The following is a 72,089-nucleotide window of genomic DNA, read 5'->3' on the forward strand; positions in this document are numbered from 1 at the left end:
TATCTAGGTATGATCATGTATATAGGCATCACGTCCGATACAAGTAGACCGACTCCTGCCTGCATCTACTACTGTTACTCCACTCATCGACCGCTATCCAGCATGCATCTAGAGTATTAAGTTAAGAAAACAGAGTAACACCTTAAGCAAGATGACATGATGTAGAGGGATAAATTCATGCAATATGATAAAAACCCCATCTTGTTATCCTTGATGGCAACAATACAATACGTGACTTGCTGCCCCTACTGTCACTGGGAAAGGACACCGCAAGATTGAACCCAAAGCTAAGCACTTCTCCCATTGCAAGAAAAACCAATCTAGTAGGCCAAACCAAACTGATGATTCGAAGAGACTTGCAAAGATAACCAATCATACATAAAAGAATTCAGAGAAGATTCAAATATTGTTCATAGATAATCTTGATCATAAACCCACTATTCATCGGTCTCAATAAACACACTGCAAAAAGAAGATTACATCGAATAGATCTCCACGAGAGAGGGGGAGAACATTGTATTGAGATCCAAAAAGAGAGAAGAAGCCATCTAGCTACTAACTATGGACCCGAAGGTCTGAGGTAAACTACTCACACTTCATCGGAGGGGCTATGGTGATGATGTAGAAGCCCTCTGTGGTGGATGCCCCCTCCGGCGGAGCTCCGGAACAGGCCCCAAGATGGGATCTCGTGGGTACTGAAGGTTGCGGCGGTGGAATTAGGTTTTTGGCTCTGTATTTGATCGTTTGGGGTTACGTAGGTATATATAAGAGAAAGAAGTACGTCGGTGGAGCAAGGTGGGGCCCAGAGGGTGGAGGGCGCGCCCTGGGGGGTGGGCGCGCCCCCTACCTCGTGCCCACCTCCTTTCTTTCTTGACGTAGTGTCCAAGTCTCCTGGGTCATATTCGGTGAGAAAATCACGTTCCCGAAGGTTTCATTCCGTTTGGACTCCGTTTGATATTCCGTTTCTTCGAAACTCTGAAATAGGTAAAAAACAGCAATTCTGGGCTGGGCCTCTGGTTAATAGGTTAGTCCCAAAAATAATATAGAAGTGGAAAATAAAGCCCAGTATTGTCCAAAACAGTAGATAATATAGCATGGAGCAATCAAAAATTATAGATACGTTGGAGACGTATCAAATACCTTCCATTTATTGATGCATTTTGACCTCCAAATCCATGTGAAGGCATCATCAACCTGTATGTTGTTGAAGTAGTTTTTATAGTACTTACTGGAAAGAAAACCCTTGGTGTTGTTGTTACCCCAAACACAAGCCCATTCATCCAACAATGTGCTGCTTGGGTCTACGTCCACATGGACAAGGTGCTGTAGGGATCGGATCTCCTCCCTGGCCTGCATGGATTTTTAGGCGAGTATGAATTTACAGGAATTTAAAATCCAAGTTTCTCAATGTTTTCGACCGAGCCACGACGCTGAGGTGTTTGAAATTTATTCACATCTTTTGCATGGGATCTAAACATTCACAGAAGGACACATATATGATTTTTCAACCCATTTTAATGTTATGGAGCTTGTGCCTATAGTTTAAATTTGAATTATGCACATTAAATGCCTAGAAAAATTAATTAATGTATAAAAAATGTCAAACAAACCCAGAATAATTCTAAAATTTAGCACGACACTCCTATTGGTCTATGTTTCCTCTGTAAAAAAATTAATGTAGGAAGAGGCAATGTATGTCGTTTCGCCCACAAAGGTGACACATTCCCTATCGGAACCATGAGCCTTGAGAGAAGCTTCAGTTGCAAGAAGCTTTACCAAAACTTGTCCCAAATCAGACAAAAATTTTACCACAACATGTTGGTGCCATGCCAAGTTTCATGATTCTCAGGCAAGTTTTGGATTTACAGGGATTTACAAACCAAGTTCTCAATGTTTTCGACCGAGCCACGACACCCAGATGTTTGAAATTCATTCCCATTTCTTGCATGGGACCTAAACATTCACCAAAGGACACGTATATGATTTTTAACCCATTTTTGTGCTACGGAGCATGTGCATGCAGTTCAAATTTGAAATATGCATATTAAATGTCTACAGAATTAAATTAATGTATAGAAAGCCCAATCAAACCGGGAATAATTCCAAATTTTAGCACGACACTTCTATTGGTCTATGTTGCCTCTGTAAAAAAAATCAAGGTAGGGAGAGGCAGTGTATGTCGTTTCACCCATGATAACCCACAAGTATAGGGGATCACAACAGTTTTCGAGGGTAGAGTATTCAACCCAAATTTATTGATTCGACACAAGGGGAGCCAAAGAATATTCTCAAGTATTAGCAGTTGAGTTGTCAATTCAACCACACCTGGATAACTTAATATCTGCAGCAAAGTATTTAGTAGCAAAGTAATATGATAGTAGTGGCAACGGTAACAAAAGTAACGGAAGCAAATGTAATATTTTTGGTGTTTTGTAGTGATTGTAACAGTAGCAATGGGAAATTAAATAAGTGAGGAACAATATAGGAAAAGCTCGTAGGCATTGGATCGGTGATGGAAAATTATGCCGGATGCGGTTCATCATGTAACACTCATAACATAGGGTGACACAGAACTAGCTCCAATTCATCAATGTAATGTAGGCATGTATTCCGAATATAGTCATACGTGCTTATGGAAAAGAACTTGCATGACATCTTTTGTCCTACCCTCCCGTGGCAGCGGGGTCCTAATGGAAACTAAGGGATATTAAGACCTCCTTTTAATATAGAACCGGAACAAAGCATTAGCACATAGTGAATACATGAACTCCTCAAACTATGGTCATCACCGGGAGTAGTCTGATACGTCTCCGTCGTATCTACTTTTCCAAACACTTTTGCCCTTGTTTTGGACTCTAACTTGTATGCTTTGAATGGAACTAACCCGGACTGATGCTGCTTTCAGCAGAATTGCCATGATGTTGTTTTATGTGCAGAAAACAAAAGTTCTCGGAATGACCTGAAACTCTATGGAATATCTTACAATAAATAATAAAAAATCCTCGCCAAAGATGAAGACTAGGGGGCCCACACCCTATCCACGAGGGTGGGGGGCACGCCCCCTACCTCTTGGCCCCCCTGGAGACTTTCCGACGCCAACTCCAACTCTATATATTTGCTTTCGGGGAGAAAAAATAGAGGAGAAGAAATCATCGCGTTTTATGATATGGAGCCGCCGCCAAGCCCTTAAACCTCTCGGGAGGGCTGATCTGGAGTCCGTTCGGGGCTCCGGAGAGGGGGATTCGTCGCCGTCGTCATCATCAACCATCCTCCATCACCAATTTCATGATGCTCACCGCCGTGCGTGAGTAATTCCATCGTAGGCTTGCTGGACGGTGATGGGTTGGATGAGATTTATCATGTAATCGAGTTAGTTTTGTTAGGGTTTGATCCCTAGTATCCACTATGTTCTGAGATTGATGTTGCTATGACTTTGCTATGCTTAATGCTTGTCACTAGGGCCCGAGTGCCATGATTTCAGATCTGAACCTAGTATGTTTTCATGAATATATGTGAGTTCTTGATCCTATCTTGCAAGTCTATAGTCACCTACTATGTGTTATGATCCGGCAACCCCGAAGTGACAATAATCGGGACCACTCCTGGTGATGACCATAGTTTGAGGAGTTCATGTATTCACTATGTGCTAATGCTTTGTTCCGGTTCTCTATTAAAAGGAGGCCTTAATATCCCTTAGTTTCCATTAGGACCCCGCTGCCACGGGAGGGTAGGACAAAAGATGTCATGCAAGTTCTTTTCCATAAGCACGTATGACTATATTCGGAATACATGCCTACATTACATTGATGAATTGGAGCTAGTTCTGTGTCACCCTATGTTATGACTGTTACATGATGAACCACATCCGGCATAATTATCCATCACTGATCCGATGCCTATGAGCTTTCCATATACTGGTTTACGCTTATTTACTTTTCCGTTGCTATTGTTACAATCACTACAAAACACCAAAAATATTACTTTGCTTTCATTACTCTTTTTGTTATTGTTACCACCACTATCATATTACTTTGCTACTAAAAACTTTACTGCAGATACTAAGTTTCCAGGTGTGGTTGAATTGACAACTCAGCTGCTAATACTTGAGAATATTCTTTGGCTCCCCTTGTGTCGAATCAATAAATTTGGGTTGAATACTCTACCCTCGAAATCTGTTGCGATCCCCTATACTTGTGGGTTATCAAGACTAATTTCTGGCGCCGTTGCCGGGGAGCATAGCTCTATTCTTTGAGTCACTTGGGATTTATATCTGCTGGACACTATGAAGAACTTGAAAGACGAGAAATTTTTTTTATCCCTCAACTACGAGGGGAGGTAAGGAACTGCCATCTAGCTCTGCACTTGATTCACCTTATGTTATGAGTAAGCTTGCGACACCTAAACCTGCTTCTGCTATTCGTTCTGATATGTCGCACGTTATTGATGATGCCACTTCTTCTATGCATGATACTTATGATGAAACTACTTCTATGCCCGATACTACTGTGCCCCTTAGTGAATTTCTTGATGAACAAATTGCTAGGGCTAGAGAGAAAGAAATTATTGAATTTGATTATAATGATGAAAGTGATGATGAAGATAGGCCTGTTATTCCCGAGGGTTATGTTTTTGATATGGAATCTTCTGCCGCTATTTTAGCTTGCAGAGATCGTCATGAACTTAAAAGGCTATTAATTAAATGGAACAAAGAATCACTTAGAGATAAAATGAGGCCTGATCCTGCTTTTGCTACTTCACCTATTTGTGTTCCCGATAAGGATTATGAATTCTCTGTTGATCCTAATATAATTACGTTGGTTGAATCTGATCCTTTTCATGGCCATGAATCTGAAACTGTTGTGGCACATCTATACCTACTAATAAAGCAATGTGCCTTTCTCCAATTTTTTCATCCGTTCACCCTCAATTTTTTTCCCTATCTGAGGTGGTACTAAACTTTTGTGCGTCTATCCGCTAGAAAAGAAAAAAAAACTTTATCCAGAATTCCGTAATTGGGCCGCGCGCGCATCGACCCAACAAACACAGCCCACTTATTATTGCCCACGCAGTTGGGACGACCTTATTTATTGCATGGAGCGATAAATAGTTGAAACTGCACACAGGCCGCCCAAGACTGGGCCAGCCCGTTTCCCCTTTTTCAGTGTTCTATTTTTCTGTTCCTATCTCTTTCTTTTTTATATTTCCTTTTTTCCTTCTTTATTTTTATTTTTTCTGTCAAGTAAAAATTTACAAAAACATTCAGAATTTTTAATTTGTTCAAATATTAAAAATTGGTAAAAATAAAAAAATTTGTTCCTGATTTGAAAAATGTCCGATACTTTAAAAAAATCCTGTTTCGAACTTTTCATTTTTTAAAAAAGTGTTTTTCGACAATTCTTCTTGATTTTTTATAAAAATTACACTTTATAAAACGTTCCATATTTTAAAATATTCTTATTTTAGTGAAATGTTCAAAATCCAAAATAATATTGTCCTCTAAGAAAAAAAAATCTAAAATTGTTTTGAATGTTCCCCTTTAAAAAAATCAAAAATTCAGAAATTTTTGTGTTTTCATAATATTGTTTGTGAATTTAAAAAATATTAATGTTTCTAATTTTGTTCGTATTTTTCCAAAAATATTGGAATTTTCAAAAAACAATTATTCGCATTTTTGAAAATTACTCGGGATTTAAAAAATTGTTCACGTCTCCAAGAATATTCGCCAATTCCTATTTTCTTTTGAATGTTCAAAAACACTAAATACATTTAATCTGACGCTATAGTATTTTCTTAAATATTCGCGCTGGCCATTGATTAGCGGTGCATGTTCGTCTATGCTGGTTGAGTATAAATGGAAAAAATTGTGGGCACGTGCCAATAAAAGAGAATATGTTGTTTGGGTTTAGTTATAGCAAAATTATGGGCACTTGAGCACTAAAATAATCAAAGATAATAAACCCCAAAAAAGAAGGGACATTCATGCCTGATTATGCTAATGAAAAGGGATTTATGCGTTGCAATTAATAATCCACCTGGCTACACTGTCGTATGATAGAGTGGTTGAAACAACCGTGTTCCGAAGGTCGCCGCGCAGCCACCAAATGAGGAGGCAGGCACAACTCCAAGATGTAGGCGGACCCGGAGGAAAAAAGGCATGAGTTGGGTGCTCGCTACCACGCCGACCAACCCCACCAATATCAAGATTTCCCGTGTCAAACATGTCCAGTGAGAAGACGACAACTCCTTGCTCTGTTGCCTACCATTGTAGACACCCTTTTGTTGGGTGACACGTCAATTATCTTTTCCGTTGCTTCTTGCAAAAAAATATCTCTCCCGTTGCAATGCACGGGCATATGTGCTAGTCTTACTAAATTAAATGATATAGCCACCCTGTTTACTAATGATGAGAGATCGCGCTACTTTTATATACTTAAAATATTTCCGTTCTCATTAAAGGGTGATGCTAAGATATGGTTTAATTCTCTTAATCCTGGTTGTGTGCGTAGTCCCCAGGATATAATTTATTACTTTTCTGCTAAATATTTCCCTGCTCATAAGAAACAAGCTGCTTTAAAGGAAATATACAACTTTGTGCAAATTAAAGAAGAGAGTCTCCCACAAGCTTGGGGGAGGCTTCTCAAGTTACTTAATGCTTTGCCTGATCATCCTCTTAAGAAAAATGAAATACTTGATATCTATACCTACTAATAAAAGAAATAGGTATTCTTAGTCCGTTTTGCTATTTTATAGAAAACTCCCTAATGTCTTTAACATTAAACCCGCAGTACATAACAAATGTTTTTTAAAGTACTCATATCTTCTAAACCGTAACTCCAAATTTGACATGTTATATATGAAATTTAATTAGAAAAATATGTAGAATCTGAATATGATGTTGTTTTACCTGTTAGAAATTTTAAAAAATACTATCTAGGCTGTAATGTTGATCAATAATGCATTATCCATCTTTTTTCATACAGGTACTAATTCAGATTGGGGATGAACACCTCAGCAACATCAGGATTGGACGTGAAACTGAAAATAAATTTTCTAGAGACACCCAATAAATAAGGACATGCATGGCAAGAAATAAAAGAAGGACCCAATTAAGATGGGATGTCTGCTATAAAAGAAACAAAAGAGAAAATGCAAAGCAGATCCGATAAAGATAATATGTTGCACTATTCTCCTATATATAAGAAGAAAAAAGAAAGGACATGCAAGAAAAAAAAGTAAAATGTAGGCATGCATAAAAAAAATAAAATAGAAGACAAGTTCGATAAGATATAAATAGTGATGAAACAGGGACCAATACCTATGACATGTATGGCAAGAAATAATGATGAAATAGGGGCGCAATTACCTGCGTCCATAGGAGAGCATACAAAAATGTTCTTTTCCAGACAATTTTTTCATGATTAAAAAATCATGTACAACCTTTTTAACAACTCTTCGTGTATCTAAGAAATATGCACGTGAAAAAAGTGTTCAAGAGTTACCCCAAGTTGGTGATTCTTAAACTGAAAACTGTCATTGATCCACACATGTCTCTGTAGTGTGCTAATGTGTCATTGTTTGTTTCTGTCGTTTTTCTTTACTCTCTCGTGACAACACCCATTCCGAACATGAGATAAATAAATGCATGATCATTTGCCTGTTTCTTTGTACGGATTAAATCTACATGTAAACGGCGTTGAAAAAGAACACTGTAAAAATCTTAAACTGTGTTCTTATAGGTTAAGACCATCTTTGTTTCAGTCATAGCTACAAATTCTCAGATTATAGATGAGTTTTTTATAAATTAAAAGCGTGTGGTTTTTTTTTTCTCCCGTTGCAACGCACGGGCCTTTTTGCTAGTCTTTTATAATGGACTAACCGATGCTTCCAGAGATTACCTGGATAGTTGTGCTCGTTCTATTTTCAGGGAAAGAACATCGGATGAAGCTGAAATTCTATTGAATAATATGTTGACAAATGAAAATAATTGGGCACCTCCTGAGCCAGCTCCTGCTCCAATTACTGAGCCTATTCCTAAACCAACTCCGAAGAAGAGAGGTGTTCTATTTCTCAGTCCCGAAGATATGCAAGAGGCAAAGAAATCTATGAAAGAAAAAGGTATTAAAGCTGAAGATGTTAAGAATTTACCTCCTATTGAAGAAATACATGGTCTTAATCTACCGCGTGTTGAAGAAACATATGATCTCAATCCTTTATTTATTGAAGAACCTCCTGATCCCGATAACCCGACACAGGTAGTGAAGGTAAATTCTCTCTATAGATTTGATGAAGGTGATATTCCTCATTATAAGTCTGCTAGACAATGCCTTGATGAGTTCGATAATTTTATTGTCAAACAAGAAAACTTCAATGCTTATTTTGGTAGACAATTGAAATATGGTTCCAATATGATTAAACACTTGGGTGATTATATGGCTAATATTAGAGGTGAACTTAAACTTGTTAGCAAACATGCTTCTATGGTTACCACTTAAATGGAACAAGTACTTAAAGCTCAAAAAGAATTACTCGCTGAGATGAATAGTAAGAAAAATGATTATGCTATTAGAGTGGCTACTAGAACTGGTAGAATGACTCAGGAACCTTTGTATCCTGAAGGCCACCCTAAGAGAATTGAGCAAGATTCTCAGATAAATAATATTGATGCACCTAGTTCTTCTAAAAAGAAGAAAAAGAAAAATGATAGGACTTTGCAAACTTCTAGTGAACCTATTGCTGAACCACCTGAGAATCCAAATGATATATCTATGTCTGATGCTGAAACACAATCTGGTAATGAACATGAACCTAGTGAAAATGTTAATGATGATGTTCATGATGATGCTCAACCTATTAATGATAATGATGTAGAAGTTGAACCTGCTGTTGATCTTGATAACCCACAATCAAAGAATCAACGTTATGATAAGAGAGACTTTGTTGCTAGGAAACATGGTAAAGAAAGAGAACCTTGGGTTCAGAAACCCATGCCTTTTCCTCCCAAACCATCCAAGAAAAAGGATGATGAGGATTTTGAGCGCTTTGCTGAAATGATTAGACCTATCTTTTTGCGTATGCGATTGACTGATATGCTCAAAATGAATCCTTATGCTAAGTACATGAAAAATATTGTTACAAATAAAAGAAAGAACCAAAAGCTGAAATTTCCACCATGCTTGCTAATTATACTTTTAAGGGCGGAATACCAAAGAAACTTGGAGATCCAGGAGTACCTACTATACCATGCTCCATTAAAAGAAATTATGTTAAAACTGCTTTATGTGATCTTGGAGCCGGTGTTAGTGTTATGCCTCTCTCTTTATATCGTAGACTTGACTTGAATAAGTTGACACCTACTGAAATATCTTTGCAAATGGCTGATAAATCAACTGCTATATCTGTCGGTATTTGTGAGGATGTGCCTGTTGTGGTTGCAAATGTTACTATTTTAACGGACTTTGTTATTCTTGATATTCCTGAGGACGATAGTATGTCTATTATTCTTGGAAGACCTTTTCTTAATACTGCAGGGGCCGTTATTGAGTGCAACAAAGGCAATGTCACTTTTCATGTTAATGGTAACTAGCAGGGCCACCCGCGCATTTGCGCGGCTAGAATAACCCTTCTTGATTGTTTCCTTTGACCACTATACGGCCTCCCAATAGACTATTGTTTGATTTAACTGGCCAAAAATTATATGTCACATAAAAAGATTATGGACAAAACTAAAGCCACACTGAAACATCTAGTGCATTATATTCTTGAAGAAATTCCTTATGCGTGAGGTGGGAAGACAGATGCAATACCATAAATGGGCTTTCATACAGATCATCATTTTCCCCCTCATTGACCCATTTCTCCTCGCCCCACATTTTGTATCACTTCAGCAATATGTTTTTTTTAGTGATCCCTCACTAAGAATTAAATGTAAACATGAACATCGCATATCTAAAATTATGTTCTCCCACTCAAGTCAATAACCGCGACACTCTTAGATGCCTTTCTCTGTTAATGAAATATCCTGTCTACATAGGGGGCCATAGATGCTTACCTTATTATCACCCATATGGGTGTATCTTGCTAACTTTTACATTAAATATTTTCTCTGACTCACGCTCTTCAAATCTTATTCATGCTAATCATGTCTGTGATGCTTTATACCATCTTGAGTTTCATATGTTTTCGTTAATTATACGAATCATCAAGTATTTATTGTATATATAATTTATTTTAGTGTTTATCTTCTCATGAATTTCATACAAAGTGCAAATAGTATCAGTCAATTGTAGTTTATTTCTTATTGAGAACCACAATTTCATACCTAAAGTATGCGTATATTCTAATCACCACACCTGTGCAAAATATACTTCATCCTATGTCGTCGAACATGGTGATTTCTTCTCGAATTGTGTTAGTATAAACTCTAAATAATCAGAGTCGTCCGCACCATAAAAATTTGAATTGAGAGCCTCCATGATATGCATATATATATATTTCAACCTAATGTTGTGCATTCTTTTCCTACTGATCGATTTATACTATAATATATATAATTGAGTAGTCACCACAAAAATAAACTGATGATTAGATGCATATATTTGATTATGGCTCTGGTGCGTGTGATGGGTCCTTGCGTACGTATTTTTTCTTGTTGTCTTAACCTCCAAATGGACTATGCTTTCTTTTGATTTGATCCATTGTAATAATCTTTTATGGGGTCAATTTTCACTCTTGTTACTAATGCATATAATTCACTCATTCTAGTGCGGTGGTTATATGTCATCTTAATCATTCTATGGGCTGACTTCTTACCATGGAGTCATAGACTAATTATTCTTACAATCCATCCACATCTTATTGCATTTGGTGACGACATAATCTATCTGAAGAATCGATGCATACTGTGGCCAGTTAGTGTGATCTCTACATTGTCGTGATGCTGTCAGTTTATTCTTCTAAAATGGAATTTTAACCGCTCTCTTGCTAAGTTTTTTTAAAGACAAAATTGTGAAGAATATGGATATATAATTTTTTCTTGAAAGGGGGGGGGATAATACATTCTCATTGCTTTGGATGATGCACATAGCCAAGGGCATATATCACTGAAGTAGATTCTTCTTCTCTAAAAAGAACCTCCTGTCTTGAAATACATGCAATCCGTATTCGATAATGGAACATTTCCCTTTTGTGTATACTCGGCTAAATTATTAGAATTATCTATGTTTTTCTAACCCGCTTCTTTTTCTTATAGGTTTCTTTCTAGCTGTACAGAAAACCTTGATCTTTTAGAATTGCTTGTGGGTCAAATAGATAATAATTGGGTTTTATGAAATGTGGGACATAAGCTTTCTTTGATTACCACCCGTATGAACCAAATCATCATATTTGTTTCTCAAGGCCATAGTCTTGCAAAGCCCAAGGATTCAACAAAGATGCTCGAGTGACATGCAATGACTTCTAGTCTTTGACCTTGTCGTACATCCATAAGTCCTCTACAAAACAACCTAGCTAGGCGCCATGAAACCAAATATTTTACGGAAATGTTAACGCCCACACGTGTGGGAGTTCACCACCCCGACCACACGCAAGCATCACCATTGGCAGCTCTGTGCACGAATCTTGGAACAAACCGGGCGGTTTTCTGCGCCACGTAGGACGAGGCACGTGTGTGGTGTGCGAGTAAGTTCACCCGCACGTTGGTTGCCATCCCGCGGTCAGCGGTTGCCATCGGAGTCGTGTGGTGGAGCTGCAATGCGCCCGCATGCCACGCTTCGACCGCGGTTGACGTCAAACACATCGCACGCCTCTGCCCCCTCTCCCTCACGCTTCCATTTACTCACCCGCACCGCAGTTACTGGCAGAACCTACTCGCATTTCAAACCATCGAAGGAGAAGGCGAGGGGAGAAGGCGACGGCGGAGGTGGAAGAATCGACGGTGTTCGGGGCTGTCGGTGGTGCTCGCCGAAACGGAGCGGCTTCGCCGGAGCGCCTGCGGGTTGAAGATACTACTCGCTATAACTCTCGCAATCCCTTCCTGCATTTTCCCCCCTTCCCTCCCTGTTCGATTCCTCGATCGAGATTCGTAGAGATTCAGGCGATTCGTCGATGCGTCAGCGTTCCCGCCGGTGCCGAAGTCGTCTGCTAGCCTTTTTTGGTTGCACTGGTCAGTTTCATCGCGGCCGCGGCGGCGGCATCATCGGCGTGGTTCTTCCTGTTCGGAGGCACGCACTAGTCTTGCCTATGGATTGGGCAGGTGTCTCCCGGGTTGTTTTTGATGCGCGTTGGTTCGATTTTGTGTTTGCAGTCAGTTCGTGGGAGAATTTTGAGGGTGAATTTGAAGTCGAGGTAGTTGCCATTGAACCCTAGATCTAGTTAGTTGGGTTTTGAAAATGCAGTATGAGGCGAACTTGATAGTTACATTAACTATCATGTTTGTGCGACCACTAACTCCCTGAACAAATGAGATAGTTGCCACAAACGTGTTTCCCCTTGCGGCAACAAATTACTGAAATGACTGTGTTAGTTGCCACATGTAAGCTTTCGCACAGGGCAACTATTTTCATTCAATGACTGTGATAGTTTCCACACACACGCTCTTCCATGCGGCAACTAAATTTGCTGAAGTACTGTGATAGTTGCCACACACACGCACTTTTTCCGTGTGGCAACTAAAATTGCTGAATTACTGTGATAGGTGCCACAATCATGCTATTTCATTGCGGCCAGTGTTTTTTCCGAATGATATGTGATAGTAACCACACTATGATAGTTGCCACAATCGGTAGTCAATGTACATTCAAGAGCCAACTGCACTGGACGGCAACTACTGTGCACACTAAGTGTGCCTGTTGCCACCTAGATAGTATATTCATGTGGCAAATAGAGTGTGAACACACTGTCTGTTGCCATTCTGCATATAAGACAGTGTGGCAAATTGGCTGCATAATGTGGTAACCGAATTTGCATATCAAATGTAACAGCTGCCATACATATGCTTTGCATGTGGCAAGTTTTTGCTGACCTCTTTGCATTTACATTTCCACCATGACAATTTGGTCTGTTCCCATCTCAGTAGAATGGCTCGTGGCGATCGTCAAAACGACAATGATGATTTCATGGATCCACCACAGCGTAATCGGGTAACTGGACGGAGAAAAGAGGGTGATGAGGTAAATGTTCACACATCCCCCTTCCTCATGCTGTATGTTAATGGTTGACACCTCGAGCTTGCAGTCGTCTGACACGAACTAAAATTTCATGACATTGCAAAACGCGGCAACAACTGATCTCTTTTTGCAAAAACATGGCAACAACTGATCACTTTTTGTCTGTTTTTTGCAGAAGAAGAAACATATTCTCAACAGAGCCTCCCAAGAACGACTGACTGCGTTGACTGACAAATTCAGCGACGATCAGAAGGGGGCTGCTGCTGAGATGGGTATGCAGTCTATGATGGCTGTTCGATGCACGAACCTTGTCAACCCTGTATGCGACTGGCTTGGTGAGATCTACGACCCCGCCTCCAGGGAATTCGTGATTCCGGGACGTGGAAGACTACCGCTGAACGAGGAATCCGTGTTCTGCACTTTGGGTGTGCCTCGTGGACATATCAAAGTCCCGTACGAGGTCAACAATGAGATCGAGGAAGCGCTGTTCCCCCGTTTGTTTCCTGGGTCGGAATCCATGCCGAACACGTCTGCAGTGGCAGATTCACTGCAGGCCATGACGACGCATGGAGATGTTTTCAAGATGAAGCTACTCATGTACCTCATCTCAGCCATTTTTGCACCGACCACTTCTCTTTGCCCAAGCAACAAATGCTTCCCCATCCTGGTGAATGATCTATCTTTACTACATTATTTTTCCTTCAATTTTTTGCTCCGATGTGATGTGCAAGCTAGTCACTGCCAGTGTTTTTTGATGTTTTTTCCATTGGATTTCTGACGCGGCAACTCGTTGTCCTGAATTTTGTGCGGTGCAGGCGAAACTGAAAGATGTGAAGAACATGAATTGGTGTAAGTTCATTGCCGACTTCCTGCATGATGCATTCTCAAGCAAGGTGTACCAGAAGGGTTGTCGACTGCATTTAATGGTATTTTTTTACCAGTCCTTTTTGTGAACACTCTTTTTAACACCTTTTTATTCATGCATGGCAACCTGATCATAACAAGATGGCAACTGCCATATTGATTATGTGGCAACTGCCATCATGACAATATGGCAACTGCCATCATACTATGATGGCAACTGCCATCATGACAATATGGCAACTGCCATCATACTATGATGGCAACTGCCATCACACTATGATGGCAACTAGCACATACAGATGGCAACTTCTTCTTTTTTCTCTTTTTCATGCACTTCAACTTGATGATCGTAGGAACATATATTATCCTGTTTTTCGCAAAATACCATGATCGCAACTGATTTTTCTTTATTTTTAAAATTGTTGTACATTAGCTCATGTACGTCGACTGTCTTGATCTGTCCACCGTGGATTTCACTGGGACAGGAGGCTCGCCGCCTAAGCACAAGTTTGCTGTTTCTGCGTGGACTATCGATGCTGTCAAGGCTGTGCTTGCTGCAGACAGGGTAACTGATACCAAATATGGAAAACTGCAGGTTAGTTCTGCTTTTTTGCAACACATGAACTGCTAGTCAGTGTTCATCATTCTCTCTCTTACATCCTAGCTATTTGTTTTGTTCTCTCTAGCTGATGGCCAAGCATGCTATAGACTACAGCGTGTTTGGGGGGCCTCAAAACTTTGGAAAGTGGATGGACGTGCACTCAGCTCCGTCTTGCCCTACCGAGGTAATCAAAAGATCTACATCTATGGTTTGCCGTGGAGTATTTTTTGATGTCGTGCAAGTGATTGCAATACGGGGTGGTCATTGATGCCTCTTTGTTTCGTGTACAGGTGAGGGCACCTGTTGAGCAGCTAATAGGGCAGTTTGCATCTGGAATGACCGGCTTGCTCGGGAAGTTGGTTGAGGGGTGGACATCCCTCAGTGGCTCTGACAGCGACGCGGTTGCGAGGCAATTCACTTCATTTGTCCCAGAACGTACACACCGGCCAACCGGTTGCCGTGGCCGGTATGACTACAACAGTTCCCAGGAGCCTGCTGACACACAAGATGAACTAGGTGGAGACACTGGTCTCAGCAAGGATGACGACGATGTCATGGATAATGTGCAAGAGGACACCAATGATGATGAACATGCTGAAGTTCGCGCAGGTGGTAACAAGGGCAAGGATGCAACAGATGTCTCCCAACCGGATAAAGTCAAACAACACATGGCTGTGAGAGGTGAGGGGGTTTTGCCATCAAAGAGGGGGATGGCTCCAGAGGGTGTTGGGCAGGGTTCTGCTGGCAAGAGGTCTAGGACCGACCCTGTAGCTGCCAGGAAGAGGTTCGACTTTCATCTTAGTTTTTTGCTTTGTCTATTTCTTCGAACAGACTCATCCTCTTTTTTGCACTTGTGTTCTGTCAAACGCGGCAATGAGTTTGCTAACTGACAATTGCCACCTTTTTTTCCCTCCATCTCATACGTGCAGCGAGCCGACAGCTGGTGGACGAGCAGTTACGAAGAAACAGGCACCAACGCCAACCCGTGTTTCTGCTCGGCTGAACAAAGGTGCCCCCATTGCCGGTGACACCACTTTCACCAGGACATCTCCTCGCACGACGACAACCAACACCGGGGATCCTGTCGTGTTGCCAGACCTGAGGAAGGCAGTCAGGAAGTAGGTTTTTTCATCCGCTTTCATTGACATTGTGCTATATTTTCTTGATTTTCCAATGCATTCGTTTAGCTTGTCACATTGTCTTCTGTCATCGCCCCCCCACGTGGCAACCGCTGTTTTACCAAATGGTTCTTTCTTTCCTTTCTAAGCGTGTGGCAACTCCTATTTGTTTTTCACATGGCAAGTGGAATGTAGGCCAAATGGTAACTTTAATGTACCTAATGGCAACTGCCATCTTTTTACTGTTGGCTTGTGAGCTCATCCCACGCCTAGGTTTGAAATTGCATTCATGGCAGATCAAACATTTTTATCATTCTTCAAGGTTGCTAACATGGCAACTGCTGCTGGATGGCAACTGCTAATTATGACACATGGCAACTCACGTTCCCCTTACATGGCAACTACCAGCTTTTCCACCTATTTTCCATTTTTTTAAGATTTCTACCAAGGTAAACATAATTTTGTTTCATTTTAAATACCTTTTTCATGTGCTTCATTTTTTTTGCAGGGTGAAGAAGACTACTACGCGTGGGTCCAAGCATATCAGTAAGGACCCGCTCGAACGCCTGCATTCAAAGTTGTCAACAGGGGGCAACTCAGATGTACATGAGGCACCAGGCGACAATACTGCTGCTGCACTGTTGACCGCTCCCACCAACTCTGATGCAAGTGGCCGACCATCTCCGCCGGCTGCAGATGTGCAGGCTAGAACAACAGGCATCCGTACATCGGGGAGTGACGAGTCGGTATCTGCCAGGACAGCTGAAATATTGCCAACTCTTCTGGCAATGAAGGATGCTGCTGTGAGTCATGCCACCCCATCAGCAAGCGTTGAAGTGGACGCTCCCGAGACGAACCTAGGCAAGGAAAATTCCTGCTCATCTGACACTGATTCCAAGCGCGTGCGTGGTGGCACTCCTGTGTCCACGACAGAAGCGGTCGAGGTGGCAGTTCACAAGGATATGCCATCTACAGGTGAGAGTCCTAGCACAACAGCTCCAGCTCCTGTCGGTGCAGATACTGCTAAGGCGACTGTTTCGCGTGCTGGTCTACCACCTAGGCGTCGTAGCCCCCATAAGCAACCAATAGACATAGCGAACGCATCGGCTGTAGCCAGGAGCAGGAGAGACGAGTCTGGTTTTGTTCCTGCGTCCACACTATTCCCGCCACCTGCCAATAGCAATGTGACGGAGAAACTGGAAGACCGGAGCACAACTGATGCAGGTGTCAAGCACAACTGATGCAGGTGTCAAGCCGGGCACGAGCGACGCAGGTGAACACCCGGAGCAGACTGCGCCTTTACCCGCAGTGGAAATCCCCAGCATAAATCTGCGCACTTCCAGGCTCCCAGTCAATGTCGGTGTCCCCTACAGCCCAAACAAGAAGATTGTCATGAAAGCTGCGGCTGATACCGCTGACAACACGCCCCGCCCTGCAAATAAGGCCGATCATTCCGTAGCGGCCGATTCAGATATGTTTGTTGATCTTTCACCCTTGGATTCTGCCCCGCAAGTCGTTCGTGGTCCGGCCAGTAGGAATGAGAGGCACCCAATGGCCTTTACCCCACCGAGCTTCAGCCTTGGCATCAGTCAAGATCAACCGGTGGTGCAAGATCCTATGCCAGTTGCCTTTGCTTTCCCAGGAGGCATGCCTGCAATGATGGCTCAGCCAATGGTCGAGGGCAGGAAGGCTGTCAAGTTCGCAGAGCCGATTGTGCAAGGTACACTTGCCATGTCCTTATGATTTTTCTTGTATACATCTTTTGTAGTTTGACTTTTGTCCCAAACATATTTTTTCGGGGGTTCTCGCTTGTGATGGCAACTGACATGTGATGACATGGCAACTGGATTTGATGCACCATGTCACCTACATTTTGTTTTGCTGCCATGCTGCATTTGACATTTGGGCAACCACGTGGCAATTGAAGTTGATTCAACATGGCAACTGTAGTTTCTGTCACATGGCAAACACAGTGCATCACACATGGCAACTGATCTGCCACACCATGTCACTTGGATTTTTTGTTTCCATGCTGCATTTTTTCACACGGCAATCACATGGCAAGTGGAGTTGACACAACATGGCAACTGTAGTTGCTGTGACATGGCAACTACAGTCCAACTAGGTGGCAACTACAGTGCAACTACATGGCAATTGTAGTTGCTATGACATGGCCACTGTAGTTAACCACACATGGCAACTGCCCCACTTTTTGTACCCACATCTCACATCATGCACCCTATCTTCTCACAAACCATCTGTTTTTGATTTCCTAGGTATCATAAGCCATTTTTTTTATCATTGCAGCCATCCCTGAGGAGATTTCACCGTCACTTGACGAAACTTACCGCATGATTGAGGAGGCAGCATTGCAAAGGAGGTCCTCACAAGGGCAAGGGCAATCAAGTTCCAACGTGGCTGCAGACACGGTATCTGAGGAGACCATTAGGAGTGCCACTCCTGGTTCTATGAGGCAGCAGAGGGTAGTGCACCCACCTCCCGCGGAAGACTACGAGCCCGAATTCAGGGCCACTAAGGAACAGACCCAGCTGTACGATATCGTCAAGCGGTTTGGAAATGCGAGGTCCAGCGGCAAGCACATGAAGGAGCTGAAAGCGTAAACGACCACACCCCATAATATCTCATTTTGCTTTGCTCCTTTTTTACCATTCACCTCCTTCGTACTTTCTATGCATGATCCGCTTATGTTTTAGTTCTTTCATAAATTTTTTTTACTTAGTAGGCATGATTCTTCCATGTTATATTGTTTTCATACAGCTCATGTTTGGACAGAACCAAAGTCATTCAATGCGGAGCGACGTACATCGACCTGGGTGATCTTGCTGAGTCCGTGAGGCCAAACGGCAAAATGTCGACGAATGTACTTGCATGCGGGATTGACTACATCAACAACCACACCGATGTGTGCGCCGACAAGACAATCATGCATTACAGTGTGGCCTGCAAAATATGGGATGGTGACTTCCACCACAAAATCCCGAGGAAGAACTTTGCCCAACACGGTGATTTCAAGCTCACACTGAAGAAATATGTGAGTACTCCTTCACTGTATGCACTGTTTTTTCACAAGGTGTGCTTTTTTGCCATCATCTGCACTTATGTTTACGTGGCAGCTGTTTTCATGTGGCAACAGCTGCCGTGCACACTGACTTATTGATTTTTGCATCCCGCGCAAACTATGTGGCAACTTGACAGTAAAATACGCGGCATACTTTTGTTCACACATGGACGACAACTTTCTTTCAACTACCCCCACCCATAACCAGTCATTTTCTACGTGATTCTATTTTTTTTGTCCCTCTGCTGTTCTTTACGTGAACTCTGCTTCTCATTTCCTCACTTTTTAAATGCAGGTCATGTTCCCCATGTTCCAGGAGCTTGCACCACATGACCCACACGACAAGTGTGGTCACCACTATGCGATCTGTCTTGACCTAAAGAACCAACGTGTTGAGGTGCTTGATTCAATCCGTTCGGAAGATGATGCAGACCTTACCACGCATGTCGAATTCTTCATTAAGAACCTCAAAGAGACATGGCACCGTCACTACGAACACTCAAAGGTCCAGATCAGGCATTTCCCGACTGAGTATGTGGCGACTGCGAAGCAAGGGAACACGTAATTTCTTCCTTCCTTTTCATCTGCCATTTACATCAATCCAATCCCTGTTTTGTTTGTTAGATCTGAAATTGAAGTCTATCTTTTGTTACGTCTGTCCTCTTTGCGTGGTCACGTGACTCTTTTCCTCGCACATGACGGATTGTGGCTTTCATGCGCTAGAGTACCTTGCAAAGTGGGAAGGAAGAATTGTCCCCGCTATCACAGCTGCAACGGTCGTTGAGCTCCGGAAAATCCACACATGGAACTGGTTGACGAATGAAGATTTCAACAAGCGGTCCGGAGCACGCGAGTTTGTGGAGGAAGCTGTCAAGAAATTCATCAAGAAGTACAAGTGATCACGTGGCGTTACAGACCGGACGCATACCTTACATTCTGTTGCCGAGGAATGTAAGGTATTATCTCCTTGTTTCTCGTTGAAAACTATGTTTTGTGTGCTATGTTGTGACTACAACCCCGCGTAGGCTACTATGTAGTGGTAGTGTGTGAGCGACATTTGAAATAGTTTCTGTAATACGTGTGGACGTGAACCTATTTTAGGCGTTACTATTACAATGGTTTCATCGTTTCTAGCACCGGTTTGATGCTTCGAACGTGTCTACGATGTTTTAGAAAAGATGGCAAATGTAGTTCATCAGACATGGGTAGTGAAAGTCATGGTCGTTTTACATTTTTGGCTGTTTTGCTTCTTCATTTTCACCGCTAACTGCACCGGCTAGCATGGGTAGGTTGATCATGCATCCACAACGTTTTGCTGAGGTTTATGCACGTTACGCTGTTTCCAACTTGTTTCCCATACATTGCACACAACACACTACGTGTCCGTAAACTGCGTCGTATTGTCATGGGAATATATGCCATGCAGAGTCATCAGGAATACCATGGCATATTTTCAGTACAGCTAACATGGCAGATACAATACAAACAACATGGCAGCTCCAGCATAATTAACATGGCAGATACAGCACAACTAAGATGGCAGATCCAGTACAACTAAAATGGCAGATCCACTACAACTATCATGGCATATTCAGTATAAAATAGCATGGCATATTTAGTATAAAATAGCATGGCATATTTAGTATAAAATAGCATGGCAGACTAACTACACATAACATGGCAGATTAACTACACATAACATGGCAGATTAAGTACCCATAACATGGCAACTGCATTTATCCATTCAATGAATTTTCCTTCCACTTCTGATGCCCCTCAAGAGTCATTCTCCCAATTTTTTTTAAAAAATTCTCATCATCTAGGGTACAAAACAAAATGTCCACAAGGACCATGCCACATCGCCCCAATTTTTGCTCATGGATTGCCCGCCCCTTTCTTCGTTTTCTTGTGTTTTGCTTGGATCTCCAATCCCGACTTGTACCTTATCTCTCTTGGATGACCCTTTGTGATGGAAGGGGGTGGGTTCCTGACCTGGGTCTGTGTGCTTGCTGTTCCAGATCCTATCTCCGAGTTTTCAGACGATGGCCCCATGGATGAAGGCACGCTTGATGTGCGGGGGAACCGGTGTAAGGCTTCCTCGGCTTTCCTCTTCTTGATCTCATCAAGCTCTCTTTTCAATGCCTTCCTGTGTTTTTCTGCGACTCTCGCTGTCTCATCACTCTTGCACGCTTCATCAATTAGCTCCGCATAGTTCTTTGTCAGCACAATGTGCCTCACGGCTTCCATGGTTGACTCTGGTCTCTCGTCATGCACAGCCAGAACTGCGTGTGTTGTCTGTGGCGCCAACGCGTCGTCAGCGTCCCAAGTCCATCGTCGCCTTATGAAATGGCGGGGCATCCGTGTCACAGCGTTCATGTCCATTACTTTTAGTATGTGACAGCACACAATGCCGTCCCGTTCGAACTTGCAGCATTGGCAGTAGAACTCGCCTTCGCCTATCGAGGCTGTGACGAAGTAGTTCCTTCCTTTGTCCAGGTCTTCAGGTTCTGAATCTGACATGCCCAAAATAGAACAGACCTTGAACGTACGTTCGTCCACCTGGAAAACCGTGAACATGCTGGCACGCTTTATTTCTTCCCGGAATCTGCAAATTTTGTGTGTTTTCTATTAAACTATCGCGCACTCTTTTTTCTTGCACCCCCTTATGTTGTCATGGAAATAGAAATACATTTTGTTTGAACATGGCAAACATAATTCATTGAACAAGGCAACTATAGTACGTTGAACATGGAAAATGCAGTACGCTATACATGGCAAATGCAGTACACTAGACATGGCAACTGTAGTACATTTTCAACGTGACATCGTCATTTTTCCACAACAGCATTCCCCAATGGAAGCACATTGCATAAAACATGGTAACTGCCCTTTTATTTAAACATGGCATCTACAGTTGAGTAAACATGGCAACTGCATTTCAACAAACATGGCAGATGCATCTTATTAAACATGGCAACTGCATTTTACTAAACACGGCAACTACAGTTGAGTGAACATGGCAACTGCATTTTAGCAAACATGGCAGACCAACTACACATAACATGGCAGACTAACTACACATAACATAACATTTCAACAAAATCATGGCAACTGCATTGCACTCTATAAGGCACATACTGACTTGGTGCTTTTTCTGCAAATAAGACTGTAACGCAACTGACTTACTTGTTAAAGATCTTGTTGGTGTATATCTTGCTCATTTGCCTCTCCATCGGTAAGTACGTTAGCAATTTTGGCTGCTTTAGCGCAGTGTTCGCTTCTTGTTGTAGCTCAGATCCCAGAATTTTTTGTTGCAAAGCTGTGTACTGCTTGGCAAACTGTAGCAATGAGTTGTCAGGGCTGACGTACCGCTTCAAAACAGCATTGAACCCCTCGCTGCGCTGTGTAGTCTGCAAAAAGGGGAAGAAGCACTGCATGAAGTAGGCCGGCACCCAGTACATTCGCTTCTCCCACAGGCTAACAAGAGTCTCGTTGTCTTGGACTTGATGTGTTTCAGTCATGGCCATCCAGCTCCTTTCAAACTCCTCCACCATCAAGCTGTGGTCCACGCACAGCTCGAATTCCTTGTGCAGATCTGGACGGTCAGCAAAGAACGGTCCTAGCGTCTTCTCAGCCTTTCTTATAATGTGCCACCTGCAGTGCCTGTGCACTGCCAACGGAAAGACCTGCTCTATGCCTGCACGCATGCTGAAATCCTGGTCCGTTATTATGTTCATCGGAGCAAGACCATCCATGCACTCCAAGAAGGTCTTGAACAGCCAAATGTACCCATCCGTGTCTTCGTTCCGGACGAGCCCGCAGCCGAACTGCAACGACTGATTGTGGTTATTTATTCCTATGAACGGAGCGCATGGCATCTTGTACATATTGGTGAGGTACGTCGCGTCGAATGAAATGCAATCTCGGAAATGTTTGTAGGCTCTCCTTGCAGCACCATCCACCCAATACATGTTCCTGACACGGTCCTCATCGTCCAACCTTATCCTGTAGAAGAAATCTGGATCTTCCTTGGCTTTCTCATCGAAGTAGGCAATTGTGGCCTCTATGTCTGCCAACTTGCTCTCTCTACGGTACCTGGCCTGTAGGTTTGTGACGTCAGCCGGTATGTATGGCATGCTACTCAGAGTCCCCTTTTTGCTGTGGATGAGAGACAGTATCTGTACCATTCTTGATGGACCGACGTTACAATCATGTAGTAGCTTTATGAATTGCCTTTCGATGGGGGTGAACCCTCTGTGGGCGGTCAGAAATTTCACCAGGTCGAACTTCTTTATGAGTTGGTGGTTGTGCTCGTCAAAATATTCATTGACCACCCACTGTGCTCCATCTACGTTTAGCTTACACCGGACAGGGCACTCAGTCTTGAGAATGATACCTCTCTTTCGTTCTGGAATGACAGGCGCAGCACCTTTCCCCTTCTTGTTCCTCCGTGCCTTGTGGCACCTCATCTCACCTCTGCTGTACTCGTTAGTTTTCTTAATTTTCCTATGGTACTCAGTGTTGACCGCAAATCCATGGAACTTTGCATATGTCTGGTAGTATTCCTTTGCTGCTTCGAACAATTCAAATCTCTGCCCAATGTACGGTGGCTGAGGTACCATGATCTCTGATTGCCCACCATCTTCATCCCCTTGTGCGTCATTGTCAGTTTCATCATTCACTTCAGTATCGGCGGTAGTCCCATCTACCCGAGTGTTGCCAGTGCTTGTGTTCAAAGGGGTGCTTGCCGGCATTGCTGGAATGATTGCCATTCCCGACTCTGACTCGAAATTGTTTGCGGCATGATTGTCTGCTGGCTGGTGGAACGCGTCTTCCGTGCGCTCAGAGCTCCCCGTAGTAGATGTTCCTGCGCCGTTGTGCATTGTAGTTGTAGGTTCTGTAATAGGAAAAAACAGGTACGAGAGTAAGATTTTTGTGTTGGATAACATGTGTATCGCAACGGATCACACCATCTTCGAGTGATTTGGCATGACATCATTTCAGACAGCAAGCAGTGAGTCTGTGCATGGACATTTATGGCAGCTGCAGCTGTCCAGTCATGGCAGCTACTGTTCAACAAACATGGCAACCATTGTTTTGCCTACAAATAACTACAAATAGCAAATGTAGCGCTGTTTTTTGTGGTTCAGATTTTTCCCTTACCTTGTTGTGCTGTATTTGACCATCTTGTGTGGTCTGTGACACCATAATGACGTGCTCCACCTGCAATTTGTGAAGCTTGCCAGGAGATGTTTGCCGGGTCACCGCCATCGTAATAACCTGTAAGCATAGTAGTGGTTGGTCAATTCGTGGCAAATGCAGTTCGTGCTAGCACGGCAACTGCAGTTGCCCCTTATGTGGCAACTGCAGTTTTGCTTGCATGGCAATTGAAGTTGCATCGGTATGGCAACCACAGTTGTTCCTACATGGCAATTGCAGTTGCCATGACATGGCAACTGCAGCTGTTCCTCCATGGCAACTGCAGTGTGCCGGGATGGCAACAACAGTTGTCCACGGACGACAAGTGTAGTTTTTAATCCATGGCAATTGTAGATGTCCAGTCATGGCAATTTGTAGTTGTCAACTATGCTCCTTGTGCTAATTGAGCATCCGCAACTTCACTATTTTTATGGACTCACCTGTGTATGACGTCGATGGCAGGTACATGGGTGCTGCCTGATGCCACGTGCTGCATGAAGGCTCTGCATTTTTCACCCGTGATAACTCGTGAGTCCTTTTGCCATCTTTTTTTCATGTTCATTTTTCATGTCCACAGCAGTATGTGCTCTTTTTTCATTTTGCATTACCTTGATTAGCCATACTAGCTAGTTGAAGTTGGCTGCCCGTACATTTGTCAGCGTTAGCGCCTTGTGACTGAACTTGCCACGGGCCCCCCCTAAGAGTGTTCTGGTCATAAGAACCTGCAAAAAAATGACAGTGCATGACATAAGTAGAATGTCATCTTCATCATCGCGAAGATGGCAACTGTTCTCTTCTTTGTTTAGCACACATCATACCTACACCTGCATACTGTTCTAGTAGTGGCAGCAACGGCCCCGCAGAGATGAGCTGACTGTACTCTGATGCATCCAAAGGGGGCGTTTCTGGCCTTTGAGAACCCCAAGCATCAATGCCATCTTCGTGATTCATTCTTTTCGTGTCTCGCTTCTTTCCGATGTGTTCTCAATCACTGGATGAACAAGAAGGCATCAACAATCCACAAGAATGGTATTCTTGTGCTGCTTGCACATAGAAGATAGGGATGGCAAGCAACAGGTCAAAATAGGTGGCAGCTACTGACAACGAAAGGTGGCAACTGTAGTTATACACAAGTGGCAATTAATTTCTTCCACCCCCTTCATTCCAAAAATTGTCCTTCCTGCCCTTTTTTAGGGATTCCTACTCATCCATTCCATACCCAACTACTTTGCGTCAACTAAACCATGAACTTAAGTTAATCTCAAACGTAGTACATGGCAGATCTGGTGTATTCTGCCTGGCAATTTGCGAATATGCACTGAACCACGCAGTGTTCTACCCCCTATAGCATGGACCAGTACAAGATCGGGAGATTTTCAGCCTTAAGAATGAGAAGGATGAGATCGGGATATGTTCACCTGGTTTTAGATGATCGTCTCTAGAGCGCTGGGTTGGAGTGGGGGGGCTGGGGGTGGGGAGGGCTGGGGTGTGGTTTGCGGTGGGAGTGCCCTATGGATCTGCCCTGGTTGCCATGGCAACCAGAGATGGCCGGCGATGGAGGTCGGGGTTCGACAGGCGGGGGACGAGGGTGGCAGACGAGAGAGGGGACGGATCGAAGGCCGGGAACGGCTGGGTCGTGCGGGCAGCGGGTCGTCTGGCCCGGACGAGGCAGTGCGGGCGGGGTTGCCACACACCGGACATGCGGGCCGCGCTTTTGTACACGCGGACGGGGTTGTGCGGGCCGGTTCCCGTCCATGCCACACGAGGCGTGCGGGCGGGTTCCCGTCCACGTCACACGTGTGGCAGTTAGCATGACCCATATTTTATGAAACTAAACTAAAGTCTATAGTATTCATTTGATTGGAAAATAACTGATGCAATCTGCTATGGCGAGTCGGGTGGAGCATGAGTGCCATGCTCATGCTTGTGTTTGCTGACTTTGGTCGTCATCTGTCCGAACAACTTAATGGCCTTCCGACATTGTCACTTCTCAGATTGATCTTGCTGTATTGGACTCGTCGATATCGCCAAGCCAGGCCCGTCTTGTAAGAACATGTTAATTCTGTGTCAATGGCAAGAGGACAACCTGGTTTAAAATCGCAATAAGGACTTGTTTTAGACAGTGCCACTGACTCGCTAGTATTCTGCCAGGTGGACTCGTTGGAAACCTTGCCGCAGACTCAGGGTGATTTAGTGTGTTCATCAACTTCTTGCCCATGCGAGATCGATCGCAGTGGTTTCTCAAACTCATCTGAGACTATTGTTTTGAAGTATCTATGCCGGCGTTCCAAGGGTTGCCGCCATGCCAAGATCCCCTCAATAGACATTTTTCATGGCTGTTGCTGTTGCACGCGTGCTTTTGCAGTTGTTTGGAAGCCACCATGGTTATCATCTGAGCGTAGCAGCAAGACGGCTTTTCTGGGAGTCTGGGACAGAGATATTTTTTCTCGAGGCGAAGGTGGATCCGTGGATATCGTACGATTTTGATTCGCTGGGCGTCGTATAATTTCGATTCAATGAACCTCTAGACGTGTATTCTTTTGTACGCTTGGCCTCCGGATATGCATCATTTGGAGTCCGCATCCTTCTCAACTACGTGTACGTGTAGTTACCGGAAAGCAATCAGTTGTATAGTAATCTTTCCTAAAACAATATTGAATAGTTTCCAAGTCCATGTGCTCTTCTAGACCGTATTGCATAAGAATCGATCTACCCATCATTTTTTCCTTTTGCAAGGATTCTAATTGTTGGTACTGCTTAGGAATCGATTTCTTCCAATCATTATTTTCGTTTTGCAAGGATTCTGATCGTATTTAGATTGGTTCTTTTATTTTTCTTTTTTCTTTGCTATAGCGTGGGTGTTTTTGAGAGGATTTTTTAATTTCTATACAATGCATGTGTACGTCCGTGCATGACTTGGTCTCGTAGGCCATCACATCCGGGTTATAGCATAACTTTTCTATTGCTATTTTTTTGTCGGTCTCAATGGACTAATGCATGTTTCCGTTCAAGTAGCTTTTGCTTATATGCATATAGCTTGTCAACTTGAAAGTTCAATACTATTGCCACAGATATATTAAGATGTTACGTAAAAACATTTAAATCTCAGCCGTTATTATTCTAATCAAATGGTGTAAAAAATATTAGCATATGTGGATGAACGTGATGACTTGTTTGACTCTTGTAATATATATATAATAGATGAGCATACGGTACACTTTCCGAAGAAACAACCTCAAGTCCACAGTATCAACTCTGTTGGAAAAATTCCATCGATTATATTTGGAAGTTTTGAATTTCCTCTTCTTACTGTCAAAAAGAAATATGATATACTTATTATTGGGGATGTGCATATCCCCGTTGAGGTAACCTAGTGTTATTCGAAATTTCTCCGGTTCCATGTTAATCGGAATGAGTTTGTTAACAAGACTTGATCAACCTTGTTAGTGGATTCTTTTTGATGAGCATGAGATGGATGAAACTAGAAGCACAACCTTCTGTACCCTCTTTATACTTTCTGTTATTTAGTTGAAATAAAGTAAAAATGGTATTTTTCTGTCTGTTTCCTGATTTATTCGTGCAATATAAAAATATCTCGAAAATAAAAGTCCGCAGGATGACATGCCAATTTAATATGATTTTTCGGGAATATTTGAGGATTTATGGTGCAAAAATCACCGCGGGGGGAGCTGCCACCTGCCCACGACGGTGGAGGGCGCGCCCTACCCCCTGGGTGCCCCCTACCTCGTGGGCCCATGGTGGCCCTCCTCCACTTATTCCTGCACTCATCCTCTTCTTCTTCCTCCCACAAACACGAAAAACCAACTCAAGCACGAGTTCCAGCCCTCTTTGCTGTGATTTTTGATCTCCTTGCTCAAAGCACCTCTCGCAAAACTGCTTGGGGAGATTGTTCCTTGGTATGTGACTCCTCCATTGGTCTAATTAGTTTTTGTTCTAGTGCTTTATTCATTGCAAATTTGTGCTGAATAGGTGACCATGTTCTTGAGCTTGCATGTCAAATTTATATGGTTCCAAGTAGTTCTAATGCTTGATATAGGTTCTATGCACTTGTAGGAGTAGTTTCTATTAGTTTTATTGAAGTTGGTTCACTTTTGTTTGAAGTTACTAAAAATTTCAGAATATTTCAGAAAATAATGAAGAGACTTTTGAGGGGCTCATCGAGCCGAAGCTCAAAGGAGAAACAAAATGAAGAAGCACAGAAGCCCAAATATAATTTGCCTCGTACCGCGGAGGTCCGGCCGTGTGAATGGCCTTCCGATAATTTCTTGAGACAGGCCGGGATTTATGAGGATTTCTATTCATTGATTGAGAATGCTGGCCTCACCGACTTCGTCCGCGACCAACGTCCTCAGCATCTCTTACTCACAAATACTTTTGTGCAAAACTTCTACTTTTTCCCTAAGGAATCACCTCCTTCAGTAGAGTTTCATTTATATGATGTTGTTAAGAAGATGCCATTGTCTGAATTTTGCGAAGTCTGCAACATACCCCCTGAGGGTATCTTAGAGGAACCACACAGTAAAGAGGTGGAAGCGTTTATTAACACTATCTCTGTGGGAGAAACTAGGAAGGTTTCTGATGAAAGAATCACTAGCATACATTTTCCTGTATTACGCTATTTTGCCTTATTTGCTAGTCGTTGCTTGATTGGTCGTGGGAACTGTGGGAACCTTAGTGTTCCTGATATTATTATTTTGTTCCATGGTTTATACCGCGATAACACTGTTAGCATGGGCAGAATTATTGCTAGACGGTTAAGTATGAACCGTACTAAGGGTCCCATCTTTGGAGGCATTTATGCTTCACGCCTCGCTGTACATTTTAACATAGCTATTAGGCTTCATGAGAAAGAAGAAAAATTGTTGCCTAGTGCTTATCTAGACTATAAGAGTATGCTAGCGCATGATTTTATTGTTAAAGGCAGGGAAGGAGAGCTCAAATATAAATTATTCTTTCATAAACATCACCCTGAAACTATTACCTTGCCTGCTCCTTCTTTGTTTAATTTTGTAGGACCCTATCTCGTTACGTGGGCTGCCATCCAAGCTTACAAGAATCCTGCACCAGCCCCGGAACCGGAACCACAAGAGGAGCCTCCACGACAGTCTGTTTATTCTTGGGATCCAGAGATGGCTGTCAGCCAGTGGCAGTCAGAGTCTTCTTCATCACAGTATGATCCCAACTATTCTTCGTCGCAGTACGACCCCAGCTACATCTATGGGTATCCGCCAGGCTATCCCTGGCAATAAACCAACTTAGGCCAAAAGCCTAAGCTTGGGGGAGTACGTATTTCTCACCGATATTATATTTATGTTCACACACACTCATTGCTAGATGTCGGTGCTCATACTCTTTCACTGTAATATCCATGCTAGTTTATTTTGTTTTTTCCCGCTTTCTTCTTGTGTGTTTGTTAAACTTTAAGAAAAACAAAAAAATAGTAGTAGTTTACTTTTCTGCTGTAGTAATAATTAAAAAAGAAAAACCCAAAAATATTTCCCGTTCTTCTTTTGCTTGTTGGGAGCTTTCCCGTGTAAATAGTTTTTATTTCTTTGGGGGTCGATAGGAGAAGACCATGATTAAATTGTTGAAGTGGCTCTTATATGCATTATTGTTGATTTAATCCATAGCCCATATTGCCTTGTCTTCTCCTGTTTATTGAATGCTCGCAGATTCCAGCTTAGTCCAATGCACGTGCACTTTTATAATTATTCACATCGTTCGGTCGTGCAAGTGAAAGGCAATTATGATGATATATGATGGACTGGCTGAGATGAGAAAAGCTGGTATGAACTCGACCTCTTTTGTTTTTGTAAATATGATGAGTTCATCATTCTTGATTCAGCTTATTATGAATAAACATGTTTGCAATGAGAATTAGAGATCGTAGTTACTTCTGCCATGCTTGATTAGCTATGAGTTATAATGTTTTACCTTGCGTGCCAACATGCTATTGAGATGGTTATGATGAGGTATGATGGGATGGTTATGATGTGGTATGATTTAAGTGACTTGACTTGGCACATGTTCACGCATGTAGTTGAAATAAATCAACATAGCCTTCACGATATTTATGTTCATGGTGGATTATATCCTACTCATGCTTGCATCCAATGTTTATTAATTTTAATGCATGTACATGGCTATTGTCGCTCTCTAGTTGGTCGCTTCCCAGTCTCTTGCTAGCCTTCACTTGTACTAAGCGGGAATACTGCTTGTGCATCCAATCCTATAAACCCCAAAGTTATTCCATATGAGTCCACCATACCTACCTATATGCGGTATCTACCTGCCGTTCCAAGTAAATTTGTATGTGCCAAACTCTAAACCTTCAAATAAACATTCTGTTTTGTATGCTCGAATAGCTCATGTATCAACTATGGCTGTCCTTATCTTCCATGTTAGGCGGGTTATTCTGAAGAGGAGTGGACTCCGCTCCTCACTCACGAGAAAATGGCTGGTCACCGGGATGCCCAGACCCATGCTTTATGCAAACTAAATCAAAACTAATTGCAAACAAAACTCCCCCTGGGACCTGATGTTTGTTGGAGGCACTCGTTGTTTCGAGCAAGCCATGGATTGATGCTTGTTGGTGGAGGGGGAGTATAAACTTTACCATTCTGTTTGGGAACCGCCTATAATGTGCGTGACATGGAAGATATCGCCATCTCTTAGTTGCTATGTTGACAATGAAAGTATACCGCTCAAAATATTATCTATCTCTATTTCAAAACCGAGCTCTGGCACCTCTACAAATCCCTGCTTCCCTCTACGAAGGGCCTATTTATTTACTTTTATGTTGAGTCATCATCCTCTTATTAAAAAGCACTAGCTGGAGAGCGCAACTGTCATTTGCATTCATCACTGTTAATTTATATTGGGTGTGACTATGATTGGATCTCTTTTACCATGAATTACAATGTCTAGTCAGTCATTGATCTTTAAAGGTGCTCTCCATTTATGTTTTGCTGTCTCAGAAAGGGCTAGCGAGATACCATCTTGTTATATCTGAAGGAAATATGCCCTAGAGGCAATAATAAAGTTATTATTTATTTCCTTATATCATGATAAATGTTTATTATTCATGCTAGAATTGTATTAACCGGAAACATAATACATGTGTGAATACATAAACAAACAGAGTGTCACTAGTATGCCTCTACTTGACTAGCTCGTTAATCAAAGATGGTTATGTTTCCTAACCATGAACAAAGAGTTGTTATTTGATTAACGGGATCACATCATTAGGTGAATGATCTGATTGACATGACCCATTCCATTAGCTTAGCACCCGATCTTTTAGTATGTTGCTATTGCTTTCTTCATGACTTATACATGTTCCTATGACTATGAGATTATGCAACTCCCGTTTACCGGAGGAACACTTTGTGTGCTACCAAACGTCACAACGTAACTGGGTGATTATAAAGGTGCTCTACAGGTGTCTCCAAAGGTACATGTTGGGTTGGCGTATTTCGAGATTAGGATTTGTCACTCCGATTGTCGGAGAGGTATCTCTGGGCCCTCTCGGTAATGCACATCACATAAGCCTTGCAAGCATTGCAACTAATGAGTTAGTTGTGAGATGATGTATTACGGAACGAGTAAAGAGACTTGCCGGTAACGAGATTGAACTAGGTATTGGATACCGACGATCGAATCTCGGGCAAGTAACATACCGATGACAAAGGGAACAACATATGTTGTTATGCGGTCTGACCGATAAAGATCGTCGTAGAATATGTAGGAACCAATCTGAGCATCCAGGTTCCGCTATTGGTTATTGACCGGAGACGTGTCTCGGTCATGTCTACATTGTTCTCGAACCGTAGGGTCCGCACGCTTAACGTTACGATGATAGTTTCATTATGGGTTTATGTATTTTGATGTACCAAAGGTTGTTCGGAGTCCCGGATGTGATCATGGACATGAAGAGGAGTCTCGAAATGGTCGAGACATAAAGATTGATATATTGGAAGCCTATATTTGGATATCGGAATCATTCCGGGTGAAATCGGGATTTTACCGGAGTACCGGGGGGTTACCGGAACCCCCCGGGGGGTTATTGGGCCTACATGGGCCTTAAGGGAGAAGAGGAAAGGAGGCAAGAGGTGGCCGCGCGCCCCTCCCCTTCCTAGTCCGAATAGGGCAAGGGAAGGGGGGCGGCGCCCCCCTTTCCTTTCCCTCTTCTTCCTCTTTCCCCCTTCTCATTCTCCAACTAGGAAAGAAGGTAGTCCTACTCCCGATGGGAGTAGGACTCCCCCTTGGCGCGCCCTCCTTGGCTGGCCGCCCCCTCCCCTTGGCTCCTTTATATACGGGGGCAGGGGGGCACCCTAGAACACACAAGTTGATTTTCGTGATCGTTCCTTAGCCGTGTGCGGTGCCCCCTCCACCATATTCCACCTCGATCATATTGTAGCGGTGCTTAGGCGAAGCCCTGCGACGGTTGAACATCAAGATTGTTACCACGCCGATGTGCTGACGGAACTCCTCCCCAAAGATTTGCTGAATCGGAGCCCGGGGAGCGTCATCGAGCTGAACGTGTGCCAAGAACTCGGAGGTGCCGGAGTAACGGTGCTTGGATCGGTTGGACCGGGAAGACGTACGACTACTTCCTCTATGTTGCGTCAATGCTTCCGCTTTGGTCTACGAGGGTACGTAGACAACACTCTCCCCTCTCGTTGCTATGCATCACCATGATCTTGCGTGTGCATAGGAATTTTTTTGAAATTACTACGTTCCCCAACAGTGGCATCCGAGCCTAGGTTTTATGGTTTGATGTTATATGCATGAGTAGAACACAAGTGAGTTGTGGGCGATATAAGTCATACTGCTTACCAGCATGTCATACTTTGGTTGGACGGTATTGTTGGATGAAGCGGCCCGGACCGACATTACGCGTACGCTTACGCGAGACTGGTTCTACCGCCGTGCTTTGCACACAGGTGGCTGGCGGGTGTCAGTTTCTCCAACTTTAGTTGAACCGAGTGTGGCTACGCCCGGTCCTTGCGAAGGTTAAAACAGCACCAACTTGACAAACTATCGTTGTGGTTTTGATGCGTAGGTAAGATTGGTTCTTGCTTAAGCCTGTAGCAGCCACGTAAAACTTGCAATAAACAAAGTAGAGGACGTCTAACTTGTTTTTGCAGGGCATGTTGTGATGTGATATGGTCAAGGCATGATGCTAAATTTTATTGTATGAGATGATCATGTTTTGTAACTGAGTTATCGGCAACTGGCAGGAGCCATATGGTTGTCGCTTTATTGTATGCAATGCAATCGCCCTGTAATGCTTTACTTTATCACTAAGCGGTAGCGATAGTCGTAGAAGCATAAGATTGGCGAGACGACAATGATGCTACGATGGAGATCAAGGTGTCGCGCCGGTGACGATGGTGATCATGACGGTGCTTCGGAGATGGAGATCACAAGCACAAGATGATGATGGCCATATCATATCACTTATATTGATTGCATGTGATGTTTATCTTTTATGCATCTTATCTTGCTTTGATTGACGGTAGCATTATAAGATGATCTCTCACCAAATTTCAAGATAAAAGTGTTCTCCCTGAGTATGCACCGTTGCCAAAGTTCGTCGTGCCCAGACACCACGTGATGATCGGGTGTGATAAGCTCGACGTCCATCTACAATGGGTGCAAGCCAGTTTTGTACACGCAGAATACTCGGGTTAAACTTGACGAGCCTAGCATATGCAGATATGGCCTCGGAACACGGAGACCGAAAGGTCGAGCGTGAATCATATAGTAGATATGATCAACATAGTGATGTTCACCATTGAAAACTACTCCATTTCACGTGATGATCGGTTATGGTTTAGTTGATTTGGATCACGTGATCACTTAGAGGATTAGAGGGATGTCTATCTAAGTGGGAGTTCTTAAGTAATATGATTAATTGAACTTAAATTTATCATGAACTTAGTACCTGATAGTATCTTGCTTGTCTATGTTGATTGTAGATAGATGGCCCATGCTGTTGTTCCGTTGAATTTTAATGCGTTCCTTGAGAAAGCAAAGTTGAAAGATGATGGTAGCAATTACGCGGACTGGGTCCGTAACTTGAGGATTATCCTCATTGCTGCACAGAAAAGTTACGTCCTGGAAGCACCACTGGGTGCCAGGCCTACTGCTGATGCAACTGACGACGTTAAGAACATCTGGCAGAGCAAAGCTGATGACTACTCGATAGTTCAATGTGCCATGCTTTACGGCTTAGAACCGGGACTTCAACGACGTTTTGAATGTCATGGAGCATATGAGATGTTCCAGGAGTTGAAGTTAATATTCCAGAAGAATGCCCGGATTGAGAGATATGAAGTCTCCAATAAGTTTTATAGCTGCAAGATGGAGGAGAATAGTTCTGTCAGTGAGCATATACTCAAGATGTCTGGGTACTGTAATCACTTGATTCAACTGGGAGTTAATCTTCCGGATGATAGCGTCATTGACAGAATTCTCCAATCACTTCCACCTAGCTACAAGAGCTTCGTGATGAACTATAATATGCAAGGGATGGATAAGACAATTCCCGAGCTCTTCGCAATGCTAAAGGCTGCGGAGGTAGAAATCAAGAAGGAGCATCAAGTGTTGATGGTCAACAAGACCACTAGTTTCAAGAAAAAGGGCAAAGGGAAGAGAAAGGGGAACTTCAAGAAGAACAGCAAGCAAGTTGCTGCTCAGGAGAAGAAACCCAAGTCTGGACCTAAGCTTGAAACTGAGTGCTTCTACTGCAAGCAGACTGGTCACTGGAAGTGGAACTGCCCCAAGTATTTGGCGGATAAGAAGGATGGCAAGGTGAACAAAGGTATATGTGATATACATGTTATTGATGTGTACCTTACTAGAGCTCGCAGTAGCACCTGGGTATTTGATACTGGTTCTGTTGCTAATATTTGCAACTCGAAACATGGACTACGGTTAAGCGAACACTGGCAAAGGACGAGGTGACGATGCACGTGGGAAATGGTTCCAAAGTCGATGTGATCGTGGTCGGCACACTACCTCTACATCTACCTTCGGGATTAGTATTAGACCTAAATAATTGTTATTTGGTGCCAGCGTCGAGCATGAACATTATATCTGGATCTTGTTTGATGCGAGATGGTTATTCATTTAAATCAGAGAATAATGGTTGTTCTATTTATATGAGTAATATCTTTTATGGTCATGCACCCTTGAAGAGTGGTCTATTTTTGATGAATCTCGATAGTAGTGATACACATATTCATAATGTTGAAGCCAAAAGATGCAGAGTTGATAATGATAGTGCAACTTATTTGTGGCACTGCCGTTTAGGTCATATCGGTGTAAAGCGCATGAAGAAACTCCATTCTGATGGACTTTTGGAACCACTTGATTATGAATCACTTGGTACTTGCGAACCGTGCCTCATGGGCAAGATGACTAAAACGCCGTTCTCCGGTACTATGGAGAGAGCAATAGATTTGTTGGAAATCATACATATAGATGTATGTGGTCCAATGAATGTTGAGGCTCGTGGCGGATATTGTTATTTTCTCACCTTCACAGATGATTTAAGCAGATATGGGTATATCTACTTAATGAAGCATAAGTCTGAAACATTTGAAAAGTTCAAAGAATTTCAGAGTGAAGTTGAAAATCATCGTAACAAGAAAATAAAGTTTCTACGATCTGATCGTGGAGGAGAATATTTGAGTTACGAGTTTGGTCTACATTTGAAACAATGCGGAATAGTTTCGCAACTCACGCCACCCGGAACACCACAGCGTAATGGTGTGTCCGAACGTCGTAATCGTACTTTACTTGATATGGTGCGATCTATGATGTCTCTTACAGATTTACCGCTATCGTTTTGGGGTTATGCTTTAGAGACGACCGCATTCACATTAAATAGGGCACCATCAAAATCCGTTGAGATGACACCTTATGAACTATGGTTTGGCAAGAAACCAAAGTTATCGTTTCTTAAAGTTTGGGGCTGCGATGCTTATGTGAAAAAGCTTCAACCTGATAAGCTCGAACCCAAATCGGAGAAATGTGTCTTCATAGGATACCCAAAGGAAACTGTTGGGTACACCTTCTATCACAGATCCGAAGGCAAGACATTCGTTGCTAAGAATGGATCCTTTCTAGAGAAGGAGTTTCTCTCGAAAGAAGTGAGTGGGAGGAAAGTAGAACTTGATGAGGTAACTGTACCTGCTCCCTTATTGGAAAGTAGTACATCGCAGAAACCGGTTTCTGTGACATCTAAACCAATTAGTGAGGAAGTTAATGATGATGATCATAGAACTTCAGATCAAGTTGGTACTGAACCTCGTAGATCAAACAGAGTAAGATCCGCACCAGAGTGGTACGGTAATCCTATTCTGGAAGTCATGCTACTAGATCATGATGAACCTACGAGCTATGAAGAAGCGATGGTGAGCCCAGATTCCGCAAAATGCCTTGAAGCCATGAAATCTGAGATGGGATCCATGTATGAGAACAAAGTGTGGACTTTGGTTGACTTGCCCGATGATCGGCAAGCAATTGAGAATAAATGGATCTTCAAGAAGAAGACTGACGCTGACGGTAATGTTACTGTCTACAAAGCTCGACTTGTTGCAAAAGGGTTTCGACAAGTTCAAGGGATTGACTACGATGAGACCTTCTCACCCGTAGCGATGCTTAAGTCTGTCCGAATCATGTTAGCAATTGCCGCATTTTATGATTATGAAATTTGGCAAATGGATGTCAAAACTGCATTCCTGAATGGATTTCTGGAAGAAGAGTTGTATATGATGCAACCAGAAGGTTTTGTCGATCCAAAGGGAGCTAACAAAGTGTGCAAGCTCCAGCGATCCATTTATGGACTAGTGCAAGCCTCTCGGAGTTGGAATAAACGCTTTGATAGTGTGATCAAAGCATTTGGTTTTATACAGACTTTTGGAGAAGCCTGTATTTACAAGAAAGTGAGTGGGAGCTCTGTAGCATTTCTGATATTATATGTGGATGACATATTACTGATTGGAAATGATATAGAATTTCTGGATAGCATAAAGGGATACTTGAATAAGAGTTTTTCAATGAAAGACCTCGGTGAAGCTGCTTACATATTGGGCATTAAGATCTATAGAGATAGATCAAGACGCTTAATTGGACTTTCACAAAGCACCTACCTTGACAAAGTTTTGAAGAAGTTCAAAATGGATCAAGCAAAGAAAGGGTTCTTGCCTGTGTTACAAGGTGTGAAGTCGAGTAAGACTCAATGCCCGACCACTGCAGAAGATAGAGAGAAAATGAAAGATGTTCCCTATGCTTCAGCCATAGGCTCTATCATGTATGCAATGCTGTGTACCAGACCTGATGTGTGCCTTGCTATAAGTCTAGCAGGGAGGTACCAAAGTAATCCAGGAGTGGATCACTGGACAGCGGTCAAGAACATCCTGAAGTACCTGAAAAGGACTAAGGATATGTTTCTCGTATATGGAGGTGACAAAGAGCTCATCGTAAATGGTTACGTTGATGCAAGCTTTGACACTGATCCAGATGATTCTAAATCGCAAACCGGATACGTGTTTACATTAAACGGTGGAGCTGTCAGTTGGTGCAGTTCTAAACAAAGCGTCGTGGCGGGATCTACGTGTGAAGCGGAATACATAGCTGCTTCGGAAGCAGCAAATGAAGGAGTCTGGATGAAGGAGTTCATATCCGATCTAGGTGTCATACCTAGTGCATCGGGTCCAATGAAAATCTTTTGTGACAATACTGGAGCAATTGCCTTAGCGAAGGAATCCAGATTTCACAAGAGAACCAAGCACATCAAGAGATGCTTCAATTCCATCCGGGATCTAGTCCAGGTGGGAGACATAGAAATTTGCAAGATACATACGGATCTGAATGTTGCAGACCCGTTGACTAAGCCTCTTCCACGAGCAAAACATGATCAGCACCAAGGCTCCATGGGTGTTAGAATCATCACTGTGTAATCTAGATTGTTGACTCTAGTGCAAGTGGGAGACTGAAGGAAATATGCCCTAGAGGCAATAATAAAGTTATTATTTATTTCCTTATATCATGATATATGTTTATTATTCATGCTAGAATTGTATTAACCGGAAACATAATACATGTGTGAATACATAAACAAACAGAGTGTCACTAGTATGCCTCTACTTGACTAGCTCGTTAATCAAAGATGGTTATGTTTCCTAACCATGAACAAAGAGTTGTTATTTGATTAAGGGATCACATCATTAGGTGAATGATCTGATTGACATGACCCATTCCATTAGCTTAGCACCCGATCGTTTAGTATGTTGCTATTGCTTTCTTCATGACTTATACATGTTCCTATGAGTATGAGATTATGCAACTCCCGTTTACCAGAGGAACACTTTGTGTGCTACCAAACGTCACAACATAACTGGGTGATTATAAAGGTGCTCTACAGGTGTCTCCAAAGGTACATGTTGGGTTGGCGTATTTCGAGATTATGATTTGTCAATCCGATTGTCGGAGAGGTATCTCTGGGCCCTCTCGGTAATGCACATCACATAAGCCTTGCAAGCATTGCAACTAATGAGTTAGTTGTGAGATGATGTATTACGGAACGAGTAAAGAGACTTGCCGGTAACGAGATTGAACTAGGTATTGGATACCGACGATCGAATCTCGGGCAAGTAACATACCGATGACAAAGGGAACAACGTATTTTGTTATGCGGTCTGACCGATAAAGATCTTCGTAGAATATGTAGGAACCAATATGAGCATCCAGGTTCTTCTATTGGTTATTGACCGGAGACGTGTCTCGGTCATGTCTACATTGTTCTCGAACCGTAGGGTCCGCACGCTTAACGTTATGATGACAGTTTCATTATGAGTTTATGTATTTTGATGTACCGAAGGTTGTTCGGAGTCCCGGATGTGATCATGGACATGACGAGGAGTCTCGAAATGGTCGAGACATAAAGATCGATATATTGGAAGCCTATATTTGGATATCGGAATCGTTCCGGGTGAAATCAGGATTTTACCAGAGTACCGGGGGGTTACCGGAACCCCCCGGGGGGTTATTGGGCCTACATGGGCCTCAAGGGAGAAGAGGAAAGGAGGCAAGAGGTGGCCGCGCGCCCCTCCCCTTCCTAGTCCGAATAGGATAAGGGAAGGGGGCGGCGCCCCCCCTTTCCTTTCCCTCTTCCTGCTCTTTCCCCCTTCTCCTTCTCCAACTAGGAAAGAAGGGAGTCCTACTCCTGGTGGGAGTAGGACTCCCCCTTGGCGCGCCCTCCTTGGCCGGCCGCCCCCTCCCCTTGGCTCCTTTATGTACGGGGGCAGGGGGGCACCCTAGAACACACAAGTTGATTTTCGTGATTGTTCCTTAGCCGTGTGCGGTGCCCCCCTCCACCATATTCCACCTCGGTCATATTGTAGCGGTGCTTAGGCGAAGCCCTGCGATGGTTGAACATCATGATCGTCACCACGCCGTCGTGCTGACGGAACTCCTCCCCGAAGCTTTGCTGGATCGGAGCCCGGGGAGCGTCATCGAGCTGAACGTGTGCCAAGAACTCGGAGGTGCCGGAGTAACGGTGCTTGGATCGGTTGGACCGGGAAGACGTACGACTACTTCCTCTACGTTGCGTCAACGCTTCCGCTTCGGTCTACGAGGGTACGTAGACAACACTCTCCCCTCTCGTTGCTATGCATCACCATGATCTTGCGTGTGCGTAGGAATTTTTTTGAAATTACTACGTTCCCCAACAATATCATATTATGATTGTTTTGAGAAAATGTTGTCATCTGAGATTTATTATTATGGCTCGCTAGTTGATTATGCTATTGATATGAGTAATTATGAGACCTGAGAATTATTGCAAATGTGGTTAGTTATAATATTTGCTGAAAACTTGAATGCTGGCTTGACATATTTATAACAACAAGAGCAAGCAGAGTTTGTAAAAGTTTTTCTTTATTTTTTTCAGTTTGTCAACTGAATTGCTTGAGGACAAGCAAGGGTTTAAGCTTGGGGGAGTTGATACGTCTCCGTCGTATCTACTTTTCCAAACACTTTTGCCCTTGTTTTGGACTCTAAGTTGTATGATTTGAATGGAACTAACCCGGACTGACGCTGTTTTCAGCAGAATTGCCATGATGTTGTTTTATGTGCAGAAAACAAAAGTTCTCGGAGTGACCTGAAACTCCACGGAATATCTTACAATAAATAATAAAAAATCCTTGCCAAAGATGAAGACCAGGGGGCCCACACCCTGTCCACGAGGGTGGGGGGCACCCCCCTAGGGCGCGCCCCCTACCTCGTGACTTTCCGACGCCAACTCCAACTCTATATATTTTCTTTCGGAGAGAAAAAACTAGAGGAGAAGAAATCATCGTGTTTTATGATACGGAGCCGCCGCCAAGCCCTAAAACCTCTCGGGAGGGCTGATCTGGAGTCCGTTCGGGGCTCCGGAGAGGGGGATTCGTCGCCGTCGTCAGTATCAACCATCCTCCATCACCAATTTCTTGATGCTCACCGCCGTGCGTGAGTAATTCTATCGTAGGCTTGCTGGACGGTGATGGGTTGGATGAGATTTATCATGTAATCGAGTTAGTTTTGTTAGGGTTTGATCCCTAGTATCCACTATGTTCTGAGATTGATGTTGCTATGACTTTGCTATGCTTAATGCTTGTCACTAGGGCCCGAGTGCCATGATTTCAGATCTGAACCTATTATGTTTTCATGAATATATGTGAGTTCTTGATCCTATCTTGCAAGTCTATAGTCACCTACTATGTGTTATGATCTGGCAACCCCGAAGTGACAATAATCGGGACCTCTCCCGGTGATGACTATAGTTTGAGGAGTTCATGTATTCACTATGTGCTAATGCTTTGTTCCGGTTCTCTATTAAAAGGAGGCCTTAATATCCCTTAGTTTCTATTAGGACCCCGCTGCAACGGGAGGGTAGGACAAAAGATGTCATGCAAGTTCTTTTCCATAAGCACGTATGACTATACTCGGAATACATGCCTACATTACATTGATGAATTGGAGCTAGTTCTGTGTCACCCTATGTTATGACTGTTACATGATGAACCGCATCCGGCATAATAATCCATCACTGATCCGATGCCTACGAGATTTCCATATACTGGTTTATGCTTATTTACTTTTCAGTTGCTATTGTTACAATCACTACAAAACACCAAAAATATTACTTTGCTTTCATTACTCTTTTTGTTACTGTTACTACCACTATCATATTACTTTGCTACTAAACACTTTGCTGCAGATACTAAGTTTCCAGGTGTGGTTGAATTGACAACTCAGCTGCTAATACTTGAGAATATTCTTTGGCTCCCCTTGTGTCGAATCAATAAATTTGGGTTGAATACTCTACCCTCGAAAGCTGTTGTGATCCCCTATACTTGTGGGTTATCATGGTCCCGATTATTGTCACTTCGGGGTTGTCGGATCATAACACATAGTAGGTGACTATAGACTTGCAAGATAGGATCAAGAACACACATATATTCATGAAAACATAATAGGTTCAGATCTGAAATCATGGCACTCGGGCCCTAGTGACAAGCATTAAGCATAGCAAAGTCATAGCAACATCAATCTCAGAACATAGTGGATACTAGGGATCAAACCCTAACAAAACTAACTCGATTACATGATAGATCTCATCCAACCCATCACCGTCCAGCAAGCCTACGATGGAATTACTCACGCACGGCGGTGAGCATCATGAAATTGGTGATGGAGGATGGTTGATGATGACGACGGCGATGAATCCCCCTCTCCGGAGCCCCGAACGGACTCCAGATCAGCCCTCCCGAGAGGTTTTAGGGCTTGGCGGCGGCTCCGTATCGTAAAACCCGATGATTTCTTCTCCTCTATTTTTTTCTCCCCGAAAGCAAATATATAGAGTTGGAGTTGGCGTCGGAGGAGCTCCAGGGGGCCCAGGAGGTAGGGGCGTGCCCTAGGGGGAGGGCGCGCCCCCACCCTCGTGGACAGGGTGTGGGCCCCCTGGTCTTCATCTTTTGCAACGATTTTTTATTATTTCCAAATAGACGTTCCGTGGAGTTTCAGGTCATTCCGAGAACTTTTGTTTCTGCACATAAATAACACCATGGCAATTCTGCTAAAAACAGCGTCAGTCCGGGTTAGTTCCATTCAAATCATGCAAGTTAGAGTCCAAAACAAGGGCAAAAGTGTTTGGAAAAGTAGATACGACGGGGACGTATCAACTCCCCAAGCTTAAACCTTTGCTTGTCCTCAAGCAATTCAGTTGACAAACTGAAAGTGATAAAGAAAAACTTTTACAAACTCTGTTTGCTCTTGTTGTTGTAAATACGTAAAGCCAGCATTCAAGTTTTCAGCAAAGATTATGACTAACCACATTTGCAATAACTCTCAGGTCTCATGTTTACTCATATCAATAGCATAATCAACTAGCGAGCGATAATAATAAATCTCGGATGACAATAGTTTCTCAAAACAATCATAATATGATATAACAGGATGGTATCTCGCTAGCCCTTTCTGAGACCACAAAACATAAATGCAGAGCACCTTTAAAGATCAAGGACTGACTAGACATTGTAATTTATGGTAAAAGAGATCCAATCATAGTCATACCCAATATAAATTAATAATAATGAATGCAAATGACAACTGTGCTCTCCAGCTAGTGCTTTTAATAAGAGGGTGATGACTCAACATGAAAGTAAATAGATAGGCCCTTTGCAGAGGGAAGCATGGATTTGTAGAGGTGCCAGAGCTCGGTTTTGAAATAGAGATAAATAATATTTTGAGCGGTATACCTTCATTGTCAACATAACAACTAAGAGATGGCGATATCTTCCATGTTACACACATTATAGGCGGTTCCCAAACAGAATGGTAAAGTTTATACTCCCCTCCACCAACAAGCATCAATCCATGACTTGCTCGAAACAACGAGTGTCTCCAACTAGCAACAGTCCCAAGGGGAGTTTTGTTTGCAATTATTTTGATTTAGTTTGCATAAAGCATGGGACTGGGCATCCCGGAGACCAACCATTTTCTCGTGAATGAGGAGCGTAGTCCACTCCTCTTGAGAATAACCCGCCTAACATGGAAGATAAGGGCAGCCCTAGTTGATACATGAGCTATTTGAGCATACAAAACAGAATGTTTATTTGAAGGTTTAGAGTTTGGCACATACAAATTTACTTGGAACGGCAGGTAGATACCGCATATAGGAAGGTATAGTGGACTCATATGGAATAACTTTGGGGTTTAAGGGATTGGATGCACAAGCATTATTCCCGCTTAGTACAAGTGAAGGCTAGCAAAAGACTGGGAAGCGACCAACTAGAGAGCGACAACAGTCATGAACATGCATTAAAATTAATAAACATTGGATGCAAGCATGAGTAGGATATAATCCACCATGAACATAAATATCGTGAAGGCTATGTTGATTTGTTTCAACTACATGTGTGAACATGTGCCAAGTCAAGTCACTCAAATCATTCAAAGGAGGATACCACCCCATCATACCACATCATAAGCATTTTAATAGCATGTTGGCACGCATGGTAAACTATTATAACTCATAGCTAATCAAGCATGGCATAAGCAACTATGATCTCTAATTGTCATTGCAAACATGTTTATTCATAATAAGCTGAATCAAGAATGATGAACTCATCATATATACAAAAACAAGAGAGGTCGAGTTCATACCAGTTTTTCTCATCTCAGTCTGTCCATCATATATCATCATAATCGCCTTTCACTTGCACGACCGAACGATGTGAATAATAATAAGAGTGCACGTGCATTGGACTAAGCTGGAATCTGCGAGCATTCAATAAACAGGAGAAGACAAGGCAATATGGGCTCTTGGTTAAATCAACAATAATGCATATAAGAGCCACTTCAACAATTTAATCATGATCTTCTCCTATCGACCCCCAAAGAAAAGAAAAGAAATGAAACTATTTACACGGGAAAGCTCCCAACAAGCAAAAGAAGAACGGGAAATATTTTTGGTTTTTCTTTTAATTATTACTACTACAGCAAGAAAAGTAAACTAACTAAAAGTTATTACTAATTTTTTTGGTTTTTCTTAAAGTTTATTAAACACACAAGAAGAAAGCAAGAAAAAGAAAATAAACTAACATGGATATTACAGTGAAAGAGTATGAGCACTGACATCTAGCAATGAGTGTGTAAACATAAATATAATGTCGGTGGGAAATACGTACTCCCCCAAGCTTAGGCTTTTGGCCTAAGTTGGTTCATTGCCAAGGATGGCCTGTTACCCGTAGTTGTAGCTGGGGTCGTACTGAGATGCAGCGTTTATAGCCTCCTGAGCTGCAGCGTGGCGGCGATCTGCCTCCGCCCTCCTCTCGTACTCATCTGCCTCCTCTCTGGTAATAACATATCTTCCTTTTGCCCGATAATCAAAGAAGGCAGGAGCAGGGAGAGTAATACGGACAACACGCCATTTGTCAAAGATTAGTCGATACTGGAGAGGTGATTCATTCCTCTCGACAAACTGGTGGTAGACCATAAAATTATAGTCTAAATAAGTAGGAGGCAACTCCATATCATCCTCACGAACGTCCACATCAAGAAAATCAGATAAGCGGGTTGCATATATTCCTCCAAAGAAGTCTCCATTAAATCTATTATGATGCAACCTACGTGCAACAATGGATCCCATATTATAAGTTTGGTCTCCTAACACAGCACTCCTAAGAATACTGAGATCAGGGACACACATGTGACATACTTCATCTTTACCATTTATGCACCTACCTATGAAGAGAGCAAAATAATGTATAGCAGGAAAGTGAATGCTCCCTATGGTAGCTTGTGCTATATCTCTAGATTCCCCTACAGTTATACCAGCAAGAAAGTCTCTAAATCCAGATTTACGGGGATCACTAACACTACCCCATTGTGGAAGTTTGCAAGCAGAAGTAAAATCCTCTAAGTCCATGGTGTAAGATTTTTCATAAAGATCAAACATGACCGTTGGAGAATTACGTGAAGATGAAAGTTCAAACCTCCTCACAAATGAACTAGTGAGTTGATGGTACTGGGGCATTTGTCTGCCTCAAAGCTCACAAGATCGGAGTTACGCAAATATGCATTAAATTCTTCCTTGATTCCCGCTCGATCCATAAAATTTTCTGAGGGCCACTCACAAGGCCGCACTGGAGCGTCCCTTGGTGGCTCCTAGTTAGCATCACACATTGCAAGCTTGGGTCCTTGCTTCCTTGAAGAACCACCTTGGAACATTTTCCTAAGCATATTTCTTCTTTTGTAAAATTTCTGAAATTTTTAGTAACTTCAAACAAAAGTGAACCAACTTCAATAAAATTGATAGCAACTACTCCTACAAGTGCCTAGAGCTTATATCAAGCATTAGAACTACTTGGAACCATATAAATTTGACATGCAAGCTCAAGAACATGGTCACCTAGGCAGCACAAATTTGCAATGAATAAAGCACTAGAACAAAAACTAATTGGACCAATGGAGGAGTCACATACCAAGGAACAATCCCCCCAAGCAGTTTTGTGAAAGGTGCTTTGAGCAAGGAGATCGAAAATCGCAGCAAAGTGAGCTAGAACTCGTGCTTGAGCTGGATATTGGTGTTTGTGGGAGGAAGAAGGACTGTGTGGGTGCAGGAATAAGTGGAGGAGGGCCACCGTGGGCCCACGAGGCAGGGGGCGCGCCCTGGGGGGGTAGGGCGCGCCCTCCACCCTCGTGGCCAGGTGGTTGAGCCCCCTGCTGTGTTCTCAGTTCAAGAAATCCTCAAATATTCTAGAAAAAATCATATTTCATTTTCATGGCCTTTGGAGAACTTTTATTTTCAGGGTATTTTTATATTGCACGGATAAATCAGAAAACAGACAGAAAAATACTATTTTTACTTTATTTCAACTAAATAACAGAAAGTAGAGAGAAGGTACAGAAGGTTGTGCCTTCTAGTTTCATCCATCTCATGCTCATCAAAAGGAATACACTAACAAGGTTGATCAAGTCTTGTTAACAAACGCATTCCGAATAATATGGAACCGGAGAAATTTTGAATAACACTATGTTACCTCAACGGGGACATGCACATCCCCTATAATAAGAATATCATATTTCTTCTTGACAGTAGGAAGAGGAAATTCAAAACCTCCAAAAATAATCGATGGAAATTTTCCAATAGAGTTGATACTATAAACTTGAGGTTGTTTCCTTGGAAAGTGTACCGTATGCTCATTACCATTAACTTGAAAAGTGGCATTGCCTTTGTTGCAATCAACAACATCCCATGCAGTATTCAAAAAGGTCTCCCAAGAATAATAGACATACTATCGTCGTCGGGAATATCAAGAATAACAAAGTTCGTTAAAATAGTAACGTTTGCAACCACGACAGGCACATCCTCACAAATACCGACAGGTATAGCCGTTGATTTATCAGCCATTTGCAAAGATATTTCAGTAGGTGTCAACTTATTTAAATCGAGTCTACGATATAAAGAGAGAGGCATAACACTAACACCGGCTCCAAGATCACATAAAGCAGTTTTAACATAGTTTCTTTTAATGGAGCAAGGTATAGTAGGTACTCCTGGATCTCCAAGTTTCTTTGGTATTCCGCCCTTAAAAGTATAATTAGCAAGCATGGTGGAAATTTCAGCTTCCGGTATTTTTCTTTTATTTGTAACAATATCTTTCATATACTTAGCATAAGGATTCATTTTGAGCATATCAGTTAATCGCATACGCAAAAAGATAGGTCTAATCATTTCAGCGAAGTGCTCAAAATCGTCATCATCCTTTTTCTTGGATGGTTTGGGAGGAAAAGGCATGGGTTTCTGAACCCATGGTTCTCTTTCTTTACCATGTTTCCTAGCAACAAAGTCTCTCTTATCATAACGTTGATTCTTTGATTGTGGGTTATCAAGATCAACAGCAGGTTCAATTTCTACATCATTATCATTACTAGGTTGAGCATCATCATGAACATCATCATTAACATTTTCACTAGGTTCATGTTCATTACCAGATTGTGTTTCAACATCAGAAATAGATATATCATTTGGATTCTCAGGTGTTTCAGCAATAGGTTCACTAGAAGTTTGCAAAGTCCTATCATTTTTCTTTTTCTTCCTTTTAGAGGAACTAGGTGCATCAATATTATTTCTCGAAGAATCTTGCTCAATTCTCTTACGGTGGCCTTCAGGATACGAAGGTTCCTGAGTCATTCTACCAGTTCTAGTAGCCACTCTAATAGCATAATCATTTTTCTTACTATTCATTTCATTGAGCAAATCATTTTGAGCTTTAAGTACTTGTTCTACTTGAGTGGTAACCATAGAACCATGTTTGCTAACGAGTTTAAGTTCACCTCTAACATTAGACATATAATCACCCAAGTGTTTAATCATATAAGCATTTTGTTTTAATTGTCTACCAAAATAAGCATTGAAATCTTCTTGCTTAACCAAAAAGTTATCAAACTCATCCAAGCATTGGCTAGCAATTTTAGTAGGAGGGATTTCAGCTTTATCATATCTATAGAGAGAATTTACCTTTACTACCTGTGTCGGGTTATCAAGACCATGAGGTTCTTCAATAGGTAATAGATTAAGATCATATGTTTCTTCAACAGGCGGTAGATTAAGACCATGTATTTCTTCAATAGGAGGTAAATTCTTAACATCTTCAACTTTAATACCTTTTTCTTTCATAGATTTCTTTGCCTCTTGCATATCTTCAGGACTGAGAAATAGAACACCTCTCTTCTACGGAGTTGGTTTAGGAATAGGCTCAGGAATTGGCTCAGGAGGAGTCCAATTATTTTCATTTGTCAACATATTATTCAATAGAATTTCAGCTTCATCCGGTGTTCTTTCCCTGAAAACAGAACCAGCATAACTATCCAGGTAATCTCTGGAAGCATCGGTTAGTCCATTATAGAAGATATCAAGTATTTCATTTTTCTTAAGAGGATGACCAGGCAAAGCATTAAGTAACTTGAGAAGCCTCCCCCAAGCTTGTGGGAGACTCTCTTCTTCAATTTGCACAAAGTTGTATATTTCCTTTAAAGTAGCTTGTTTCTTATGAGCAGGGAAATATTTAGCAGAGAAGTAGTAAATCATATCCTGGGGACTACGCACACAACCAGGATCAAGAAAGTTAAACCATGTCTTAGCATCACCCTTTACTGAGAACAGAAATATTTTAAGGATATAAAAGTAGCGAGATCTCTCATCATTAGTGAACAGGGTGGCTATATCATTTAATTTAGTAAGATGTGCCACAACAGTTTCAGGTTCATAGCCATAAAAAGGATCAGATTCAACGAAAGTAATTATATCAGGATCAACAGAGAATTCATAATCCTTATCGGTAACACAGATAAATGAAGTTGCAAAAGCAGGGTCAAGTCTCATTCTATCATTAAGAGATTGCTTATTCCATTTAGCTAATAACCTCTTGAGTTCATAACTATCTTTGCAAGCTAAAATAGCTGCAGAAGCTTCTTTATCAAAAATATAACCTTCAGGAATAACAGGCATATCTTCATCATCAATTTCATCAATAATATCAGTTTCAATAGTTTCTTTCTCTCTAGCCCTAGAAATTTGTTCATCAAGAAATTCACTAAGGGGCACAGTAGTATCAAGCATAGAAGTAGTTTCATCATAAGTATCATGCATAGCAGAAGTGGCATCATCAATATTCAAGGGTCGTGATAACCCACAAGTATAGGGGATCGCAACAGTTTCGAGGGTAGAGTATTCAACCCAAATTTATTGATTCGACACAACGGGAGCCAAAGAATATTCTCAAGTATTAGCAGTTGAGTTGTCAATTCAACCACACCTGGATAACTTAATATCTGCAGCAAAGTATTTAGTAGCAAAGTAATATGATAGTAGTGGTAACAGTAACAAAAGTAACGGAAGCAAATGTAATATTTTTGGTGTTTTGTAGTGATTGTAACAGTAGCAATGGGAAAGTAAATAAGCGAGGAACAATATAGGAAAAGCTTGTAGGCATTGGATCGGTGATGGAAAATTATGCCGGATGCGGTTCATCATGTAACAATCATAACATACGGTGACACAGAACTAGCTCCAATTCATCAATGTAATGTAGGCATGTATTCCGAATATAGTCATACGTGCTTATGGAAAAGAACTTGCATGACATCTTTGTTGGGTTTCGTAGTAATTTCAAAAATTTCCTACGCTCACGCAAGATCATGGTGATGCATAGCAACGAGAGGGGGAGAGTGTGATCTACGTACCCTAGTAGATCGACAACGGAAGCGTTTGGTTGATGTAGTCGTACGTCTCCACGGCCCGACCGATCAAGCACCGAAACTACGGCACCTCCGAGTTCTAGCACACGTTCAGCTTGATGACGATCCCCGGACTCCGATCCAGCAAAGTGTCGGGAAAGAGTTCCGTCAGCACGACGGCGTGGTGACGATCTTGATGTACTACTGCAGCAGGGCTTCGCCTAAGCACCGCTACAATATTATCGAGGACTATGGTGGAAGGGGGCACCGCACACGGCTAAGAATATGATCATGTGGATCAACTTGTGTTTCTCTGGGGTGCCCCTGCCTCCGTATATAAAGGATCAAGGGGGGGGGAGTGCGGCTGGCCTAGGAGAGGCGCGCCAGGAGGAGTCCTACTCCCTCTGGGAGTAGGATTCCCCCCCCCCCCCCAATCCTAGTTGGAATAGGATTCGCGGAGGGGGGAAAAGAGAGAGGGGGGCCGGCCCCCTCTCCTTGTCCTATTCAGACCAAGGGAGGGGAGGGGCGCGCGGCCCATCTTGGGCTGCTCCTTCTCTTTTCCACTAAGGCCCACTTAGGCCCATATAGCTCCCGGGGGTTCCGGTAACCTCCCGGTACTCCGGTAAAATCCCGATTTCACTCGGAAAACTTCCGATATCCAAACATAGGCTTCCAATATATCAATCTTTATGTCTCGACCATTTCGAGACTCCTCGTCATGTCCGTGATCATATCCGGGACTCTGAAAAACCTTCGGTACATCAAAATGTATAAACTCACAATATAACTGTCATCGTAACCTTAAGCGTGCGGACCCTACGGGTTCGAGAACAATGTAGACATGATAGAACCACGTCTCCGGTCAATAACCAATAGCGGAACCTGGATGCTCATATCGGCTCCTACATATTCTACGAAGATCTTTTATCGGTCAGACCGCATAACAACATACGTTGTTCCCTTTGTCATCGGTATGTTACTTGCCTGAGATTCGATCGTCGGTATCCAATACCTAGTTCAATCTCATTACCGGCAAGTCTCTTTACTCGTTCTGTAATACATCATCCCGCAACTAACTCATTAGTTGCAATGCTTAACTGATGTGCATTACCGAGAGGGCCCAGAGATACCTCTCTGACATTCGGAGTGACAAATCCTAATCTGGAAATACGCCAACCCAACATGTACCTTTGGAGACACCTGTAGAGCTCCTTTATAATCACCCAGTTACGTTGTGACGTTTGGTAGCACACAAAGTGTTCCTCCGACAAACGGGAGTTGCATAATCTCATAGTCATAGGAACATGTATAAGTCATGAAGAAAGCAATAGCAACATACTAAACGTTTGGATGGTAAGCTAATGGAATGGGTCATGTCAATCAGATCATTCAACTAATGATGTGATCCCGTTAATCAAATAACAACTCTTTGTCCATGGTTAGGAAACATAACCATCTTTGATTAACGAGCTAGTCAAGTAGAGGCATACTAGTGACACTCTGTTTGTCTATGTATTCACACATGTATTATGTTTCCGGTTAATACAATTCTAGCATGAATAATAAACATTTATCATGATATAAGGAAATAAATAATAACTTTATTATTGCCTCTAGGGCATATTTCCTTCAGTCTCCCACTTGCACTAGAGTCAATAATCTAGATCACATCGCCATGTGATTTAACATCAATAGTTCACATCTTTATGTGATTGGTTCACATCTCCATGTGACTAACACCCAAAGGGTTTACTAGATTCAATAATCTAGTTCACATCGCTATGTGATTAAGACCCAAAAAGTGATCATGTTTTGCTTGTGAGAGCAGTTTAGTCAACGGGTCTGCCACATTCAGATCCGCATGTATTTTGCAAATTTCTATGTCAACAATGCTCTACATGGAGCTACTCTAGCTAATTGCTCCCACTTTCAATATGTATCCAGATTGAGACTTAGAGTCATCTGGATCAGTGTCAAAGCTTGCATCGACGTAACCCTTTACGACGAACCTTTTGTCACCTCCGTAATCGAGAAACATATCCTTATTCCAGTAAGGATAATTTTGACCGCTGTCCATTGATCTACTCTTAGATCACTATTGTACTCCCTCTCTTAACACAGTGTATGGTATACAATAGATCTGGTACACAGCATGGCATACTTTATAGAACCTATGACTGAGGCATAGGGAATGACTTTCATTCTCTTTCTATCTTCTGCCGTGGTCGGGCTTTGAGTCTTACTCAACTTCACACCTTGCAACACAGGCAAGAAACTTTTTCTTTGACTGTTCCATTTTGAACTACTTCAAAATCTTGTCAAGGTATGTACTCATTGAAAAACTTATCAAGCGTCTTGATCTATCTCTATAAATCTTGATACTCAATATGTAAGCAGCTTTACCGAGGTCTTTCTTTGAAAAACTCCTTTCAAACACTCCTTTATGCTTTGCAGAATAATTCTACATTATTTCTGATCAACAATATTTCATACACATATACTTATCAGAAATGATGTAGTGCTCCCACTCACTTTCTTGTAAATACAGGCTTCACCGCAAGTCTGTATAAAACTATATGCTTTGATCAACTTATCAAAGCGTATATTCCAACTCCGAGATTCTTGCACCAGTCCATAGATGGATCGCTGGAGCTTGCATATTTAGTTAACACCTTTAGGATCGACAAAACCTTCTAGTTGCATCGTATACAACTCTTCTTTAGTAAATCCATTAAGGAATGCAGTTTTGTTTATCCATTTGCCAGATTTCATAAAATGCGGCAATTGCTAACATGATTCGGACAGACTTAAGCATAGATACGAGTGAGAAAATCTCATCGTAGTCAACACCTTGAACTTGTCGAAAACCTTTTGCGACAATTCTAGCTTTGTAGATAGTAACAGTACTATCAGCGTCCGTCTTCCTCTTGAAGATCCATTTATTTTCTATGGCTTGCCGATCATCGGGCAAATCCATCAAAGTCCATACTTTGTTCTCATACATGGATCATATCTCAGATTTCATGGCCTCAAACCATTTCGCGGAATCTGGGCTCATCATCGCTTCCTCATAGTTCGCAAGTTCGTCATGGTCTAGTAACATGACTTCCAGAACAGGATTACCGTACCACTCTGGTGCGGATCTCACTCTGGTTTACCTACGAGATTTGGTAGTAACTTGATCTGAAGTTACATGATCATCATCATTAGCTTCCTCACTAATTGGTGTAGTAGTCACAGGAACAGATTTCTGTGATGAACTACTTTCCAATAAGGGAGCAGGTACAGTTACCTCATCAAGTTCTACTTTCCTCCCACTCACTTCTTTCAAGAGAAACTCCTTCTCTAGAAAAACTCCGAATTTAGCAACAAAAGTCTTGCCTTCGGATTTGTGATAGAAGGTGTACCCAACAGTCTCCTTTGGGTATCCTATGAAGACATATTTCTCCGATTTGGGTTTGAGCTTATTAGGATGAAACTTTTTCATATAAGCATCACAACCCCAAACTTTAAGAAACGACAACTTTGGTTTCTTGCCAAACCACAGTTCAGATTGTGTCGTCTCAACGGACTTAGATGGTGCCCTATTTAACGTGAATGCAGCTGTCTCTAATGCATAACCCCAAAACGATAGTGGTAGATCGGTAAGAGACATCATAGATCGCACCATATCTAATAAAGTACGGTTATGACATTCGGACACACCATTATGCTATGGTGTTCCAGGTGGCATGAGTTTGTGAAACTATTCCACATTGTTTTAATTGAAGACCAAACTCGTAACTCAAATATTTTACTTCTGCGATCATATCGTAGAAACTTTCATTTTTGTTACGATGATTCTCCACTTCACTCTGAAATTATTTGAACTTTTCAAATGTTTCAGACCTTTGTTTCATCAAGTAGATATACTCATATCTGCTCAAATCATCTGTGAAGATCAGAAAATAATGATACCTATCGCGAGCCTCAATATTCATCGGACCACATACATCAGTATGTATGATTTCCAACAAATCTGTTGCTCGCTCCATTGTTCCGAAGAACAGAGTCTTAGTCATCTTGCCCATGAGGCATGGTTCACAAGCATCAACTGATTCATAATCAAGTGATTCCAAAAGCCCATCAGCATGGAGTTTCTTCATGCGCTTTACACCAATATGACCTAAACGGCAGTGCTACAAATAAGTTGCACTATCATTATTAACTTTGCATCTTTTGGTTTCAATATTATGATTATGTGTATCACTACGATCGAGATCCAACGAACTATTTTCATTGGGTGTGTAACCATACAAGGTTTTATTCATGTAAACAGAACAACAATTTATTCTCTTACTTAAATGAATAACCGTATTACAATAAACATGATTAAATCATATTCATGCTCAACGTAAACACCAAATAACACTTATTTAGGTTCAACACTAATCCTGAATTTATAGGGAGTGTGCGATGATGATCATATCAATCTTGGAACCACTTCCAACACACATCATCACTTCACCCTTAACTAGTCTCTGTTTATTCTGCAACTCCCGTTTCGAGTTACTAATCTTAGCAACTGAACTAGTATCAAATACTGAGGGGTTTCTATAAACACTAGTCAAGTACACATCAATAACATGTATATCAAATATACTTATGTTCACTTTGCCATCCTTCTTATCTGCCAATCACTTGGGGTAGTTCCGCTTCCAGTGACCAGTCCCTTTGCAGTAGAAGCACTTAGTCTCAGGCTTAGTATCAGACTTGGGCTTCTTCACTTGATCAGCAACTTGCTTGCTGTTCTTTTTGAAGTTCCCCTTCTTCCCTCTGCCCTTTTCTTGAAACTAGTGGTCTTGTCTACCATCAACACTTGATGTTTTTCTCGATTTCTACCTTCATCAATTTCCGCATTACGAAGAGCTTGGGAATCGTTTCCGTTATCCCTTGCATATCATAGTTCATCACGAAGTTCTACTAACTTGGTGATGGTGACTAGAGAATTCTGTCAATCACTATCTTATCTGGAAGATTAACTCCCACTTGATTCAAGCAATTGTAGTACTCAGACAATCTGGCCACATGCTCACTAGTTGAGCGATTCTCCTCCATCTTTTAGCTATAGAACTTGTTGGAGACTTCATATTTCTCAACTCGGGTATTTGCTTGAAATATTAACTTCAACTCCTGGAACATCTCATATGGTCCATGACGTTCAAAACATCTTTGAAGTCCCGATTCTAAGCCATTAAGCATGGTGCACTAAACTATCAAGTAGTCATCATATTGAGCTAGCCAAACGTTCATAATGTCTGCATCTGCTCCTGCAATAGGTCTGTCACCTAGCGGTGCATCAAGGACATAATTCTTCTGTGCAGCAATGAGGATAAACCTCAGATCACGGATCCAATCCGCATCTTTGCTACTAACATCTTTCAACACAATTTTTCTCTAGGAACATATCAAAATAAACACAGGGAAGCAACAACGCGAGCTATTGATCTACAACATGATTTGCAAAATACTACCAGGACTAAGTTCATGATAAATTTAAGTTCAATTTAATCATATTACTTAAGAACTCCCACTTAGATAGACATCCCTCTAATCCTCTAAGTGATCACGTGATCCAAATCAACTAAACCATGTCCGATCATCACGTGAGATGGAGTAGTTTCATTGGTGAACATCACTATGTTGATCATATCTACTATATGATTCACGCTCGACCTTTCGGTCTCCGTGTTCCGAGGCCATATCTGTATATGCTTGGCTCGTCAAGTATAACCTGAGTATTCCGCGTGTGCAACTGTTTTGCACCCGTTGTATTTGAACGTAGAGCCTATCACACCCGATCATCACGTGGTGTCTCAGCACGAAGAACTTTCGCAACAGTGCATACTCAGGGAGAACACTTCTTGATAATTAGTGAGAGATCATCTTAAAATGCTACCGTCAAACTAAGCAAAATAAGATGTATAAAAGATAAACATCATATGCAATCAAAATATGTGACATGATATGGCCATCATCATCTTGCGCCTTTGATCTCCATCTCCAAAGTACTGTCATGATCTCTATCATCACCGGCATGACACCATGATCTCCATCATCTTGATCTATATCAATGTGTCGTCACACAGTCGTCTCGCCAACTATTGCTATCGCATAGCGATAAAGTAAAGCAATTATTTGGCGCTTGCATCTTATGCAATAAAGAGACAACCATAAGGCTTTTGCCAGTTGCCGATAACTTTAACAAAACATGATCATCTCATACAACAACTTATATCTCATCACGTTTTGACCATATCACATCACAACATGCCCCGCAAAAACAAGTTAGACGTCCTCTACTTTGTTGTTGCAAGTTTTACGTGGCTGCTACAGGCTTAAGCAAGAACCAATCTTACCTACGCATCAAAACCACAACGATAGTTTGTCAAGTTGGTGCTGTTTTAACCTTCGCAAGGACCGGGCGTAGCCACACTCGGTTCAACTAAAGTTGGAGAAACTGTCACCCGCAAGCCACCTATGTGCAAAGCACGTCGGGAGAACCGGTCTCGCGTAAGCGTACGCGTAATGTCGGTCTGGGCCACTTCATCCAACAATACCGCCGAACCAAAGTATGACATGCTGGTAAGCAGTATGACTTATATCGCCCACAACTCACTTGTGTTCTACTCGTGCATATAACATCCACATATAAAACCTAGGCTCGGATGCCACTGTTGGGTTTCGTAGTAATTTCAAAAATTTCCTACGCTCACGCAAGATCATGGTGATGCATAGCAACGAGAGGGGGAGAGTGTGATCTACGTACCCTAGTAGATCGACAACGGAAGCGTTTGGTTGATGTAGTCGTACGTCTCCACGGCCCGACCGATCAAGCACCGAAACTACGGCACCTCCGAGTCTAGCACACGTTCAGCTCGATGACGATCCCCGGACTCCGATCCAGCAAAGTGTCGGGGAAGAGTTCCATCAGCACGACGGCGTGGTGACGATCTTGATGTACTACTGCAGCAGGGCTTCGCCTAAGCACCGCTACAATATTATCGAGGACTATGGTGGAAGGGGGCACCGCACACGGCTAAGAATATGATCACGTGCATCAACTTGTGTTTCTCTGGGGTGCCCCTGCCTCCGTATATAAAGGCTCAAGGGGGGGGGGTGCGGCCGGCCTAGGAGAGGCGCGCCAGGAGGAGTCCTACTCCCTCTGGGAGTAGGATCCCCCCCAATCCTAGTTGGAATAGGATTCGCGGAGGGGGGAAAAGAGAGGGGGGCCGGCCCCCTCTCCTTGTCCTATTCGGACCAAGGGAGGGGAGGGGCGCGCGGCCCATCTTGGGCTGCTCCTTCTCTTTTCCACTAAGGCCCACTTAGGCCCATATAGCTCCCGGGGGGTTCCGGTAACCTCCCGGTACTCCGGTAAAATCCCGATTTCACTCGGAACACTTCCGATATCCAAACATAGGCTTCCAATATATCAATCTTTATGTCTCGACCATTTCGAGACTCCTCGTCATGTCCGTGATCACATCTGGGACTCCGAACAACCTTCGGTACATCAAAATGTATAAACTCATAATATAACCGTCATCGTAACCTTAAGCGTGCGGACCCTACGGGTTCGAGAACAATGTAGACATGATAGAGACACGTCTCCGGTCAATAACCAATAGCGGAACCTAGATGCTCATATTGGCTCCTACATATTCTACGAAGATCTTTTATCGGTCAGACCGCATAACAACATACGTTGTTCCCTTTGTCATCGGTATGTTACTTGCCTGAGATTCGATCGTCGGTATCCAATACCTAGTTCAATCTCGTTACCGGCAAGTCTCTTTACTCGTTCTGTAATACATCATCCCGCAACTAACTCATTAGTTGCAATGCTTGCAAGGCTTAAGTGATGTGCATTACCGAGAGGGCCCAGAGATACCTCTCCGACATTCGGAGTGACAAATCCTAATCTCGAAATACACCAACCCAACATGTACCTTTGGAGACACCTGTAGAGCTCCTTTATAATCACCCAGTTACGTTGTGACGTTTGGTAGCACACAAAGTGTTCCTCCGACAAACGGGAGTTGCATAATCTCATAGTCATAGGAACATGTATAAGTCATGAAGAAAGCAATAGCAACATACTAAACGATCGGGTGCTAAGCTAATGGAATGGGTCATGTCAATCAGATCATTCAACTAATGATGTGATCCCGTTAATCAAATAACAACTCTTTGTCCATGGTTAGGAAACATAACCATCTTTGATTAACGAGCTAGTCAAGTAGAGGCATACTAGTGACACTCTGTTTGTCTATGTATTCACACATGTATTATGTTTCCGGTTAATACAATTCTAGCATGAATAATAAACATTTATCATGATATAAGGAAATAAATAATAACTTTATTATTGCCTCTAGTGCATATTTCCTTCAATCTTTTGTCCTACCCTCCCGTGGCAGCGGGGTCCTAATGGAAACTAAGGGATGTTAAGGCCTCCTTTTGATAGAGAACTGGAACAAAGCATTAGCACATAGTGAATACATGAACTCCTCAAACTATGGTCATCACCGGGAGTGGTCCCGATTATTGTCACTTCGGGGTTGCCAGATCATAACACATAGTAGGTGACTATAGACTTGCAAGATAGGATCAAGAACACACATATATTCATTAAATCCAATATTGTTGCTTCTAGTAGTTCTCTTGATTCCACTAATGATTCTCTTAGCCAAGTTACACTTGAGCAAGAAAATAGCTTATTGAAGGGAATTATAGAGAAAGGAGTGTACAAAAGCCTTGCCGGGAGTAAGCAATTTGAGGAAATTGTGCGCAAGCAAGGAATGCACCGGAAGAATCAAGGTGTTGGTTTTGAACGAAAGTTCAATGCCAATGGAGTTGAGTGGGAAGAAGATCAATACCCCAAGACAAAGTTTGTTCCTCAACAAGAGAAGTATGATACTTCTTTCAAGGGGACACAAGCTCAAGATGATCTTCCACCACAAGACTACAAGCAAAAAGGCAAGGACAAGCTTCAAGAGGAAATTGATGCATTTGAAGAAGCTCCTAAGACCTTAGTCAAGTGGATTCCCAAGACTACTTCAAGTTCCACTTCATCAAGTACGACTACAACTCCAAGGATTCCCATCAAGATGGTGTGGATCCAAAAGAAGAAGAACTAGAGAGTTCTTGAGGGTGACTCCGCCAACATACTTCACTCTTATCATTTTGGCAAGAACAAGTGCAATCAACTTCCACATCTTGCACTAGTTCAAGGAGTCACAAACCCTCTTGTTGGTAAGACAAGGGACAAGGTAACCTAAAAGTTTTCATGGACATCATCTTGTGTGTGCATCACTCTATGTCTATGGATATCCTTGTTTGTTCCTTGTGGGACTAACCCATGTAGGTATTGAAAGTGCAATTCACTCAGATGGATAGCTCCAAGTGATCTACATCAACATTGAGCATCCACATCTTCAACATCTACATGAAGTCATCATCGACAAAACCCGAGGTTAGTTCATCCCTCTAAGGGGGGATATCACATCTAGGGGGAGCTTTACTCTAAGACTTGAGCTAAAGCAACTCTAAAGATGTGAACACAACAATGCTTTATGTAAAAGTGGTAACCCCACTTGAGCTTAAACGATGAGTATGACCTATGATCAAGTGTTCTCACTTGACTCCTAAGTCAATATACTCATATATAGATGACCTTGTCATCGCAAATTGCTTGATAGATGCTAGAATTGGTTGTGCATGCCTTGTCACATATTTCATTTGCCATATTATTGTGTGAGCATGCTGGTTGCATATTTTACTCATTCGAGGACATCCACTTGTTGTTTTGATTGTTTGGTTTTATTTCCTTTTGCCAAGTGGATGGACAAGAATGCCTAAGAACCTCCTCTAGCTATCTATGCTTTTCTCGTCTCAAACTCTATTCATGCTACATCACAAAATTTGATCAAGTCAGATTCGAACCACTCTGTGTGAGGAGCGCTCGGAGTCCCCGATCCGTCATAGACTTAAACTTCCAAAACCTCTTTATGATTCTCGGTCTGACCGATACCCTACTTTCGGTCCTACCGAGATCATTAAGTTGATCTAGGTTTTCGATCTCGGTGCAACCGATTTGAACCATTCGGTCACACCGAGTTGCAACAACTGTATACAGTTTTGCATCTCGGTGCCACCGAGTTGTTCCACTCGGTCACACCGACAGGGTCGGGCTATATATAGTCGCGGGCAAAAATTTGGGAATTTCTCCGAAACCCTTCGCCCGCGCGATAGCCTGCTCTGCCAACTTGGTCTCCGGATCGTCTCCTCGCCGCCAGCCGCCTCCAGTCGCTGGTCTCCGTCGCCGTCAACGGAAATTCAACCCCGCCGTTGCCGCCGTAGCGAGTCTCCGCCGAACTAGGGTATGGACTCGGTCTTTGTGCTATTCCCCAATCCGATTCTTAGCACATTGTGATCATCATGATTCTTGCCACGTTTGTTAAACTTCTATCCAGTCAATGAACTCATAGATTAGGTTTAATTCGAAAATGTTAGGGTTAGGTTTCTGCCGAAACCATCTCGGACCCACCGAGTTGAAAAACTAGGTCCCACCGATTTGGCTTATGCCATTGCACAAGTGAGACTCGGTCTGACCGAGAATTACTTATCGGTGTGACCGATTTTGGAACTCTGTGAAACCCTAGCAGTCTCGGTGCCACCGAACTGTGACTCGGTCTGACCGAGTTCACTAGTTTAGGTGCCAAAACTGCTTCGGTATCACCGAGTTTAGAAATCGGTAGATCCGAGATGCTTTCAGTGGGAAACTAAAACTAAGTTTTTGAATTATTCTTTTGCAAAAATCTCTGAATTTTGTGATGCTCATCCACTCTATCTCATCTATAACCTATTCACAGGGTCAGCAGTCAGAGTTTGCATCATGTCAGACCAAAGTGATAGCCAGAACTTGTCAGAGCAGCAAGTGCAGATGAGTGAGGGCACTAGTCCCTCAAGTTCCTCAGATGATGGCAGCAGGAGCACCCCTAGCAATCTGCCTAAAGCTGCCACAAGACAGAGAAAGAAGAGAACCTCAGACTCAGAAGATGAGGATTATGTGGCAGTAGAGAAAGCAACTTCCAAGAGAGTTGAGCCAGCACAGGGCATAAAACCAGGGATGAAGATCAAAAGGCCAGCAGGCAGGCAGCCTATGTCAAAGGCCAGAGCTTCAACTGAGAAGCCCACTCCCATTGAGCCAGTTGCTGCTGAAGGCAAGACGAGGAAAGAAAGGGTGAAGAAAACTGTAGCCAGAGTGCTTGGCAAGGCTTCCATCATGGAAGATGAGGAGGAAGAAGAAGAGGTAGCTGCACCAGCACCTAAGGCACCCAAGCTGATGGGTGATGCCATAAGAACAGGGGCAGCTGCTTCCAAGGCCAAGCCAGCTCCAAAGCCAAAGCCAAAGAGGAACACAAGAAGCATCCCAGCTACTGAGAAGAACAAGGCCCCAGTGCCTGAAGCTGCAGAAGAAGAAGAGAATGTTCTTAGAAAGCTCAAGCCCAAGATCCCAGACCACAATGATGCTCATCCTATGGCTGAGGATATGAAACTCAGGAGAGATCCAGGGCTCCGGAAGTGGAGAGAAGCAGACCCGTATGCTTCAAGGAGAAGGACTGCAGTTGACTACAGGTTTCACACCAAGGAGCAGCAAGACTTTTATGAGACAGTGCTGCTAGACAAGAAGCCAATTGTCTGTGATATGAGATGGGTTGATTGGCAATACATCAAGGACAACGAAGAGTGCTACCCTGGAGTGCGGGAAAGCTTCAAGGCATGTGGAGTAGAGGACTTTGTTGGGCAGAAGCTCACAAAGTGGAACGAGGAACTCATCATGCAGTTCTACTCCACAGCCCATTTCTATCCAGATGGCAGGATTGTATGGATGTCAGAGGGTACGAGGTACCAGTCTACAGTTGCTGAATGGGCTCAGCTGATTAATGCCCCAGAAGAGCATGACGATGACTTGGACATTTATGCCAAGAAGAAGATGGACCACAACTCAATGTCAAACATGTACAAGGAGATTCCAAATGAAGCACTTGATACGTTCAAGTTTGGCTCAGTACACTATCTTCTGTCAGGGTTGCCAACCATCAACTGGATTCTTAGGCACACCCTATTGCCCAAGTCTGGAGATCACAAGATGATCAGGAGCCACGCGATCAACTTGCTTCATATCTTTGACGTGCCACAGAAATTCAAAGTCATGAGCCTTATGATTGAAACAATCAAGAGGACAACAGCAGACCAGAAGAGGAGCTATGGATATGCCCCACAGATTCAGGAGCTCATCAACTCTAAGATGGGCACGGGCATATACTTATTGGACAAGGAACACCTGCCCATCCGTCCAGACTTTGAAGATAATCAAGTGGTCATGACTGAGAATGAGCCATCATCTGCCCAAGCACAAGCCAAGAAGGAGAAGGCGAGGAAGGAGAAAGCTGCCAAGATGCCTACTCAAGAGGAGGCATCTGAATATTTCCTGAAAACCAAACAAGAGCAGCTTGGTTACTTGATTGCATCCACCCTGTGGATTGAGCAAGGACTAGCCACCCTAACTCAGAACCAGGCAAGCTTAGAGAGGATCATGGAACAAAAGTTCTATGACTTGGATGTCAAAGTGACAGAGATTCAGACTGTAGTGGAGCAGCTCCAGGATGACATGCAGGAGAGGAGAGGCAAGACTACAACTGATGCCTTTGCCAGAGTGCCACGAGGTCCGAGGTCGTCTGCAGTGCCAGTTGCTGACCCCAGAGCCACCACGTCTGCACCAGCTACAGCCTCAGTTCCACCAGCTCCAGCGTCCACTTCAGCCTCGACTCCGACCACGTCTACAGAAGGCTTCGTCCTTGGGGTGTTCCGGACTCCACCACCACCTGAAGATCAAGCCTGAGTGTCGACTTAGCACTATGCATTTTCTAGGAACTTTTTGGTAACTTGTTGCCAAAGGGGGAGAAAATGTATAGATCATAGGCTTCGAGAGAGAGTGTTGCTTTTATTCTCTCTTGTTTTATTTGGTGGTTTTTCAAACTTTGTTTGCTTTTGTTTGCTACACTTAATGTTTGCTTAATATTATCATCTTATCTATCTTATGTGATCATTCACTATTCTTGGTGATGAGTGCATGTATTTCATTCTTATCATTTTAAGCGCTCCACCAAGATGTATGTGACATGGAAGAGTAACCCATGACTCTAACTCTTTGTGCATTTGCAGTCCAAAGCAACTTTTAAATATGCACAAATTTAGGGGGAGCTCTTACTTGTCACATACTTCTCAAAGCGACGATATATTTCATGCTTATTATCATTTGTCGAAGCTTTGATCTATATGTTGTCATCAATTACCAAAAAGGGGGAGATTGAAAGTGCAACTATCCCTAGGTGGTTTTGGTAATTCATAACAACATATAGCTCATTGAGCTAATGCTATTTCAAGATGACTATTTCAGGAAAGCTCAATGATTGGCATGGCATGGATGTGAAAGTGGAACCCTCAAAATGCTAAGGACAAAGGATTGGCTCAAGCTCAAAAGCTCAAGACTCTTCATTTTATATTTTAGTGATCCAAGATCACATTGAGTCTTTAAGAAAAGCCAATACTATCAAGGAGGGATGAGGTGTTGCTTAATGAGCCTCTTGCTTCATGTGCTTAGTGATATGCTCCAAAACCCTCAACTACTTTCCCATATCCACATATGACCTAAACCCTAAGCCAAACTCGGTCCTACCGATTCTTTCTATCCGGCGCCACCGAGTTTCACTTGTCATAAGCCACTGTCAAACCCTAGCAATTCGGTTCTACCGATAGGGATCTCGGTCTCACCGAGATGGGATTGCAAACTCTCTGTTTCCCTTTCGTAACTTTTCGGTCTCACCGAAAGAGTGAATCGGTCCCACCGAGATTGCAGTGTAAACTCTTTGTTTCCTTTTTGTAACTTTTCGGTCTCACCGAAAGAGCAAATCGGTCCCACCGAGTTTACCTGACCAACTCTCTGGTTAGCTTATTACCAAACTCGGTCTCACCGAGTTTGTGTAATCGGTCTCACCGAGATTACGTTATGCCCAAACCCTAACCATATCGTTCCTACCGAGTTGCATGTCAGTCCCACCGAAAATCTCTAACGGTCACTAGGTTTACCTTTTCGGTCCGACCGAGTTTGTTGATTCGGTCCCACCGAGATTGGAAAACTGTGTGTAACGGTTGGATTTTGTGTGGAGGCTATATATACCCCTCCACCTCCTCTCCATTCATGGAGAGAGCCATCAGAACACATACACAATTCCAACTCATATGTTCTAAGAGAGAACCACCTACTCATGTGTTGAGACCAAGAAATTACTACGTTCCCCAACAATATCATATTATGATTGTTTTGAGAAAATGTTGTCATCTGAGATTTATTATTATGGCTCGCTAGTTGATTATGCTATTGATATGAGTAATTATGAGACCTGAGAATTATTGCAAATGTGGTTAGTTATAATATTTGCTGAAAACTTGAATGCTGGCTTGACATATTTATAACAACAAGAGCAAGCAGAGTTTGTAAAAGTTTTTCTTTATTTTTTTCAGTTTGTCAACTGAATTGCTTGAGGACAAGCAAGGGTTTAAGCTTGGGGGAGTTGATACGTCTCCGTCGTATCTACTTTTCCAAACACTTTTGCCCTTGTTTTGGACTCTAAGTTGTATGATTTGAATGGAACTAACCCGGACTGACGCTGTTTTCAGCAGAATTGCCATGATGTTGTTTTATGTGCAGAAAACAAAAGTTCTCGGAGTGACCTGAAACTCCACGGAATATCTTACAATAAATAATAAAAAATCCTTGCCAAAGATGAAGACCAGGGGGCCCACACCCTGTCCACGAGGGTGGGGGGCACCCCCCTAGGGCGCGCCCCCTACCTCGTGACTTTCCGACGCCAACTCCAACTCTATATATTTTCTTTCGGAGAGAAAAAACTAGAGGAGAAGAAATCATCGTGTTTTATGATACGGAGCCGCCGCCAAGCCCTAAAACCTCTCGGGAGGGCTGATCTGGAGTCCGTTCGGGGCTCCGGAGAGGGGGATTCGTCGCCGTCGTCAGTATCAACCATCCTCCATCACCAATTTCTTGATGCTCACCGCCGTGCGTGAGTAATTCTATCGTAGGCTTGCTGGACGGTGATGGGTTGGATGAGATTTATCATGTAATCGAGTTAGTTTTGTTAGGGTTTGATCCCTAGTATCCACTATGTTCTGAGATTGATGTTGCTATGACTTTGCTATGCTTAATGCTTGTCACTAGGGCCCGAGTGCCATGATTTCAGATCTGAACCTATTATGTTTTCATGAATATATGTGAGTTCTTGATCCTATCTTGCAAGTCTATAGTCACCTACTATGTGTTATGATCTGGCAACCCCGAAGTGACAATAATCGGGACCTCTCCCGGTGATGACTATAGTTTGAGGAGTTCATGTATTCACTATGTGCTAATGCTTTGTTCCGGTTCTCTATTAAAAGGAGGCCTTAATATCCCTTAGTTTCTATTAGGACCCCGCTGCAACGGGAGGGTAGGACAAAAGATGTCATGCAAGTTCTTTTCCATAAGCACGTATGACTATACTCGGAATACATGCCTACATTACATTGATGAATTGGAGCTAGTTCTGTGTCACCCTATGTTATGACTGTTACATGATGAACCGCATCCGGCATAATAATCCATCACTGATCCGATGCCTACGAGATTTCCATATACTGGTTTATGCTTATTTACTTTTCAGTTGCTATTGTTACAATCACTACAAAACACCAAAAATATTACTTTGCTTTCATTACTCTTTTTGTTACTGTTACTACCACTATCATATTACTTTGCTACTAAACACTTTGCTGCAGATACTAAGTTTCCAGGTGTGGTTGAATTGACAACTCAGCTGCTAATACTTGAGAATATTCTTTGGCTCCCCTTGTGTCGAATCAATAAATTTGGGTTGAATACTCTACCCTCGAAAGCTGTTGTGATCCCCTATACTTGTGGGTTATCATGGTCCCGATTATTGTCACTTCGGGGTTGTCGGATCATAACACATAGTAGGTGACTATAGACTTGCAAGATAGGATCAAGAACACACATATATTCATGAAAACATAATAGGTTCAGATCTGAAATCATGGCACTCGGGCCCTAGTGACAAGCATTAAGCATAGCAAAGTCATAGCAACATCAATCTCAGAACATAGTGGATACTAGGGATCAAACCCTAACAAAACTAACTCGATTACATGATAGATCTCATCCAACCCATCACCGTCCAGCAAGCCTACGATGGAATTACTCACGCACGGCGGTGAGCATCATGAAATTGGTGATGGAGGATGGTTGATGATGACGACGGCGATGAATCCCCCTCTCCGGAGCCCCGAACGGACTCCAGATCAGCCCTCCCGAGAGGTTTTAGGGCTTGGCGGCGGCTCCGTATCGTAAAACCCGATGATTTCTTCTCCTCTATTTTTTTCTCCCCGAAAGCAAATATATAGAGTTGGAGTTGGCGTCGGAGGAGCTCCAGGGGGCCCAGGAGGTAGGGGCGTGCCCTAGGGGGAGGGCGCGCCCCCACCCTCGTGGACAGGGTGTGGGCCCCCTGGTCTTCATCTTTTGCAACGATTTTTTATTATTTCCAAATAGACGTTCCGTGGAGTTTCAGGTCATTCCGAGAACTTTTGTTTCTGCACATAAATAACACCATGGCAATTCTGCTAAAAACAGCGTCAGTCCGGGTTAGTTCCATTCAAATCATGCAAGTTAGAGTCCAAAACAAGGGCAAAAGTGTTTGGAAAAGTAGATACGACGGGGACGTATCAACTCCCCAAGCTTAAACCTTTGCTTGTCCTCAAGCAATTCAGTTGACAAACTGAAAGTGATAAAGAAAAACTTTTACAAACTCTGTTTGCTCTTGTTGTTGTAAATACGTAAAGCCAGCATTCAAGTTTTCAGCAAAGATTATGACTAACCACATTTGCAATAACTCTCAGGTCTCATGTTTACTCATATCAATAGCATAATCAACTAGCGAGCGATAATAATAAATCTCGGATGACAATAGTTTCTCAAAACAATCATAATATGATATAACAGGATGGTATCTCGCTAGCCCTTTCTGAGACCACAAAACATAAATGCAGAGCACCTTTAAAGATCAAGGACTGACTAGACATTGTAATTTATGGTAAAAGAGATCCAATCATAGTCATACCCAATATAAATTAATAATAATGAATGCAAATGACAACTGTGCTCTCCAGCTAGTGCTTTTAATAAGAGGGTGATGACTCAACATGAAAGTAAATAGATAGGCCCTTTGCAGAGGGAAGCATGGATTTGTAGAGGTGCCAGAGCTCGGTTTTGAAATAGAGATAAATAATATTTTGAGCGGTATACCTTCATTGTCAACATAACAACTAAGAGATGGCGATATCTTCCATGTTACACACATTATAGGCGGTTCCCAAACAGAATGGTAAAGTTTATACTCCCCTCCACCAACAAGCATCAATCCATGACTTGCTCGAAACAACGAGTGTCTCCAACTAGCAACAGTCCCAAGGGGAGTTTTGTTTGCAATTATTTTGATTTAGTTTGCATAAAGCATGGGACTGGGCATCCCGGAGACCAACCATTTTCTCGTGAATGAGGAGCGTAGTCCACTCCTCTTGAGAATAACCCGCCTAACATGGAAGATAAGGGCAGCCCTAGTTGATACATGAGCTATTTGAGCATACAAAACAGAATGTTTATTTGAAGGTTTAGAGTTTGGCACATACAAATTTACTTGGAACGGCAGGTAGATACCGCATATAGGAAGGTATAGTGGACTCATATGGAATAACTTTGGGGTTTAAGGGATTGGATGCACAAGCATTATTCCCGCTTAGTACAAGTGAAGGCTAGCAAAAGACTGGGAAGCGACCAACTAGAGAGCGACAACAGTCATGAACATGCATTAAAATTAATAAACATTGGATGCAAGCATGAGTAGGATATAATCCACCATGAACATAAATATCGTGAAGGCTATGTTGATTTGTTTCAACTACATGTGTGAACATGTGCCAAGTCAAGTCACTCAAATCATTCAAAGGAGGATACCACCCCATCATACCACATCATAAGCATTTTAATAGCATGTTGGCACGCATGGTAAACTATTATAACTCATAGCTAATCAAGCATGGCATAAGCAACTATGATCTCTAATTGTCATTGCAAACATGTTTATTCATAATAAGCTGAATCAAGAATGATGAACTCATCATATATACAAAAACAAGAGAGGTCGAGTTCATACCAGTTTTTCTCATCTCAGTCTGTCCATCATATATCATCATAATCGCCTTTCACTTGCACGACCGAACGATGTGAATAATAATAAGAGTGCACGTGCATTGGACTAAGCTGGAATCTGCGAGCATTCAATAAACAGGAGAAGACAAGGCAATATGGGCTCTTGGTTAAATCAACAATAATGCATATAAGAGCCACTTCAACAATTTAATCATGATCTTCTCCTATCGACCCCCAAAGAAAAGAAAAGAAATGAAACTATTTACACGGGAAAGCTCCCAACAAGCAAAAGAAGAACGGGAAATATTTTTGGTTTTTCTTTTAATTATTACTACTACAGCAAGAAAAGTAAACTAACTAAAAGTTATTACTAATTTTTTTGGTTTTTCTTAAAGTTTATTAAACACACAAGAAGAAAGCAAGAAAAAGAAAATAAACTAACATGGATATTACAGTGAAAGAGTATGAGCACTGACATCTAGCAATGAGTGTGTAAACATAAATATAATGTCGGTGGGAAATACGTACTCCCCCAAGCTTAGGCTTTTGGCCTAAGTTGGTTCATTGCCAAGGATGGCCTGTTACCCGTAGTTGTAGCTGGGGTCGTACTGAGATGCAGCGTTTATAGCCTCCTGAGCTGCAGCGTGGCGGCGATCTGCCTCCGCCCTCCTCTCGTACTCATCTGCCTCCTCTCTGGTAATAACATATCTTCCTTTTGCCCGATAATCAAAGAAGGCAGGAGCAGGGAGAGTAATACGGACAACACGCCATTTGTCAAAGATTAGTCGATACTGGAGAGGTGATTCATTCCTCTCGACAAACTGGTGGTAGACCATAAAATTATAGTCTAAATAAGTAGGAGGCAACTCCATATCATCCTCACGAACGTCCACATCAAGAAAATCAGATAAGCGGGTTGCATATATTCCTCCAAAGAAGTCTCCATTAAATCTATTATGATGCAACCTACGTGCAACAATGGATCCCATATTATAAGTTTGGTCTCCTAACACAGCACTCCTAAGAATACTGAGATCAGGGACACACATGTGACATACTTCATCTTTACCATTTATGCACCTACCTATGAAGAGAGCAAAATAATGTATAGCAGGAAAGTGAATGCTCCCTATGGTAGCTTGTGCTATATCTCTAGATTCCCCTACAGTTATACTAGCAAGAAAGTCTCTAAATCCAGATTTACGGGGATCACTAACACTACCCCATTGTGGAAGTTTGCAAGCAGAAGTAAAATCCTCTAAGTCCATGGTGTAAGATTTTTCATAAAGATCAAACATGACCGTTGGAGAATTACGTGAAGATGAAAGTTCAAACCTCCTCACAAATGAACTAGTGAGTTGATGGTACTGGGGCATTTGTCTGCCTCAAAGCTCACAAGATCGGAGTTACGCAAATATGCATTAAATTCTTCCTTGATTCCCGCTCGATCCATAAAATTTTCTGAGGGCCACTCACAAGGCCGCACTGGAGCGTCCCTTGGTGGCTCCTAGTTAGCATCACACATTGCAAGCTTGGGTCCTTGCTTCCTTGAAGAACCACCTTGGAACATTTTCCTAAGCATATTTCTTCTTTTGTAAAATTTCTGAAATTTTTAGTAACTTCAAACAAAAGTGAACCAACTTCAATAAAATTGATAGCAACTACTCCTACAAGTGCCTAGAGCTTATATCAAGCATTAGAACTACTTGGAACCATATAAATTTGACATGCAAGCTCAAGAACATGGTCACCTAGGCAGCACAAATTTGCAATGAATAAAGCACTAGAACAAAAACTAATTGGACCAATGGAGGAGTCACATACCAAGGAACAATCCCCCCAAGCAGTTTTGTGAAAGGTGCTTTGAGCAAGGAGATCGAAAATCGCAGCAAAGTGAGCTAGAACTCGTGCTTGAGCTGGATATTGGTGTTTGTGGGAGGAAGAAGGACTGTGTGGGTGCAGGAATAAGTGGAGGAGGGCCACCGTGGGCCCACGAGGCAGGGGGCGCGCCCTGGGGGGGTAGGGCGCGCCCTCCACCCTCGTGGCCAGGTGGTTGAGCCCCCTGCTGTGTTCTCAGTTCAAGAAATCCTCAAATATTCTAGAAAAAATCATATTTCATTTTCATGGCCTTTGGAGAACTTTTATTTTCAGGGTATTTTTATATTGCACGGATAAATCAGAAAACAGACAGAAAAATACTATTTTTACTTTATTTCAACTAAATAACAGAAAGTAGAGAGAAGGTACAGAAGGTTGTGCCTTCTAGTTTCATCCATCTCATGCTCATCAAAAGGAATACACTAACAAGGTTGATCAAGTCTTGTTAACAAACGCATTCCGAATAATATGGAACCGGAGAAATTTTGAATAACACTATGTTACCTCAACGGGGACATGCACATCCCCTATAATAAGAATATCATATTTCTTCTTGACAGTAGGAAGAGGAAATTCAAAACCTCCAAAAATAATCGATGGAAATTTTCCAATAGAGTTGATACTATAAACTTGAGGTTGTTTCCTTGGAAAGTGTACCGTATGCTCATTACCATTAACTTGAAAAGTGGCATTGCCTTTGTTGCAATCAACAACATCCCATGCAGTATTCAAAAAGGTCTCCCAAGAATAATAGACATACTATCGTCGTCGGGAATATCAAGAATAACAAAGTTCGTTAAAATAGTAACGTTTGCAACCACGACAGGCACATCCTCACAAATACCGACAGGTATAGCCGTTGATTTATCAGCCATTTGCAAAGATATTTCAGTAGGTGTCAACTTATTTAAATCGAGTCTACGATATAAAGAGAGAGGCATAACACTAACACCGGCTCCAAGATCACATAAAGCAGTTTTAACATAGTTTCTTTTAATGGAGCAAGGTATAGTAGGTACTCCTGGATCTCCAAGTTTCTTTGGTATTCTGCCCTTAAAAGTATAATTAGCAAGCATGGTGGAAATTTCAGCTTCCGGTATTTTTCTTTTATTTGTAACAATATCTTTCATATACTTAGCATAAGGATTCATTTTGAGCATATCAGTTAATCGCATACGCAAAAAGATAGGTCTAATCATTTCAGCGAAGTGCTCAAAATCGTCATCATCCTTTTTCTTGGATGGTTTGGGAGGAAAAGGCATGGGTTTCTGAACCCATGGTTCTCTTTCTTTACCATGTTTCCTAGCAACAAAGTCTCTCTTATCATAACGTTGATTCTTTGATTGTGGGTTATCAAGATCAACAGCAGGTTCAATTTCTACATCATTATCATTACTAGGTTGAGCATCATCATGAACATCATCATTAACATTTTCACTAGGTTCATGTTCATTACCAGATTGTGTTTCAACATCAGAAATAGATATATCATTTGGATTCTCAGGTGTTTCAGCAATAGGTTCACTAGAAGTTTGCAAAGTCCTATCATTTTTCTTTTTCTTCCTTTTAGAGGAACTAGGTGCATCAATATTATTTCTCGAAGAATCTTGCTCAATTCTCTTACGGTGGCCTTCAGGATACGAAGGTTCCTGAGTCATTCTACCAGTTCTAGTAGCCACTCTAATAGCATAATCATTTTTCTTACTATTCATTTCATTGAGCAAATCATTTTGAGCTTTAAGTACTTGTTCTACTTGAGTGGTAACCATAGAACCATGTTTGCTAACGAGTTTAAGTTCACCTCTAACATTAGACATATAATCACCCAAGTGTTTAATCATATAAGCATTTTGTTTTAATTGTCTACCAAAATAAGCATTGAAATCTTCTTGCTTAACCAAAAAGTTATCAAACTCATCCAAGCATTGGCTAGCAATTTTAGTAGGAGGGATTTCAGCTTTATCATATCTATAGAGAGAATTTACCTTTACTACCTGTGTCGGGTTATCAAGACCATGAGGTTCTTCAATAGGTAATAGATTAAGATCATATGTTTCTTCAACAGGCGGTAGATTAAGACCATGTATTTCTTCAATAGGAGGTAAATTCTTAACATCTTCAACTTTAATACCTTTTTCTTTCATAGATTTCTTTGCCTCTTGCATATCTTCAGGACTGAGAAATAGAACACCTCTCTTCTACGGAGTTGGTTTAGGAATAGGCTCAGGAATTGGCTCAGGAGGAGTCCAATTATTTTCATTTGTCAACATATTATTCAATAGAATTTCAGCTTCATCCGGTGTTCTTTCCCTGAAAACAGAACCAGCATAACTATCCAGGTAATCTCTGGAAGCATCGGTTAGTCCATTATAGAAGATATCAAGTATTTCATTTTTCTTAAGAGGATGACCAGGCAAAGCATTAAGTAACTTGAGAAGCCTCCCCCAAGCTTGTGGGAGACTCTCTTCTTCAATTTGCACAAAGTTGTATA

At 42.3% G+C, this 72,089-nt stretch overlaps 3 protein-coding genes across 3 annotated transcripts; 1 reads left to right on the top strand and 2 right to left on the bottom strand.

The window, feature by feature from the left end:
• Positions 1-19,114: 19,114 nt before the first annotated feature.
• LOC147957690 (uncharacterized) lies at positions 19,115-19,724 on the top strand. The gene is made up of 2 exons (XM_087536238.1): positions 19,115-19,386; positions 19,523-19,724. The coding sequence occupies exons 1-2, from the start codon at positions 19,115-19,117 to the stop codon at positions 19,722-19,724; spliced, it is 474 nt and encodes a 157-aa protein (XP_087392364.1).
• A 976-nt stretch (positions 19,725-20,700) lies between these two features.
• Positions 20,701-21,402, bottom strand: LOC147957691 (uncharacterized). The gene has a single exon (XM_087531821.1). It carries the CDS (start codon positions 21,400-21,402, stop codon positions 20,701-20,703), a length of 702 nt encoding a protein of 233 aa, XP_087387947.1.
• Positions 21,403-22,007: 605 nt separating this feature from the next.
• Positions 22,008-25,725, bottom strand: LOC125518286 (protein FAR1-RELATED SEQUENCE 5-like). The gene is made up of 6 exons (XM_087531822.1): positions 25,564-25,725; positions 24,843-24,990; positions 24,633-24,746; positions 24,465-24,527; positions 23,989-24,105; positions 22,008-23,722 (listed from the first exon to the last, which is right to left on the bottom strand). Exons 1-6 carry the CDS (start codon positions 25,723-25,725, stop codon positions 22,008-22,010), a joined length of 2,319 nt encoding a protein of 772 aa, XP_087387948.1.
• Between the last annotated feature and the right edge of the window lie 46,364 nt (positions 25,726-72,089).

This window comes from Triticum urartu, chromosome 7A, assembly GCF_056163025.1.
Source record: "Triticum urartu cultivar PI428250 chromosome 7A, HENAU_Tu73, whole genome shotgun sequence".
NCBI classification, from domain to species: domain Eukaryota; kingdom Viridiplantae; phylum Streptophyta; class Magnoliopsida; order Poales; family Poaceae; genus Triticum; species Triticum urartu.

What these genes read in the sequence shown, in the direction of transcription:
- LOC147957690 (XM_087536238.1), top strand. Translation starts at nt 19,115, where the DNA reads ATGCAGGTCATGTTCCCCATGTTCCAGGAGCTTGCACCACATGACCCA. An exon ending in ACTGCGAAGCAAGGGAACAC is followed by an intron (nt 19,387 to 19,522) that starts GTAATTTCTTCC and finishes TTCCTCGCACAT; the next exon opens with GACGGATTGTGGCTTTCATG.
- LOC147957691 (XM_087531821.1), bottom strand. Translation starts at nt 21,402, where the DNA reads ATGTTCACGGTTTTCCAGGTGGACGAACGTACGTTCAAGGTCTGTTCT.
- LOC125518286 (XM_087531822.1), bottom strand. Translation starts at nt 25,725, where the DNA reads ATGTCCGGTGTGTGGCAACCCCGCCCGCACTGCCTCGTCCGGGCCAGA. An exon ending in AGCTAGTATGGCTAATCAAG is followed by an intron (nt 24,528 to 24,632) that starts GTAATGCAAAAT and finishes TGAAAAATGCAG; the next exon opens with AGCCTTCATGCAGCACGTGG. An exon ending in GCCATCGACGTCATACACAG is followed by an intron (nt 24,106 to 24,464) that starts GTGAGTCCATAA and finishes CTATGCTTACAG; the next exon opens with GTTATTACGATGGCGGTGAC.